Below are 72,089 nucleotides of genomic sequence, written 5' to 3' on the forward strand. Positions count from 1 at the left end.
TGGAAGTGTTTCCTCACCATCATTTTCATGAATCAGAGAGAAACCTTATGACACTTAGATTTATTGGTGTATGAGTTCTTATCCATGTGAATTGTCAAAACCATAGTCACAAGACAAGGATAATGACAAATCCAAAACCATATGGATTGAACTCAATCTTAATTTCTTGCCACTGGCAGCTCAAGGGCCTACCATTGCTTCCAAGTTGTTGTGCAACACATTGAGAACTCTAAGAACTCATATGCAAAGCCAACTTTAACTAGAATGGGCACAGAATATGTCAACACGATAGGTTATAAACCTCAAGTCATGTGCTAGTGAAGAACTTCAGGTTTCATTCTTGATTAGTTCTTGAGAATTTCAAGACCTTTAAGACTCCCACTGTCCTCTTGACCTATAAGACTCCCTTGTCAAAGATCCAAGAGATAGTGCGGATTCTAATCAAGACAAACACTTCACACAATTGGCCAAAGTTGGTCTTTGTTTTATCCAAAACATCACAACTTACCAATTTCAAATGTACAAGAGTAGAAAACTTTTACTCTTACATTTGTCAAGTGTTTTAAACCTTCTTTAAGACATGTCACTCAAATTACAATCTTGGAGTATGACTCTAAGACTTGTATTGGAACGAAGTATGACTCATCTTCTTGATTTAACCATTTCAACAATTCAAGACCCCTTCTTCTTAGTCATAAGGATGCACTAAGACTTCCTTAGAGAACTAATTTTGATATGGTTTCTTAATCATTAAGATGATCACAAAACTGATACTAAAGTACTCTCCCATCTTTTCAGATTTGAGAAACTTTTATCTTTCTGCCTAAGTTAATTCTTCTTATTTGCTCTGCCTTACATTGGAACCTTTTCCAATGTCTCAGAGTTACACTTAAGCCTGTAAGTATAATCATATTTACTGAGCTTTAGTAAACTATGACGAATAGTCTTATTAATCTTTTGTGGTGGACTTAATCAGTGCACATGACTATGTACTCGATTCCTTAGTCCATTACTTGACTCACACATCCATGTGAATAAGTAATTAGTCTTAATTTATCCAATACTTGAAAAGTTCTCATTCATCATGCTATACAACTTGCATGATTCCAAGTCCCGGTCCAATTGAGACTTTGGATGATGAGAATCTTTCCTTATTTGGTAAATTTAGACATTACCACAAATGAAGGAATCAATTTCATATTTCCACTCTTGCTATTAATGGAATCATATAAGCAACAATTTTTTTTTCCTCAAATGCCATTGTAAGGATATTTTTAAAATAAATAAAATCACAATTTTCTTTTATTTTAAAAACTATGCGGAAAAAATTATCCTTACAACCCATATGAAAAACTTGTTGTTATCTATTCCTTAGCAATATCTCATAACTCCTAAGAATTAGCTCAAGAATCCGATTTTTCAAACTACGCGATAGAAATCCATCTATGCGATCAGATTCAGCATATTCTTTCTTTAAGTTCCTTTACTTTTCTTTGATTCTTAAAACATTACCATGTGACCCAGTCACATCATGCATCAAGAATCTCAGAATAGAAACTTAACAGAGTTAGAGTAGTAGACTTTACCTGAAGTAGAGTCAACCTTATTGACTTTAACACCCTTAGGTAAATTAGGCAGCTTCGCAAATAATGACCCTTTCTTTGGTAATATAAACATATGGACCCTTTGATAATGGTACACGAGACTATCACAGACTTAGCTTTTCTCTTTACCATTTGTTCAACCGAGTTGACTATGGCCGATCCCTTTCCATTGGGAAGAGAATGCTTTTTCTGTATTTCCTATGTCACCATTGTCAATGTCCATAAAGTTTCAGGAAGTTGATCTTAGCAAATAGATAAGATCATTAAGGGTCTTGTCATAGTCTGTTTCATAGGTGTTCCAAAAGAACTCACTATGTGACTTAGAAAGTAGTTGAGCCACTAACTTTCTCAAGACTTTGACACCCAACTCTCCCTGCTTGTCAATATGTGACTACATCTCCAAGATGTGATCACACCTAGACCTTGCCTTGCCAATAGGGCTTGAGTGACCTTAAATTTTTCAAGAACTTGTGGGTTAGGGAGAATAATTGGAGGAGGAGAAAGAAGTATGATATCCATGGGACATCATCTTCATTAGGAAAGCTTGTTTCAAGATATTTGGGAAGATCATAAATGTCTAAACCAGACATCTTTTTGGGAGATATTCAAGACAGTTGATCTAAAGTCCTTAATATGACACCCAATATGAAATATTAAGGCTAGGACCCAACAAACTATTTTATAACTTAGAAGAGGTATGCCGTAATCCAAGCTATAAAACAATTTGAAGGTAGGTGAATGACGATTCACCAATTTCCACCAAGATAAACGAAATGTATTATTAGGTTTTAATTGGTTTTGAAACTCCGAGATCTTTTGAGATTCATTGAACTGTTCAATGTCATGTTTCAATCTCGAGTGTGCCCTTCAGGTTTTGTGACTGGGATGCCGAGGATCACAAAACAAGGTGTGAAGTAACCATGCAAATTACTTGCTACCCTTAAGTGTTTACCCCTCAATCGATGTGCTGGTTAACCACACACGCTCCATCGATACTATGATAAACATTAAGTTACCCTTTGCCTACCTTGTTAAATACGAGTTAGTGTGCCGGTTAACCATACACGCTCCACTAACCGACTTAAACAAAGTGCAAAGTGTAATTTCATGGATTAGCACCTTATTCACATTTTCCTAAGTAACTAAGATTGGGAATTATTAAGAGTTTAGTTACTTAGTATTTATCATTAATACTTTTAATGAAGGGAGAATTATAGTCCTATCAAACCCGTTCGGCTAACGACCCTCCACCAGTCAAGCAAGCGGTGGGTGAGAGTGGACACCCATTAAGTTGCCATTTTATAGGCAACAACCTTATACCCACCTTATAGACCGGCTTCGTGAATGAGGCGTACTAGCGGTAAGACTGACTTTACTCTTATACATATATATATATATATATATATATATATATATTATTAACTTTTAATATTATAAAGTATAAGGGTTGAATTTTAACTTTTAAAATTCTAAGGGCTAACTTGGAATTAAAGTATTCATAAGAGAAAACTTTACAAATTCCAAAACTTGAGGGCAAGTTTTGAAACTATTCAAAACTAATTAATTCCATAACTTATGTGTTTAAAGTAGTTTTAATCCAAAAACTCTTCAAGTTCCATAACTTGAGGACAAATTATGGAAGACTTTAAACTAATAAAGAATTAACTTTTTCTTTATTTTATAACTTATGAAATTAATTAAGGTTACATTATTTTTTATTTATATTTATTTAATGAAGAGACTCTTGGTCCTCCATAACTTGAGGACAAATTATGGAGTCATAACTCCAATTAATTGGAACTAGACTCTTCATTTTTGTAACCTTTGCCAACTTTATGAGTTTTATGAGTCTTTAATGTGACTCTTCATGTAACGTAAGGATAAGTTACACAAACACATTTTATACTCAACTCTTAGATTAAAATGGATTGAAAACAACTATTTCATTCAACTTTTCTATTAATCTAAGAAACTCATAAGAACAAGATAATTCAAATCAAACTTTTTCATGTAATTAGTCTAACCTTTAAACTAATACAAAACATGAATCTATTGACAATTATCTTTGAAAATGGATTAGCATGAACATTACCACATCAAAAAACAAGTTTATAAGTTCAAAAACAACTTAGGGTAATGTTCCTAGTCCATTTCTAGCCAAAAACCTCGAAGATATGCTGTCTGGGGTCCAACTCGTCGAGTGCATGAACACAACTCGGCGAGTTGGATGCATTTTGCCTTGGACTCGTCGAGTCCCTTCATGGACTCGGCAAGTCAGCTGGGCTGACAGCATCAAAACTCGATTTTTCAGCTTCTATTGCGAGTATAACAAGAAAACAAGCCTAGGCTCTGATACCACTGTTGGGTTATGAGCATTCTAACACTCCTAAGTGTACATGCAACCCTAAATACCTTGGATCTATGTTTTCTCTATTATACATGCAAATATGAACATCCAAGGTATTATCCTAATCTAGCATACAAAACTATCAATATAACAAGATAGAATACATACCTCTTGATGTAGAATGTCTTCATGAAGCTTGAGTGCCTAGTGCCCCAAGTGTGACACCTCAAATGGTTCACACAACACCATAAACACTTGGAATAACTTAGAGAGAATTCTATACACTTCATGAAATCGGCTAGCCCTCTTTAGAATAATACTAGTGGCCGATTTTCCTCAAGAATAAGATGCTTATATAGTTATACAATTAGGGTAAACCCTAATTGTCATGAATTTCCATTTCCTTGGATCCATGGGTTCAAATACACCATGGAGCATCCAAGGAGCATCATATGGGTTTTGGCCCAACTAGATAATCCATGGAGCATTAGCCCACTATACAAGTATGGATGATTTACACAATCAACCCATATATTTAATTAGTCTTCTTTTGATCACTTAATTAATCCTAGATTAATTCTTGATCAATACTAATTAAATAATCTTATTATTCTTATTATTAATATACTAGAACTTATAATATATTAATAACCATAAGTGTCTTATTTCTCTCATTATAGTCTATCCAAATGCATGATGCCATGCAACCCAAATGGACCATGCCGGGTCGGGTCAAGTCTTACCAATTATAGTTATGGACTTAGACATTAATCCAACACCTAAAACACATAACACAAAACACTGTAAGCATGAAGCTTAGTGAGTTCCCCAAAATACCACACATAACACATACTAGCCACTCAAGGCTATAACTCTGTGGGCCCTTAGCCCTAACTCTGTGGACCTTCTGGTCCTAACTCTACGAACCTTCCGATTGTAACTCTGATATACACACGGCATAAATCACATAGAAATAATGCAGTGCAACACATCACATAAATATCATACAATAACTCTGTCACATAAATCTAATTACCACTCAAGTAAAGTATAGTGAGAAGACTCACCTAAACGTTTTCGGATGAACTCTCGTGCTCATCATCCCGACCTAACCTCCTCCTATTATTCAAATAACATCCCCGATCAATACTCTCTCATAGTCTCATATCTAAAGATTGGGTAGAAGACCATTCTACCCCTCCCTGAACTCTCTTAAGTCAGCCTTGACTAAAACCCTAAAGTCAACGAAAGTCAACGGTCAAACTTTGACCCGACTCGTCGAGTGCACATGGATGACTCGGTGAGTCCACACGTGTCCACGGAATCCTCTTTCTAGCCTCGCTTGACACGTAAATTCAACCCCTTGCTCGACGAGTTACACCTGGCACGAATCGCGGGGCAACCCCGACTCGACTCGTCGAGTCCAATTATGAACTTGATGAGTTGCATCCATGATAATACTCAAATGACCTTTTGAGGCCAGATCTGTTCCTCTAATCCATAGATCTGTCCTTCCCAAGCTCAACTAACACGTAAAGGTACAACCTTGATACACATGCAATGCTCATAAGTCTCAAAATGGAGTATTCACTCATAAATGGCGACCAAAGCTCATGACTCTTAAAGGATTTGCATACAGCTAGGGTATAGGGACTCTCTGGACCTCCCAAGGTCCAGATCTGAAGATATAGACACAAGGGGGCATCACATACTCCAGATCTCTTACCAAAAGAAGAGAAGAAACCCTAGATTCATGAAATCTAGCACAAAAACGAAGATGGACACGAATCCTTACCTCCCACAGCAGCTCTAAATGAAAAGATGGAAGATTTAAGTCCCACAAGACAGCCTAACACGAAATCCATCCTTCCCTTTGCTAAAGCACACCAAAAGATGATGAATTAGCCTTTCTGTTGCACCACAAACTTCCTCTCTGCTCTCTAGAGTTTCTCAGGGTGTAATGGCTGCAAATGAAGGCCATAAGGATCTTTAAATATGTCCCAAACCCGGACAACTAGGATTTTTCTTGACAACGCTGACTCGGTGAGTCCAGATACCTGACTCGTCGAGTCCCTTCATTAAACAAGTCACTAAAATGCAATCCTACTCGACGAGTTGGGGCGTCAACTCGCCGAGTCTCTTCACACCCAAAGATAAAATACTCAAATTTCCATTCTTGATAACCAGATGTTACAATTCTCCCCCATTTGAATTAGATTTCGCCCTCGAAATCACTCCTTAACCATTTAAAGATTGAAATTATCAACTCGTAAGGCACCACTGTAATGATCTTCATATTACACCGACATTTTTCTTTGTGGACACCCGAAACCACTTAAAACTTCCAAAACCAAAATTTTAACCAACTCTTTCGTCGCTAAAATACTCCTCCCTAATACTTGGAAACTCTAGTGGCCTGACCCACCGCCAGACCGCTCACTCGAGCGATCACCCTGATATTCACTCCTTGAATATCAACCATGTTTACTCACTGGCTCTCTGATTCTCATAAGATCAAATCCAACAACTGGCTATTGCTCTCCCCACTAGTCATGATAAAATCATCCGAATCATGCGCTAGGAACGAAAGGGCTCACACCCCACCGAGGCATATTCACTAAACTGCTATCAGAACCCACCCGAACAAAGAATCCTCAACACTCTGCCCTTAGACATCAAAGAAATAACCACGCTTGCTCGGAAGTGTCCTCAGACATCACCATAATTAGCTCTAGTTCATTTCTCATATCCCTCATTGATACTGAGCACCAGGTCAACTTTTGACTCCATAACTGAACCTCCAAAGGTCACCCATAACATGATCCAAAATATCTCACTAACTTCCTACCCGCGCCAACTATCTCGGCCTAGTGACACACAACTCACGAAATTCTCTTTTCCTCATACGAAAACTACCATCCAACCGACGATCGACTCTACCCCAACCTCTGATGTCTGCTGCGCATATCACATGTGCAACTCGCAGTATCCCCCGTACCCGGTTACTAACCTATACAAGTTTTAGTCGTCCGACGACAACAATACCCCTCATCCAAGAATTCACCTCATAATTCTAGAATCTCATCTCATTTACCCACACACCATCAATTCCAAACTCATCTCAAGAGTTTGGTCTGTCCCAAGGTTGGAACCTCGCTTCCCAATGAGACACTCATCTCAAGACTCGACCTGCGCCCCGTGCGAATACCACTTTTCCAATTCTCTTATGTTGCGATAATCACAACTCAAAACAAAATATAATGATTCCCGACAGAGACAGAGACCCCAGTCTCACCCCTGGTTCAACCACCAGGCTCCAAAAACTCAATACTAGCACTACTCAAGCCTAAAACTCTTATGCATCATACACTGATCGGAGAACACTCCATCATCACACTCTCTTGCCGTCTAGTGAGTACTATGGTTCCCCGCAATATCACGATAACCTCTCGATGACTAGTGAGTACTACGGCTCTTCGTAGTATCACAATACCCTCTGACTAGTGAATACTACGGCTCCCCATAGTATCACAACACCCTCTGACTAATGAATATTATGGCTTCCCGTAGTATCACAACTCCCTCTCTCTGACTTGTGAGCACTAAGACTGCCCGTAGCATCATAACACCACATTACGTCCACTAACTCATGCTCCGCAGACTATCATAGATAGCTACACATACTCGACCCAAATGTGCATCACAAACTTTGGCGGCAACCATCATAACAAAATACCTACCTCTACGGAGATACACTTTCTTAAATAATCCCTCTTGATGTCATTACTCGAAGGGCTCCCACTGGAACTGTAGATACATGATACACCACTAGTCGTCTCAAACTCAATATTCTAAATAACTCCGAAATCAAGACATTATACCCGGGTACCATGGAACACCATTACAGAACATCACAATGTCCTGGCTCAACCACTGATCTCCTACTCCCAGTATCATACATATACAACAATAAATTCCCTCTGAACCCCATTATTAATTCTTCATTTTACCCAATGCGCAAATTCGGTATATCCAAACACTCAATTGGAATAAAGAGAAAGCACTAACGATTCAGAACACACTGATGATCCTCCAAAACCCTTTCCTCTACTGCTCAAAATCCAAGCAAGAATACACATACCGGCCCGGGAATTGGCTGCTCGATCATCTTCTATCTACCCCTAAAGGGGCATATACAATCCATACTTCGACTCGAAAGTTCTCAATTGCCCATACCATCCTTACGAGCCTTCCACTTGAAACGGTCCTGACCACCACCAGGTTCCTGACCATTGACCACCTGCCATGGAGACACTCATCCTTTCTCAGACACGTACCACCTGCATTATCTTGCTCTGAAACCTTTCCTTGATCACCAATAACTCTGGTATCATGAACTCAAATCGTAGGTATCTATATCACACTTTTTAACTGCTCTTGAACAAATCTCTGCTTCCTTAAATACGATGCTCGGTTCTCCCCCACTTAGGGTTCGAACCATCACCAATTGACGAACTAACAATCTATCCCACAGACTGTTTCCACCAATAACATCTCACTTACTCTTGGAAGATGCTACACAACGCCCGATGATCTCCCCACATAGAGATCAAGCAACCCTAGTTACCCTGAATCTCCAATGAAATCCTCGGGAACTTCACATCTTGACTGCCTCTAGTCCTTCCCAAATCTCAGACCATCCCACTACTAGACATTTCCATTGTCCAGTAATAACCCTGACTATTATAATGAAAATATTGAACCATCATGCTCCTCATCCTTGACTTCCTGACCAACGTTCCAACACGTGAATCATCACAAGAATAGGGACCCCATTCCCATATTCAATACCTGTCATAGACAAAAGAGCCACTGCCCCGACATACTCTCCTTGTTCATCCGTCGCTTCGGCTAACACATGACCTACTATACTCAAGTAGAATGTATCCTGGTCCTTGACCATCCCAGTTCCCACTAACAACCTGCCCATGATATAACCTCACCTCATGGCAGACATACTGCCAGATACTCCGGTGAAAGATCATCATTAATGCTAACCCGTCGGGCTTACTCCTAAACCTACAACTAAAGTCTCACACCTCTTATGTTCCCCACAGGAAACAGAAATAGCACCACTCGGGTCGGTGACATCTCTTCCATCGGCTGATTGCTCATCTCAGGTCGTAATTCTCCATGAAAGCCATCTCTACTCATCCTTGAGTCTTGCGACTCTATCAGACATCTCACCAAATATACCTTGGAATTTATCTTGACCTCCCACTCATGGGATGCTTCTTTGAACTCATTCATCATGGCCTTCTGGCCTCATAATCTATCGTATCTGATCTCTACCAAATCAATCATGACTGGATAACTGAAGAAACCCCAACATCCGAGTCATGGTACTCATTCCAGTACATCACCTCTCAATCTGCTACAATGCATGGTACCCGAACCATGACATCGCTCCTCAATCTACTACACTGCATCATACTCGAATCATGACATCACTCCTCAACCTGTTACAATGCATGGAACCCGGACCATGGCATCACTCCTTAATTTTCTACGATGCATAGTACCCGAACCATGGCATCACTCCTCAATCTGCTACGATGCATGGTACCCGAACCATGGCATCACTCCTCAATCTGCTACGAGGCATGGTACTCGAACCATGACATCACTTCTCAATCTACCACGATGCATGGTACCCGAACCATGGCATCACTCCTGAATCTACTACGATGTATGGTACTTGAACCATGACATCACTCCTCAATCTGCTACGACGCATGGTACTCGAACCATAACATCACTCCTCAATCTGCTCCGATGTATGGTACTCGGACCATAACATCACTCCTCAATCCGCTATGATGCATGGTATTCGAACCATGACATCACTCCTCAATCTGCTCCAATGTATGGTACTCGAACCATAACATCACTCCTCAATCCGCCACGATGCATGGTATTCGAACCATAACATCACTCCTCAATCTACTTCGATGTATGGTACTCGAACCATAACATTCCTCCTCAATTTGCTACTTAGAACCTTCAGAATACTCCTTATATTGAGTACGGGTCCTTTAATTGTGGTAGTACGGCCCATACTACCTGCCACATCTACCCATACTCTCCACACGGACCATCCCAGAGCTCCTAAGTAGTTGCTCAATCTTCTCGTTCACCAATTCTGTCACGCATGCTCGCTTCTCAGCGAAATGCTCTACTCTGCCAGCGTACTCATCTGGATAAGGTTACTCCATTGCCTCTTCCTTGGTCTCCCACTTCTCCGCCATCAGCTGCTAAAGAGCTCCTAATGATGCCAGCCATCTACCTCCTGAATATCATCATATTCTCTTGGTAGCTGACTCCCATCATCGAGAGTTCCAACAAGCATGAAGCAAGCAGCATTCGGGCATCGAATAATACATAGAACTCACTCTAGGTGATAACTCCACTTGCTCTGCTCATTCTCAAAAATACCACCGCACTCTGCAACTCTACCCCTCGCGGGTTCTAACTATTCTCCCGATAAGCACCACAATACTCATCTAGGCATCTCTCCTAGATGACTCCTCTACTCAAATCCCCTAAAAGGATTCCAGTTGAATACTCTTACTCAACATATCCTCAAAAGCACATCACATATAACAGCAACTCTTAGGCTAAGGCATCACAGATCAGGCCACTTTAGTCCTAAAATATGAAATACCTAGCCTGTCTCTAGCATGCATAACATCTCATAAAATGTATCATAAATGTCTCATAACACAAAAGTAAGGGTATTTTGGGAAATCACCATTCGGGCGCTGGCTGAATGTACACACGGCTCTATTTTGTTTGTCTCAAAACTCTTTTACTCTTTGAAAATTATTTTATTATCAAAAATTTTACTCACATCCTCAGTTTGAGTTCAGATACGCCCGAAGGTTCGTCCGAATCCCTCAAACCAAGGCTCTGATACCAACTTGTAACACCGTAAAATTTCAAACAAATTTTCACATTTTAAAAACACTTTATTTAACAATATTATAAAACTCATTGTTTCATATATTCTAACATAAGTAAAAATCCCAAGACCATAACATATAAATAAAACTCTACGTGTGTGTGTGTACTGATCATGTCGACGCCTTCCCGCGATCCTCACTAGTACCTGAAACACATAACACAAAACACTGTAAGCACAAAGCTTATTGAGTTCCCCAAAATACCACACATAACACATACTAGCCACTCAAGGCTATAACTCTGTGGGCCCTTGGCCCTAACTCTATGGACCTTCTGGTCCTAACTCTGCAAACGTTGTGGTTCTAACTCTGATATACTCTAATATACACACGTCATAAATCACATAGAAATAATGCAGTGCAACACCTCACATAAATAACATAGAATAACTCCGTCACATAACTCTAATTACCACTAAAGTAAAGTATAGTGAGAAGACTCACCTCAAACTCTGTCGGATGAACTCTCTTTCTCATCATCCCGACCTAGCCTCCTCCTATTATTCAAAATTTCAAATAACATCCCCGATCAATACTCTCTCGTAGTCTCATCTCTAAAGATTAGGTAGAAGACCATTTTACCCCTCCCTGAACTCTCTTAAGTCAGCCTTGACTAAAACCCTAAAGTCAACGAAAGTCAACAGTCAAACTTTGACCTAACTCGTCGAGTACACATCGACGACTCGGTGAGTCCACACATGTCCATGGAATCCTCCTTCTAGCCTCGCTTGACACGTCGAGTCAACCCTTTGCTCGATGAGTTACACCTGGCACGAATCGCAGGGCAACCCCGACTCGACTCGTCGAGTCCAATTATGAACTCAGTGAGTTGCATCCATGATCATACTCAAATGACCTTTTGAGGTCAGATCTGTTCCTCTAGTCCATAGATTTGTCCTTCCCAAGCTCAACAAACACGTAAAGGTACAACCTTGATACACATGCAACGCTCATAAGTCTCAAAATGGAGTATTCACTCATAAATGGCGACCAAAGCTCATGACTCTTAAAGGATTTGCATATAGCTGGGGTATAGGGAATCTCTTGACCTCCCAAGGTCCAGATCTGAAGATATAGACACAAGGGGACATCACATACTCTAGATCTCTTACCAAAAGAAGAGAAGAAACCCTAGATTCATGAAATCTAGTACACAAACAAAGATAGACACGAATCCTTACCTCCCACAACAGCTCTAAACGAAAAGATGGAAGATTTAAGTCCCACAATACAGTCTTACTCGAAATCCATCCTTCCCATTGCTAAAGCACACCAAAAGATGATGAATTAGCCTTCTTGTTGCACCACAAACTTCCTCTATGCTCTCTAGAGTTTCTCAGGGTGTAATGGCCGCAAATGAAGGCCATAAGGACCTTTAAATAGGTCCCAAACCCGGAAAACTAGGGTTTTTCTTAATAGCGCTGACTCGGCGAGTCCAGATACCCGACTCGTTGAGTCCCATCATTAAACAAGTCACCAAAACGCGATCCTACTCGATGAGTTGGGGCGTCAACTCGCCGAGTCTCTTCACACCCCAAAGATAAACTACTCAAATTTCCATACCTGGATATACGGATGTTACAAAGACCCTCCGCCAGTCAAGGAAGTGGTGGGTGAGAGTGGAAACCCATTAAACTGCCATTTAATAGGCAGTAACCTTATACTCCCTTAGAGACCGGCTTCGTGAATGAGGCCTAATAACGGAAACCCATTTAACTGCCATATATATATATATATATATATATATATATATATATATATAATCATTAACTTTTAATATTATAATAGTATAAGGGTGTATTTTAAACATTTAAAATACTTGGTGGTTTAATCTATTAATTAAGCTATACTCTTAATTTAATTAAAGTTAAACCATGTCTTTATGGAATTATTAACTCTTCTAATTAAACACTTTAATTAATTTAATGAAGTCCGTAAAGTTTGAATTTTAACTTTTAAAATTCTAGGGTTTGGAATTAAAGTGTACATGGGGTGACTTTACAAATTCCAAAACTTGAGGGTAAGTCTTGAAACTTTTCAAAACTCTTGGATTTTCATAACTTATGTGTTAAATTATGATCTTAAAAAATCTTTAATGAATAGACTCTTGAACATCCATAACTTGAGCACAAGTTATTGAGTTCATAAAACTATTTGTGACAAAAGACTCTTTATTTTATAACCTATGGCAATTTTATGAGTTTTTAAAATTAATAAATGTGACTTTTCATGTAACTTGAGGACAAGTTACAAAAACACATATCATGACCAACTTCTAGATTAATTTGGATTGAAAACAACTATCACATAATTTTTTCTATTAATCTAAACAAACTCATAAACACGAACATTCATAATCAACAATTTTCAAGCATCATATAAACATGTATAAAACTTGAAACTTTGATTATAACTTTATTTGGATGAGAATAAACATTACCATAATACCACAAACAAATTTTATGAACAAAAACAATTTTTGATAATGATTCTAGTCTAAAACATGCCAAAAAAACGCGAATATATGTTGTCAGGGGGTCCAACTCGTTGAGTGCATGAATAAAATCGACGAATTTGATGCATTTGTTCATGGACTCGTCGAGTCACACACTGGACTAGTCGAGTATGCTGTCTAGACAGCAAAAATTCGTTTTTTTTTTTCAGCTAGTGCATCAAGTATAATTGAAAACAACCCATGGCTCTGATAGCACTGTTGGGTTTTGGTATAATACAACATCCTATGGTGCACATACAACCCTAAATACCTTGGATCTATGTTTTCACTAATTACACATGCAAATGGTTTCCAAGGTATTAAACTTACAACTAGCATGCATTTGATATAAATCATATAAGATACTAGTTAGAATAACATACCTTTTGATGGTGCTTGAAGTCTTGATGTATTTGGCCTTAAAGAGCTTAGCCCCAATAGTGTGGAAGCCTCAAGTGGAATCACAACACATCATGGACAAAAGAGAAACTTGAGAGAGAATTCTCATGCACACAAAACACCACCAACTACAAGAATACACTTGTCGCGATTTTGGGCAATGAAGTAGGTATTTATATGTGGGATTTCTAGGGTCATGGATATAACCCAAATCCAAACCCATGGGTCTTACGATCCATGGTTCATGTGGTACAACTCTTTATGTATCCATACATAAACTTGGTCCCACATGGATCATAAGCCCAACACATATAAATATAACTAATTAACATAATTAGTCCCCATAGATTTAATTAGTCTTTTTTTATCACTAAATTAATTCCAAATTAATTCTTGATCAATACTAATTAACTCATATGATTTCATATTAATATATTAGTACTTATAATATATTAATAAATCATATATAACCTTCTCTCAAGAGTCCAGCCTAACAAATTGTCCTGATAATATGCAACCCAAATGGACCATGTTACTCTCGGGTCAAGTACATACCAATAATAGTTATGAGCTTAGACATCTAATCCAACAGTATCATTACTGTACTTCAAGATTGGGAGACCACATACGAGTTCTTTAGTGACCAGGTTGTTGATGTACTAGAAGTTTAGATGATTTAGCTTGCGGTGCCACAACCAGCTGACTTCAGATAATGCTTTTGAAAGAAAGCACAAATGTGGTTTCCTAATGATCAATGAGACATCCAAAGGATACATTTTTCCTTCAGCCTTGGATTTGATCAAGCAGGTGCTTCTATCACTTGTAATTATGTAACAATATTTACTATCAAATTCAACCCAATGACCATCTTTGCATAGTTGGCCCACTGATATGGGCATATTTAGTTATAAAATTCATGCATTATCTTAATACTTTATGTTGATTTTGTCTCATTTAATGAACAAAAGGTGCTTAATTAGATTAAATATTTCATTTTCAGCAACAAATACATGCTCGAAAGGAAAATGAAGCGGAACTAGCGATTGGACGCTTGGATCTTGGATTTTGAAGAAAGAAGGATGTTGTTGGACAGCTTGACCCCTCGTCAGTGTTTTGGCCATATCTCATGAACCGTAACTCTGATTGACGAGATTCAAAATGTTCTGAAAAGTAGACACAATTTCGGACGAGTTTCGTGTTTTGACAAAATGCTGATTCCAAACATACTCGGCGAGTAGGGTCGATTTACTCGCCGAGTTGGTCAGAAGTTTCGCGATTCTGGACGCGCTGACTTGCCGCACACGGGTTTTAAGTGATGGACTCGCCGAGTAGGTCACTGGACTCGCCGAGTAGCCTCTGTTTTGTGAAAATCTATATAAAGGGACTTTCAGATCGATATCATAGGATAGAGATAAACCCTTGGAGGCCAATTGTCGACTAAAGGTGTTGTTGGAGCGTGGGAAGCAAGGGAATCAACCCTACATTCAATTTTAAGGAGAATCAAGTCAAAATCAAGTTTACTCTTACCTAATCTCTTGTTTGAACTATGTTTTTACCAATTGATTTCGTTTTTGTGCTTGTTTCTGCTGTAATCATGAGCTAAAAACTCATAACTTCTGTTTGGGTAGACAATTTTGTGAACATGGATTGATTATTTGAGTAGGATTAATTTTGATTGGTAATTATGTTTTGTTAAGCTTGTTAAAGAACCTTATGTGTTGACAATAACTATTCTTCTATTAATAAATCAGTAATTAAGTTGTATGAACATCTCTTAGTTGCTAATTTCATATGATTTACGTGACCACATAGTTGTATGTCTAGGAATAACGAATGTGAAACTAGAATTAACTTGAAGATATGTAAGTTAATGTGTGAGCTTGTGTGATACACCATCAACAAGAGGTTAATTGAATCACCAATTTGATTAGCTGATTACAAGTCTTTCTAAACCCGAATCAATAACTAGGAAATCCGTTGATTTAGACAACTGGTCACTGCTTGAGTTAATTTGTTTCCTAAGGATTAGTAATAGCGAAAGTGGAACTAATCATCTTAGTCGGTAGCTAATGAAGAATTAATCCGATACATCGAAATAATCCATGGGAACAAATGAGTCGAACCTAAACAGAAGTCCTCTTTATTATTGAATTTAGTTGATTTTTATTTGCTTAGCTCTTAGTTTCTTAGTTTAAGTTTTAGTTAATTGTTTAAGTTTCTAGTCTTGCAAAACTAGAGAAAAACCCCCTTTCTATTACTTGTTTTATTTAGATAATATTAGCATCTATTTTAATTGTTTACCGTTCCCTGTGTTCGATACCCTACTTACCTGAACTAAACTGCAAATCGATAGGTACACTGCCTTTCGTGTGTTTGTCTTTGTGTTTAAGTTAGTAGGATTAAAACTAGTTGGTTTCACACACATCAAGTTTTTGGCGCCGTTGCCGGGGAACGGTTGTAAATATTTAATTTTATTTGCTAATTCTTATCATTTTTTTTATTTGTTGATTAATTTTTTTATATAGTTTAATTTTTATTATGTATTTTCCAAATCTCGATGCTTTTGATGCTTTTCTTGAGGAAGTAGTGCAGGTAAATGAGCAAAAAGATGAGGATTATGACTCACATGATGATTTGAAGAAATTTGATAGATGGTTAGATAACATCTTGCCCAACACACAAGAACAATCTGAGTCACAAGAGCTAGAGTTAAAAGATGAAGAATTTAATCCAGAAAGAGATTTGGAGGAACTAGAAAGATTGCTAGCAGAGGGGTCAGATGAAGAACAAGAAAAACCTGAGTTGCAGGAACCAAGTTGTGGTTTGACCATTACCACGACGTGGTCCCCTGTTCTTCTGGTTTGTGTTTCGAAGCGTGGGGTGACGACTCCAACTTTGGAGAAAGTTCTGAGGCACGATCCATTTTTGATTAGTATCCAACTGGTTCCAACCCTTGTCAACATTCTTGGGTTTTATGAATTCAATCTCATTTGGCCAATTTTTGAAGCAACGAGCCAAATTTTACACATTGGTCAAAAGAAAATATTTAATGCAATGGATGGATGGGCATCAAATTTATTAGATGTTTATTAAGTTGGGAGTCCAGCTAAAGACTCGCACAAAAAGAAGCGCTTGCGGGAGGCAACCCGTCATTAGAGTTTTCTTTTCTTTTTCTTTCTAAACTTCTAGTTTATTAGGGTAATTTAGGATTTTAATTTTGATGTTTGTTTTCCTTTTTCTATTACTTGTGTGCTTCAACTCAGCAAGTCTACATACTTACTCGACGAGTCGCTCATTCTTCTTACTTTTGAGCTGAAGATTTGATGACATTTGATATGGGCATTGGTTCTATTCTTTGAAGATCATTTTCCTAGCATTTCCAAGAGTCTTTCTCTTATATTTTGGAGCTATCAATCACACGAGACGCATGACACCCAAGGCATGGATGAGCTATTCCCATGTCTAAAGTCAGCTGAAGATGGAGCTTTAAACGAAAAAGTTCAACCTTGCAACTACTATCCCAGGGGAGTTTGTTCCAATTCCCTTTTTATTTTATTGTTCTTTATCATGCATAATATGAAATGGGGACATTGCATAAATTAAGTGAGGGGTAGGGGGTTGGTTGGTTACACTAGTTAATTTTTAAAGTTTTGCATAAAATTTGCTAGGATTAATTTAGAAAATTTTGGTAAAGCAATTAGGGATCATGCTAGTATTATATTTGATGATTGCATGAGAACCCAAATGTTTAGTTGAGCCTATATACGTTCTAGTGCATTTGTGGCTTCCTTATTCCAGTGAAATCATGGGACAAAAACACGACCTCGCTTAGTTTGAAGGATGCAATATGTTTAGCATCGTGTACCAGAAATGTATCCAGGAAAATTATTATCGTTAACCAATAAAGGTTGAAGTTGAGCGCGCCTGCTTAAGCATGTAGGGATTTGAGTGAAAAAAAGTGAGGTACATGTAATAAAAAAAAAGAGAGAGAGAATTACAAGAAAAGTTTAAAGAATTTTTGGAGCATCAAAGTTAAGTATGAAATTAGAAGATCGAAAATTCCGAAGAACTTCAAAAAGTTGAAGATACCAAAAATCAAACAACAAGGTGGTGAATTCAAAGAAATCAAAGATCAAATGTCAAAGAAGTGAAGAATTCCAAAGAGCTCCAATGTGGTATCATAAATTGTAATTATCTAGATTATGTATGCTTGGGTTGCTCAACCAAAAATACCTTGAGGTTAAGAGGTTTTCTGAGGATGGATTCGGAGGGATGCATAAAATGAGCATTGTTCGGAAAAAGTGGGCGAATGTTTATGAGGATTGTGAGTATTTGGAGTATGGGGGGTTCTTTAGGAAAAATTTTAGACACAAATGCATGCGTTGCGGTCTTGGCATAATGGCTGGGTTCGATTGGGATTGTTTTATATGATTCTAATGTGTTAAAATTTAGTTTTGCTTGGGGGCAAGCAAAAGTCAAGTGTGGGGTATTTTGATATGGGCATATTTAGTTATAAAATTCATGCATTATCTTAATACTTTATGTTGATTTTGTCTCATTTAATGAACAAAAGGTGCTTAATTAGATTAAATATTTCATTTTCAGCAACAAATACATGCTCGAAAGGAAAATGAAGCGGAACTAGCGATTGGACGCTTGGATCTTGGATTTTGAAGAAAGAAGGATGTTGTTGGACAGCTTGACCCCTCGTCAGTGTTTTGGCCATATCTCATGAACCGTAACTCTGATTGACGAGATTCAAAATGTTCTGAAAAGTAGACACAATTTCGGACGAGTTTCGTGTTTTGACAAAATGCTGATTCCAAACGTACTCGGCGAGTAGGGTCGATTTACTCGCTGAGTTGGTCAGAAGTTTCGCGATTCTGGACGCGCTGACTTGCCGCACACGGGTTTTAAGTGATGGACTCGCCGAGTAGGTCACTGGACTCGCCAAGTAGCCTCTGTTTTGTGAAAATCTATATAAAGGGACTTTCAGATCGATATCATAGGATAGAGATAAACCCTTGGAGGCCAATTGTCGACTAAAGGTGTTGTTGGAGCGTGGGAAGCAAGGGAATCAACCCTACATTCAATTTTAAGGAGAATCAAGTCAAAATCAAGTTTACTCTTACCTAATCTCTTGTTTGAACTATGTTTTTACCAATTGATTTCGTTTTTGTGCTTGTTTCTGCTGTAATCATGAGCTAAAAACTCATAACTTCTGTTTGGGTAGACAATTTTGTGAACATGGATTGATTATTTGAGTAGGATTAATTTTGATTGGTAATTATGTTTTGTTAAGCTTGTTAAAGAACCTTATGTGTTGACAATAACTATTCTTCTATTAATAAATCAGTAATTAAGTTGTATGAACATCTCTTAGTTGCTAATTTCATATGATTTACGTGACCACATAGTTGTATGTCTAGGAATAACGAATGTGAAACTAGAATTAACTTGAAGATATGTAAGTTAATGTGTGAGCTTGTGTGATACACCATCAACAAGAGGTTAATTGAATCACCAATTTGATTAGCTGATTACAAGTCTTTCTAAACCCGAATCAATAACTAGGAAATCCGTTGATTTAGACAACTGGTCACTGCTTGAGTTAATTTGTTTCCTAAGGATTAGTAATAGCGAAAGTGGAACTAATCATCTTAGTCGGTAGCTAATGAAGAATTAATCCGATACATCGAAATAATCCATGGGAACAAATGAGTCGAACCTAAACAGAAGTCCTCTTTATTATTGAATTTAGTTGATTTTTATTTGCTTAGCTCTTAGTTTCTTAGTTTAAGTTTTAGTTAATTGTTTAAGTTTCTAGTCTTGCAAAACTAGAGAAAAACCCCCTTTCTATTACTTGTTTTATTTAGATAATATTAGCATCTATTTTAATTGTTTACCGTTCCCTGTGTTCGATACCCTACTTACCTGAACTAAACTGCAAATCGATAGGTACACTGCCTTTCGTGTGTTTGTCTTTGTGTTTAAGTTAGTAGGATTAAAACTAGTTGGTTTCACACACATCAAGTTTTTGCCAAAAACTTGATGTGTGTAAAACTCACTTAGTTTTAATCCTACTTTAATTATCAAATAACACACAAAAGGCAGTGAACCTATCAATTGTGGTATAGCTAAATAAGCAGGGTATCGAACACAGGGAACGGCAAATTAAATTAAAAACTAATTCTATCTAAATTACTTTAGCAAATAAAGGTTTTTCTCTAGTTTTACAAGACTAGAAACTTACTAAACAAAACTAATGCAAGGCTAGAAAAGAACAAATTGACTAGATTCAATAATGGGAAAGAAACTTCTGTTTAGTTCAACTCAGTTAACTTTATGGTTGCTTTTAAGGTAATAGTGCAATGGATTAATTCTTTCGTTAGTTATCGATTCAAGTGATTAAGTTGTGTTCACTACCCTAATCCTTAGCAAATAAACTAATTCAAACAGTGGCCAATTGCTTAATTTAATTATATTTACTAGATTAATTATTCGGGTTAAGTTAGACTTGCAATAGCTAATTAATTTGTTATTCTTAATTAACCTCTTGTTCGATAGTCATCTCACAAGCTTGCACATGAATTTACTCAATTTCCTTATTAATCCTAGTTTCATATTCATTACCCACACTGATCAAGTTATGCTTGAGGCCTTCTACGTAAGCAACTCTTTGAATGGAAAAATTTCCCATGGTCAGTACACCGTAACCTCTGATGATTCCATTTGCATTGTTTCCAAACGTGGCGTGTCAACAATTACAGATTGGCTTGAATTCGTGAATGTATTCTAACCTTCCGGTCATGTGCAAGGAAGAAGCACTATCAATCAACCACTCATCTTCTTGTTCCTCCTTGCACATTGCCTGAAAAATTGGCGGGTTAGTTTGGGCACCCAAAAAAGTTTGGAGCCCGAGGACACATGAGAAACTTTCTTACTAGATGCATGCACGTGGGTCTTAGGAACATATTTTGTGTCAGTTTTTAGACCTAGTCCTGGGTGTTTCACAGCTTTTGGAATGTTACAAAGTTGTATTGGACAAGACGATTTTAGCAGATAAAAGCCGACAGAAAGATTTTTCTTGTTTATCCAAACACCGTACTTGGTCAACGGTCCGTAGAGTGTGGTTGGAGTTTTGTGACCGATCCGTGGGTGGGTTTTGGCTGCAGTGCCCTTAGGATTTGAAATTTTTTTGGCACGTGAACTACTCTTAGGTTTTGACCTTTTGAAAGATTGATGTGATTTTGAAGGTTCAGGAGTTGGTAAAATACCTTTCCACTTTGGATCGTTTAAGGAATAATTTTGAAAAGACGTGACTTTCTTTTGGAATTTTGTAGGTGATTTTGAAACGGTTTTTGTTCCTATACATTCCTCTTTGTTTGATACTTTGACTGCCGAATTTTTTCAAAGATTTTTGGCAGTAGTGGTTTTTTTGAAATCCCTTTGATTTGAAATTTTGGTTTGTTTGAAATTTTTAAAATTTGTATCCCGTTTTTTACCTCGGGACCTGAGTTCTTCTTTGAAAGCCAATTTTGCTTGAGTCTTTGGAGATCCGCAGTCAAAAATATTTAACTGTGGTTTCTTGAGAACCTTTGAGTATGTTGAAAAATGAGGACTTCAGTCATCTGAACTAGAGAGTTCAGGACCCTAAGAACATTGAACAAATTCAAAATTTTCGATCACTAATTCATGAAGGATGGGTTGAATGGTTATTGTGCTTTCGACTGCGGTCTGTGGTAAGAATAACTGGACTACTGTAGAATATGTCAAGGACGAGTTTTTGTTTAAACACTTTATGGAAGGCAAGGATGAATAGTTGACAACTAACTTTGGTCCCTCCATAACAATCTCTTCATCTACATCCAAAGATGACTGAGAATCAGGACAATTTGTGTCAAAGACGCGTAGTTGATCAGAGGATTCAGGAAGAATTTCCTTAATAACATAATTGTTACTCAGTTCACGATGTCTACCGAAATGACATCGTATGTCTTCAGGAAACGTTTTGTCATTGACTGGATAATGAAACTCACGATCCGGAGGGACATATGGACGTTCAGCATTGAAGTGAGGGGTAGAGTTATCTGCGGTAGAGAACCCATTGGACCAACCCCAGATGTAGGTGTTATCTACGGTCCCATTATTCACTAAGTTTTAAATTGCTTCAGTTTCATTAAAAAGATTTTCTATTAATTGCTTCAAACGTACAATTTTTTTATGTTCAAGATCCATTTGATTTAAAGTAATATTTAACTAAGACTTATTCGACATTCTAGCATCCTTTTCTAACAACAAATCTTTTTCTAGTATGGCAACCTTAAGTATTTTATCTTCAAGTCTTCCTCTTAAGTGATATAGCTCTTGGGTTGCTATATTATTTTCATCTAAATGCTTTGTTGTAGTCTAAAAGGACGACAACACATATGGCATTAAGTTTTTCTAAATATGGTTCACAAACATGCATGCTGAAATTATTAGAATGGATCATGATTTTTACCTGCTCGACGATGCTGAGGGTGCCATCTTTGGCCATATAACAGTAGTTTCTTTGCAACTTCATCGACCTGTCTTCTTCAGCAGTTGTAACCATGCAGATCTTTCCTTTCATCTTGTTGTCAAACTTTTCGTCTTCGTCTCCGGATGACCACACTTGATGATCCCTCTTCACTTGGGCAACATACGCCCTTCCCTTTTTCTTTTTTCCTCTATTTCTTTCGGCATTCTCTGATAGAATGCCTTGTCCTTAACCACGTTCGCCTTGCAGTCTTTAGCAAAGTGATTCTCTTTGTTGCACTTGTGGTAGATGATGACTTCATTATTTTCTTTAGCTGCAATACCGGAGTCTGATGGTTTGTTGGATTGGGGTATTTCTTTTGTGTGATGTGCGTTTTGTGGTTGAGGTAGATGGTAAGGGTTTCGGGGATATCTTGAGTGGTTGTTTTGTTGATTGAAATTGCGGTTAAAAGGTAGTTTTGTAAACTGCTGATTTTCACGAAATGATGATGGTGGCAGCCTGTGCCCTGTTGAATTGTTGGCTAACCAAGGCGATGACATTTTGAAATTCTTCTTCATCATCGTATTTCGCATCTGTTTCATATGATTGTAGTAGGTTGTCAAATGGAAGTTGATGGGGTGACTTTGTGGGTTAGAAATACTATGGAGTTTTGGCATGTGGGGTTTGAGCAATCAGGGCAAGAGGTCCACCGAGGTCAACACAATCTTTTAGCACAGTTGATTCTTATGCCTAAAGTTCTCCATATAACTTGAATAGAGACAAAGCATGAATTTTCTTATCTCCTTGCACAATCATCTTTGCAGTAGACCAGTGTCTTCCCAAACCGTTGATAAACTGTAGGTTTGTTTCATGATTGCTTCGAACTGTACTCGCATTTGATAACTTTGTGACGATGAAATTGAAACGTTTGAATGAATCGTCAAGACTTTCACCAGGAAGAGCTTTAAATTTGTTAAACTCATTTAGTGTCGTGGTGAGTTTCTTGCCTTGTTCTTGTTCTGACCATTGATAGAGATTCTTTAGTACGTCCCAAATCTCTTTCGTTGATTTGGGGTTGATGATAATGTCAAAGTTTCCTAGAGCCATACTGCAAGAGATTTCATAGAAGGCAATGTCATCATTCTCCATTTTGTCTAGATCATCTTTTGTTGGTTGATTCATTATTGGTTAACCTCCACCTAGTCTGGCTTGAGTACCATCTAGTTGAACAAGAGTGAGAATCGGGACATGGGATCCTTCTTCAACAAAATATCTCTTCCGAGTCTCTTGAGATACCTTTCCATTCTTTGTGGCCAATGGTAGTACTCACTAGCAACAAGTATTGATGCTCTATTAGAGCCTCCAAACATTGTTGGAAACATTCAAAGATAATGCTTGTGTCGTATTTCCTTTGTTTTTTTATTATTTTCAAGAATGAGCTTTAGTGGTATAGAAGGCTTTTCAAAATCAGAGTTTTGTTTAAAAAGCAACCACTTTGGCTCTGATACCAATTGTTGAGAGAAAAATATTTGAGATACATTTGAACAAATGTTAGTACAAGATAATAATTGCTGAATAAGTTAATCTCAGAGGATCAAGTAAGCTCAACAATAATAAGTTAGAATTTTTAGATAGTTAGTTACAGGAATATAAAGTGCGGAAATGTAAAGGAACTATAAATGGCAATAAGTTATATCAAGTATACACCAAACTGATTCGTAACAAGGTTTGCATTCAAACACAGGTTAGTAAATGTGATCAGTTAAAGGTGAAGAGGAACTCGGGAGATTAAAATAAGATATAGAAATATGAGAGAATGATCTTTGTATTTTAGTGAAAGTCCAATAGATCATGAAGAAGTGGTACATTACATAAAGACGGGAGTCTCTATTTATAGAGCTCGGGAAGGTACATGAGAAATAAATTAATACTATTATACTAACTTCATTGACCACGCAAGGTTCACTAGATAATACTATGGTAACACGCTAAGTCAGTAATGCTGATCATTCTTCTCTTCGGTAGTGGATAGGGTTGCGGTTCACTTCAGTTCACAAGACAACATCTTTAATTGCGGTAGACAAAACAGGGTTGTGGTAACACTTCTCACTGCGGTATCAATAACATATCAGGCAACGGTTCCTTTAGCTAAAGAGGGTCATTTTTTGTATCAACAACTATTGATATCACTTGACTTCGAATTATTTGAACCCGAATCGAAATCCGCTTTCTTTGCTTTAGTTTTTCCAATCAGTCTATGTGGAGGTTGTTCATCTTCAAGGTCATACAACTCACATCTTCAAGGTCATATAGCTCAGTGTTGATAATGATATATGTCTATCCATCCAATTGTAGTGAATGATTACATGCTTGGACATATCTTGTATGCTTTGAACCGCAAGAGATCACTTCTTTAACAAGTAACCATTTTCGACACTTCTTCAACTCTAACCAAGTATTGACATAGGGAAAACACTACGAGAAGGTTTTAATTCTTGGTATTGTTTGAGGGTCGCAACGAAGGTCTCAAAATCGTTTGACCTACTTTTATGCATGTTGTTGTAAATCGTTGAATTTGATTATTTCAACCTCATATCTTGTCATTTCGATGTAATTTAGTTGCACGTATGATAAGAACCTTTCTCCATTTGGTCATGGAAGATATTTCGAACGGTCTCCCAAAAAGTGTATCCCATTTGAGCATTTCCTTTGATGAGATCTTGGGTAGCTGAAATCCAAGCATTTGCAAAATTGGTTTCAAAAATATGGTTTTTTTTAACACAAATTTTGATTTATATACATTCTCAAAATGGGTAAATAATTATATATCGGGTTCCCTATGTCATACCTTCATTTTGGTATGTTAAACATCCAAAAGGGACTTTAAATGAATTTCATGACGTCATATATAGGTGGGAGAATGAAAAGAAAATGTGTTTATATATATAGAAAGATTTCTAAGAAATGGTTAAGAGGTTAAATGTGTTTATATGTAAAAAAGAGTAAAACATGTTCTTATTTCTTGCAATTCGTCTTCGTTATTTTATCAATTATAATAGGTTTAAATAAATTTCATTAAATCTTAAATATTACTAAAAGAGAAACTTTATGACATCATCTTAAATAATCTGGACCATTGATTGTATTTCAATCTTATTTTTTCCACCCTTAGATCAAATTGCTGACATCATCTTCCCCATATGGAATGTATTTAATTCCAATAAATGATTTTCAATCATCAATCAATAACTTACATTCGTTAAAATGGAATGTATTTAATTCCAATAAAAACTTTCCATATTTTACATCTTGAATTTTCAGTTATGAAGATTTTAATATGATCATCTTAAATATTACTAAAAGAGAAACTTTATGACATCATCTTAAATAATCTGGACCATTGATTGTATTTCAATCTTATTTTTTCCACCCTTAGATCAAATTGCTGACATCATCTTCCCCATATGGAATGTATTTAATTCCAATAAATGATTTTCAATCATCAATCAATAACTTACATTCGTTGAAATGGAATGTATTTAATTCCAATAAAAACTTTCCATATTTTACATCTTGAATTTTCAGTTATGAAGATTTTAATATGATCAATTTTAAAAATATATTACTAACAAATCATTTCAAATAAGGCCTTAATATCAACCATTAATATAAATCCATTTATATTAGTAAAACCAGTAATATAAAATCTTTTTTTATTAGGAAATCATTTATACTGAAAAATCATATTCAAATCATCACATACATATACGATTCATCATTGAATCCGCGACTCACATTTATTTTCAATCGTTTCTTTTCTTCAAACATTCTCATACAACATCGTTAATATTGCTTATAACTTCCATCATCATTTTCTGCTATCAACATTCGCTCTTGTGTGTTAGAAGGTCAGTACCTTCTTTCGTTTTTCATATTTTTTTCGATCATTTTTTGCTCCTATATCAAATGTATGTATTCATATATTTCGATTTTCTTTGTCACAAATTACATGAAATCAGTTAACTACTTTTCTGAAACTTTTCAAATAAACATGAAAAGGTATTAGGTACCTTTAACAAAACAAAAATTAACTATCCTGGGAAGTGACATTAATTACGAAAATTTTACTTTTATATATTAGAGATGATTATGATTTTTTTTAATTTTTATGTCATAATAATCCGGTTAATTTTGGCATGATTTTAAAATATCATTGAAATTATTATGTTTTTATATATCATATCAACCTACTTTTTTATCTTCGTATAGTAACAATAAAATTTATTAATTTACACAACAAATATAGATATTTCAAATTTTGTAATATTATTATACCTTACAGAATACAACTCCTTCCAAAATAAATTTTCGTCAGTAATTTCATCCATAATTTCAACAAATTTAAATTTGTATTTTCTTTATATAATTTTTTTTAATTATCCTGATTTTTTTTTCTCCAAAGGTATATCAAACATTTACGTTTTAGATAATGTTGCCTTATTATAATTATTATTTTCCAAAAGTATATCCATTTAATGAGGAATTTGATATAATAAAGGAAGTGAATGTTAATTAAAATGAGATATATATTCCATAATTATTACATGAGTTTATTAAAAAAATTAATATCAAGGTGTAAACATTAAACATTTTGAAAGTAAAATTTCAGAATACAGGAGATTTGTAGTCAATGAAATATAAAAGTGAATAGACTAAAAAAAACACTATTAAAGCAGTCAATCTTGAAAATAACATAGTTATGAAAAATTATAAAGTAAGATTAAAATTATAAGATATTAGGAGATTTGTAAATAGTACATTTAGTAAAAGCGTTACGGTTATTAGAAAAAATAAGAGCGTTAAGATTACTGAAAATACAATATATAAACTAAATTATCACAATAGTAATGAAATGCGATTATTTGATATTTCATATAATTGACAGATATATCAAATTAAATTAATATACTAAAATTATTCAAAGTTGCGCCAAAACTAATGCAAAATTTTTACGAACACTAAATAAATAAGAACAAACATAAAAGCTAGCATTTATATTTATAATCAATTTAAAATAAACCAATCATGATTTAGAAAAGAATCTTCATTGATGATATACTAAAATTAAATCTATATAACATTTAACATTTTATAAATTATATTACATAACTTTATTTGAATAAATGAAATAGTTGTTAATATTTAATGCAATAGAAAAAACGGTATATTGATTGTCAATATATGTTTAAATTAGTTAACATTATTATGCAATGAACGTCTAATTAAAATGCTTATAAATATATAAATATTATAACTATATAAGACGAGGAAAATCGTTCAACTAATAAAACAAAAAAATGATGTCTACAAAGAGATCTTTCAATGATTATATATATTTATCGTTTTCAATGTATTTTCTACATATTTCAATAATACCAATAACCATATATTTTTTTAATAATCATTATACAATATCTATAAACGATTATATGTTTTTTTTTTATGTATTTCCCGCGTTTAACGCGGGCTATAATCTAGTTAAATTAACAAACATAAACAATTAGTTTATAATTTAAGTCGCATATGCTATTGATATGATACAATGATATGAAGTTATAACCAGCCGTGGTGCACTTTGTCAAAATTTAACAACATGTTTTGCAAGGTTCGAGCAATCGTATTGTCTTTCAATAGGAATTTTTAAAATCATTGTTCAATTATCATGCAATAATAATAATAATATCAAGAAGAAATGAAAGCGAATCGTTTATATTTGAAATTCAATTTCCCAATTACAACAAATATGACTTCATGAATGGAACCTAAATTCTAAATCACAATCAAAATCTGCAATTCATCTTCACAAACTTTGATTTGATTTCATGAACACAAAAATCCTGAACTTGTAATCCACAATTTCAATTTACTGTTGATAGAAACAAAACAAAAACGTCCAGAAGAAGAAATGGCACCTTAACCAATGCGGCGAAACCCTAAGCATTTCAAACCATCAAATCGCCAATATCTTAAGAAATCCTTCGAACGTTACACCGTCGTTATCATCATCTCCGGAGCCTAAACTAACCATCGCCTTGATATCATCGTCGTTGACTTCAATTCCCGCCGACCGAAGATAACTCCGGAGGTCTCCGTGACCTACTTTTCCGTCACCGTCTCTGTCCATATCATTAAACACATCCTCCATTACGCAGCTGCTAATTCCATTCTTATTCGTCCTCAGCACGTTCTCGAACTCTTCGTATTCGACGTATCCGTCCTTGTTCAAATCGGCTACCTTCATCATCGTTCCGATGATCTCGTCGCCTGCGTCAGCGTAAAAGCGTTTTAGATCATCGTGGCTGATCTTTCCATCACGGTCAACGTCGAGGACATCAAATGCCGATCTTAAATCGGCGGGCTTTCTCGACGGTGGTAGGGAAGTTCCGGTGGGACACATAGCTAAGGTGCGCCCTCTTTTTTTTTTTTTTTTGGCGATTTTGCGATTTAGAATTATGAATGAAAAAATCGCTCGCCGGAGGATTTTGGAAACGAAGTCGATGTATTTATAGGGCTCAGTATAGCACGTGATTTGTGATTGTTAGCTATTTGGTTTTGGTCCCTAAAGTTTATATTTGTATGCTTTTGTACCCTGTAATTTCTCATGTATCGTTGTATAGAGTTAAATACATCTTATATCTTACATATTTCAGTCAAAATTTATATTCCATGTATTTTTGAAGTATTTTAAGGTACATACTGTGTCAAATGTTTTATAAACCGGTGTGGTTCAAATTTTAAAATGTTAATCATCTTTCATCGTCAAACAATGAAGCAATTGAATATGATTTCGTTAACGATATATCTTAACAACAAATTAACTCTTTGAACCCCAAACTTATATAACTTATAATAACAATAAGTACTGTTTGATATGTCTTTTATCAGATCGGATAAGAAGTTAGGTTTGACCCAGTCAAATTCAAATTATTTGATATTACAATTACTAATTTCTAATATACCTGGTGTTTGGTTTGGTAAGAAGTTGAATTTGAATCAATGAGATGTTTACTTAATTAGATTTGACTTAATCGATAACTATCAAGCAATTCTAAAACTTAAAATATTAACTAAATCTATAATAAACTCAAAACTTATCACAAAATAACCAAAATCCCTAGTATAGTTATGTAAAAACAAGGTGTGTGTTTTTTTTTTAAATCCCTAGTATAATTATGTAAAAACGAGGCATGTTTTTTTTTTTCAAATATGATGAGGGACTGAATATAATGAAATGCAATCTGAGATGATAAAGGGTGTAAAATTAGACAGGAGACAAAATAACGAATATCCCTTTGACTTGAGAGATTCTCAAAAACCTCCATGTCGACGCCTTGCGAGAGGAGAAGGCTCCACAAAGTGCTTACGCCCCTCCTTAGAAAAAACTTATGGTCAATCGTCAATGGATATATTTTATATTTATATAAATACTACCAACAAATTACGAAATTATTTATTTATTTTTTACAAATTTGTATTATGTTTTTCCCTTTTTACATTTAGTCTTATTTTTTCTTAACAATTTGATCCAACATACTTTACAAACTTTTTTAATTGGTTTTTAAGTTTTTTTTTTTTTTTTTTTTTTTTAATAGTTATTTCATATATTCGTTTTATATGTGTTTTAAAGATTTTTTTTTTTTTTTTTTCATTTCTAGGAATTGCTATTCTTTTACAAAAAAATAAATAAATAAATCCTATTCTTTTTTATACTATAACGCATGTAGAGTCGTATAAACATTATATATATATATATATATATATATATATATATATATATATATATATATATATATATATATATATATACTTGTATAGAACTAAACCTAATTATACTAAATAATAATATTCCTAACATCGTGCACTATATCTAGTTATGTTATATTTGACAAACTAGCTCAAAAGGTAGTTGCTAACTTATGAACCAGTCGACAAAAAAATAAGGTTTGATAAAAACTAACTAATAGATATAAAATATCATAATAAGACAAATTAGAATAATATGTTTTCATAATTATTTAAAGTATATTCGATAAATTTTCAAAAAGCTCCTAAAAATTTACTTAAGGTAACTTCTATGAAAACTAGCTTAACAACTATTTATTAGTTTGTCAAACATGATAATTTAAAAAAACTCAAAATATAAACTAGTTGTGGGATGTCAAACACAACCTTAATATACAATACAAAGTATATTTAACGTTTAACTCCTATTTTGAGAAGTTATATATGAGTTGAACAATTATTTCTAAGCAAAAGCTCTATTTGACTCTGTCATTTTATGAGTCTCTTCCCTTTTGCGTATGCCACCATCACTCCCTTCATTTGGTTTTTAATGTAAACTAGGAGCCTTATTCCAGTTTGGTGTAATGAAAATTTTGAAAATTATTACATAGTTTGTCGCTTGATATCATGAAATTTGATGAAAATATAAATTAGAGGTAGAATTGTGAGTTTAAGATTATTTTATAAGTTTATGTAAAGTCTTTTAATATATTAGTAGATTTGTAAATAATAAATTAGTTGAATCTTGTATTTTTGTGATATTTTGTGAGATAAATTACAAAAAAATTATTATTACATTCGGTTATTTATGAAAACATGATGATATCTATGGTATTAGGTCAACCGTAGTTTATTAAGTTCTTACAAATTTGAACATATATAGAAATTTATATTTCATCAACATGATGTACTCAAAACACACTTTAGACAGTTTTTTTTTTATTTTTCTTTCCCTCACAGGAATTCAGGGTGTGTATGTGAAGAATCTTTCATTTTTTTATTAATTTTTTTAAATATATTTCATACAAATATTATAATCATTTTATAGGAAATTAGAAACCATGAATTTTGATATATATTTTTTATAATTTTTAGTAGATATATAATTTAATATATATAAAAAAAAAACATTTAAAATACAGACCAATCACACGATAAGAGAGAGTGGGGGACCAGTGGCGGATCAAGAACGAAATCTAACTAGGGTCCATTATTGATAAAAAAAAATACATACAGGTATAAAATTGTCAGTTTTAAAAAAAAAATGTTGTTATTTTAGAAAAAAAAAAAAAACTATCAATAAGGGTATTTAATGTAAAAGTGGGTGCTAAAGAGGGACTTTTAATAAAAATCAAAAGTTTTGAGGGCTTTATAGTACTAAATGTGATGGGACCCACCTCCAAATGGGGCCATGCACCCCACTTAAAGTGGTTGCCTCCGCCACTGTGGGGGACAGACTCCCCTCACCCACGCTATGGAGTTCGAGGGTGAGGGAAACTTTCTCTCACTCATTTTTTTAATCAGCACATCGTCGGGACTCATAGCACTAAATACAAAAACATACTTTATAATGTATATCAAAACCAAATTTTGTGACTAAAAATATGTCAAGTCTTATTATACATGTGGAAGAAAATTTTATGTCTTTGTAGATAAAATAAACGGTCTCAATGATATACTTGTAGTTATATCGAGCTTTACATAATATGATAGAAAATCAAACTAAACAACTTGAATTACTTATAAAGATATGAGACAGTTTTAGAGAAATAATTGGATTTATAACGAACATTTTCTAAAAGAAAATCAGCTTAAACCGCTTAATTATATATACTATTAATTGTTAAACTGGTGGTACAGGAGACTTTTGTATTTCTCATTTGTTCCCATTTTTTTCTTTCATTTCGTACTTTCGCCACATACGCTTTTGTTTTAAAACTTATATATTTTTATTCAAGCCACCTTAAAATTTGGGTAACGCTTATCTTTGATTTCAGGAAAATTTTGCATTTTTCATTTGTGCCTCTTTTTTTCCTTCCTTTTTTACTTTCGCCACATACGTTTTTGTTTTAAAAGTTTATATTTCTTTATTCATGTCGCCTTAAAATTTGGGTAAGGCTTATCTTTGATTTCGATTTATGTGCCTCGTGGGTGTTTAAAGATATGGAGGGTGGAAGTGCTGATAAAATAATGGGAGTTGAAGAAGGACCGGAGCGATTTGGTGGTGGTTGAAATGGAGGTAACAGAGTATTCGAATGGTGCCCAAATCAGATGCCGAGGAAACGCCGGTGGCAATGGTCACTGTCGACCCGTCGTCGGAAGCTGCCAGACAACTATATGTCGGTAACATCCCTCGCACAACAAACAATGATGAACTCCAGAAGGTTTTTGAAGAACATGGTGTCGTTAAGGAAGTTGAGGTATATCAATCTGGTCAATGGATGGTGGTCAAATTTTTTTCCAATTGCTCAATCGGCTATGCGTATTGAACCCCCTCCTTCTTTCGGTTCATTTTCTTCCTCTTTTTTTGATGTAAATAAATATGGCTTAAAATTTGTGCTTTCAATGTTTTTTGTAGGATTCAAAGAATTGTCTCTACCATCTACTAATTTTATCTACCATTTTCAACAGATATCAGTGAAGCAAGAGGTGTTTTTATTAATTATTTTGTATTTGTTTTTTTAATTTTTCTGCTTTCGTTCCATTTTAAGACAATATATGCATCTCCTGGGCTTCTGTTTTAACTTACTTCATTGCACTTGGTGCACCATTAACCTGATTTACCTTTTGTTTACTTTAATTTTCTTTTTGTACATTAACTATTCACACACAATTAGTTGTGTAAACTAAGAAAATGATAAAGTACAAAGACTGGAAATCCTCTGAAAATTTGATGGTTGAGAAACAGGGATCGTTACTTATGAAGTTGAATCCCCTGATGAAATAGCTGCAAGAGAACTTGGCTTCCAATTTTATAAAAGGACACAAACAACTGTTTCTTTTATCGAGTTGGATCCTATGTCCAAGAAAAAAGTCGAAAGCTAATATTTTTATTTATTCCTTTTTACCCTTTTCTAAATTTTGGTATCAAATCTTGAAAAAATTCTACAAAGAATGTTTGTCATTGGTCATGAGGAATTCGGGAACCATCTTTTACTCTGTAAAGGTGCTGATAGGTAGAAAAATACTATTCAAAATAAATCAATCTTGATTTCTTTTTGGTTATAGTTATTAACATTGTGATTATTGTTTGTTACAGTGTTATGTTTGATGGATTTGCAAAAAACAGGAGTTAATTTGAAGAAAATGCAAAAGAACATGTGATGAGAAGATTTGTCGGAGTTGATGTAACCGGAGCTCAGAAGATTTGGAGAACATTTCAAGCCATCGATATATCGCATTTGCTTATGTTTATTCTATTGTTGTCATTGAGATTCAGGTAATTTTTTTTATTTATGTTATTTTTCATAGATTCAATTATACATTGCTATTCAATTTTCATGAAAAATGAGAACTTGCATACGGATATTCTTAGTTGCGTTTTCTTACTTTTTGCTTACATTTTTGGTTTGCATTTACTCGTCATGGCAACAGCATGTAGGGTCATACTATTGATACTATGGAGTTGTAATTGCTGATGGAGGTGATTTCATCCCGAATAGGGTACGACTATAATTTGACTTGAACAAAAGCCTAACAAGCAGGTATATATATATATATATATATATATATATATATATATATATATATATATATATATATATATATATAAATTTATATATGATTTTTATAATTTTTTCCCAGCTTGGAGGAGGTCTGAAGGTACAGAATGGCTTGAGAAGTTGCGGAAGGCAGATGGTTTGAAAAAATCATATCCCGGTAGGCATTCTCTCATATATGAAAATGACTGAAATACCATTTGCCCACTGGTATGTTGTGTTGTCTATAAATTATAAAATTGGAATTATGATCTGGTGCAGCGTACACTTCTTTGGGGACTTGGTTATTGCTTTATTTTATCCGAATTTAATTATTTTCAACAATTATTTAAGTTTTAAAATTTTGTAATTTGAATATATCGAATTTGAAATCATCAATTTGCTTTGTTTTATTGAAACAGTAAACGCTTCGACGACTTTGCATTGGTTTGTATTCTTTAACTTCAAATTTTTATAACTTTTTTATATTTATTTACCAAAAAAAGTAAATAATTTTAAAAATTCCATTTTCCCACAGGATTTATTATCTTTCTTGCTATCATTTGGATCCTACAAGAAAAAACCATAGCCCGCATCCTTCGTTATGTCATTTTGTTCATTGATATGATTTATAAATATGATCTTATATTAGTATTCCCATTTTGTCCTTTTTAGAAAATGACAATTTTGTCCATTTATTCACAAGTGTCATGAACAGTTTGTTTTTAAATTATGGTAAGTACACATTCTTTACTTATCAAAACTCTCATTTCTAGGTTGTTTCTATGGAAACCAAGGCCGCTATCATTTGATATTACTCTTTGCAAATTAGTTATGGGCAATCTTAACTCTTATTGGTTCTCTTTATTTAAAGCCTCAGAGTAAGTTATAAAAACGTTCGTTAGGATTTGAATGAATTTTTTTTGGGGTGTGGATTTAGATAATAGAAAAGTGACATAGATTAAAAAATAAAATGACTCGGCATCAATAGAAGCGCATGATTCCCATCTAGTTAATTATAGAAGTACAAAAATTAAAATATTAGTATAGTGTTGTTCAATTTAGATATGCTAGTAATATTTTATACACAAAGTCAATTGATTGTTATTTAGAGATTAAATGATAAAAACGCCACTTTTTTAGATTTTGACAAGAATTAACCAAAGTTTATTTCATTTTTACCGATAAACACCCATTTCATAGGAGTGTAAAATAAAGATAGGCTCTATTATAAAATGAGCAAAGTGGCTCAAAAACGTCACTGTTTTTTTCTATTTTCTCATTTTACAGTGGACCTTACAAATGAATACCATATTACGGAATGAACTAATATTATACCCATTCGTATGGGGTACTGTGAAATTAAAAAAGTTTGAAAAAGCCCATTACATTTTGAGCCACCATGCTCATTTTGTAGTGCCCCTCTGAAATGTTGGTTATTGGTGAAAATCTATTAACTTTTGCTAAATTCTTGTAAAAAGCTTAAAAAACACCTATTATTGTTATTTTCTCTTATTTAATACTTTTTTTATAAAATAAGATTTGGGTTTTAGTGTTTAGAATAAAAAAAGGCACCAATCATCATTGGTGTGACTGAAAAACATCATTCATTCATCCACTAACCAACAAATACGATGCATTGAGAACACGACATCAATATCTAAGGTTACATGTTAACAATGAGGTGGCAATATAGGTGTAAAAGACGCAAAAACAATTATGTCATTATCACAACATCAATTCTTAGGCTAAAGAAAGGTTCAGTTTTATTTTATTATTGTACATTTCATTTGTCTTTTACATTCTTGTCATTCATCAATGATATCTTACGTATACAAATGATATAAAAAAACGAAAGAGAAAATTCACTATAACCACAAAAAAAGAATCAAACTTTTTAGTTGATAAAAATAACAGATAGGCATGATGTTAGCCTATCATATGTAACAAAAAAAAAATCATTGAAATTTATTCCGTATTACATCCACACAACATAAAGTAATCTTAAATGTGTATTAATCACTGTATTAGTAACAATTTCTCCACAAACATATACACATGAATTCAATATTAGTATTATTATAATCTTTTGATGTTAGTTTACAAGATCTATTTATTTCATCAATTAAAAGTTTTGATCCAGTTTTTTGAATTTTCATTGTTTTTACTTTTTAGGGTTTGCATATTACTTACATCTTTTTTGGCAGTAGACCCGCCTCTTGACAGGTGGCAATCTTCTAGATTCCAAACTTCCAGAGGTAGAGAGATAGACACGACAAAAACATAGGCACTACGCGACAAAACATATAAAAAAAATCAGAAACTGTATTTATACGATAATCATTGTTTCTGGTGAAATTAAGAATTAGGGTGTTTAGTAAATGTTAATTACTTACAGTAATCACCCGATAGGAGATGAAAAGTAAATGACAACAAAATACGCAAAGAAACCTGCAAATAGGATAGCCGCATAAAACAGACTTTGAGAAGGCTGCGGCGTTCGATTATACTCGATGTTACAACATCTCATCCGTTCCCTTTCACTCTCCAGCACATGTTCAACATACCTTGATAAATAAAAATAAAAAAAATAAAAAAAATTAATAAATTAATAATCACCATCAAAAACAGATAAACATAACCAACAAGAAACATATTCTAGAACTTACTGTTGTGTGAAAATGGAATTTTCTAGAATATCAGTACTGTTCATGTACGCATCATGTAGACGATGATCATACAACAGTGAAGATAAATCCACAAGCTGTTCCTCAAGGCTCTGTTATCATATCATCATTCATTCCAACAACAAATTCATTCATAGCAACGTACTTTATGCTTTGTAAATTACATTGCTATTATGAGTAAACAAACATTGAGTAGGTTGCTATTCTCTGCAATTTTGTTGTTGTGATATTATTGTAAAGAAAAAAAAAACTCACATCTAAATATGTCTCGAGTCGTTCGACTAGTTCATGAGGAAAAGGTTCGGGTAAATTTGTTTCTTTTTTGTAGAATTTTTCAACCCATAATTCAGTGGTTGTCTTGTTCTTTTTACCCTTCACTGGTTCACCTAAAGGGGTTCTCAGGTACTTTCCAGCAAAAGCTTCCACAGACTATATACAACAAATTCAAATTTTTAAATAGTAAATAATTTCGGGAATCAGAAACAAGTAAAATGACTATATTGACCTCGGACATCTCTCGAATCCTACGAAGGGCGGAATCTACACGTGCGTAAATTGTATTTCTCTGTCACCAAACACGAGGATAAGAAATGAGAAATCATAGTTTAGTTAATTATAAGTTTATTATTATTATTAGTTATTAGTTATTACCAATGTGACATCTTGAAGGAGTTGACTAAGTTTGGAGACATTGGAAAATGGTCCAAATGGATGACAACCAGCTGCAAGGAGCCAATTGACAACGGGTCTTTCGTGAATATGAGAAACTCTTTCGTATGGAGCACTTAATCCACCTACTACTGAAGCAAGTCCAGCAATTATATGGCGTTCTACTTGTGATGGAATTACATGTATTCTCTCTGTTTCTGATACATAACTGTCATTGAAGATACAAACAGTCAAAAAACAAACAAAAAAAAAATGAAAATTTTCTTAATATGGTAAATATTAATTTGTGTTATATGATTATTACCTTAAAGGTATCTTGTCAGTTTGATGCTGAAGTACAATGACAACATCGTTACTTGTCCACAACAGGCTTTCGTCTTCCATCATAAGTTGTGGATCCACATCAGCTAATGATAAAACAAACCTACAAATTTGATTTTGAGTATATTACATTTTTGGTCCCTGACTATAGCTGACTTTTTCAATTCTGCTCCTAAAAAGTTTCTTTCTTGCAATTTTGGTCATTTTTTGAGGTTTTTGTAACGGTTTTGGTCCCTGCTCCAAGTATAATGACTTCAATCTTGGTAGAAATTTGTAAAAATCAGCTATACTAGGGACCAAAAATAATCATTTTACATGGAACAGAGACCAAAAACATTACAAGAAACTCAAATAAGGACCAAATTTGCAAATATTAGCTATATTCAGGGACCAAAAATGCAATTAATGGCATAGACATTAAAAGTAGTTCAATTTTACTCACACTGGGACAACTCTTGTTCCATAAGTCCGATGTATGTCCCCTTGTTTCTTTTTGACATTTTTAGTGTTTTGTCCCCATGTGTTTGGGTTATAAGACTGAAAAGGTTTGTGCTTCAGATATGAATCAGTGGGTTCATCTGTCTCATGATTCTCATCCATCCATTGCTGTAAAAAAATTAAACCAGGTTAATTCCAAAAAGGGTATAAGTGTAATTTAACTAAATTGAGACTACTAACCTGGTGTTGGAAAAATGTATCAGAAAGCGAAGGGTCAGAGACCTCAAGTAATCCAGCAGCAAGTACATCAGCAGAACGTTCCATTTCCTAAAAAAAAACAATAATTTTAAGATTCAAGAAATGTATTTATAATTAAGAAAACAGCAAATGTAGAATTGGGATTTGGGACCTCTTTAAGAATGGCACCATCAAGATACATCTTTGTATGGACATGAAAACGTCCATCTTTTTTAGTTTCTTGTAGGGAATGACCACGCATAGCTTTTGAAACAGCAATTGCTAATTTCTCATGGAGATGTAATAAATGTGAGCCTCCTACAATCACTACTTCTTCTCCCTTGTGTACCATGTTCCTAACCTGTAAAATAAAACATAGAGTATGAGTTAAATTCATTGAAAATCTCAATCTTTCAGAGGAAAAAGGAAAGACACACCTCGTTCTCAATGGCTTCAATGTCTATACTGTAGTTGTGGCCTTTTTCCATTATATTATAACGGTTGTGATTTTGTAGGACGATTATTGGTATAAGCAACCTCATTGCTAGATCTACAGTTTCAAACCTGAAATATTATAAGGGTGTATACAAGTATTAACATCTAGAATTGTAGATAAGAAGACAAATCAAACCACGTTGGCTTAAGATTTGCCAAAAAAAATAGCCTTGGGGATAGATTTGTCTTTATTCATAATTAAAAAGTGAAAGTAAAAGTTGTCTGATATCCACCTGACATCTGGAGCAACAAGATGCTCAATTATGATCCCAATCAAAGCAGCAAGTTGACCCACAAAGTTGTCATGTGAGGTGAATTGATCAGTGGGGTTTTGTGGAAACATGACATTTCTTAAGCGGGGTAGGGTTTTTGAACTAACACTTCCTTCTTCTGTTTCAAGTTTCCCATATGTGCATGGGCCTGCTGAGATGTCAACTACTACAAACCTGAGTATAAAGATGAAAGGAGATGCAAATGTAAATTCAACTTAATTGAGAAAGTAAAAGTAAAATAAAGGTTACTAGAATGATAAAAGTATAGCTTTTCTATGAAAAATCAAGGAAAGTGATCAACTTTAGTTGTGTTTTACGTTCGTAGTTAAGGTCAACAAGAGTTGACTTTAGGACAATTAGATGCGCAATAGTGTCAGGTTAGTTATATTAATAGACATTAATCTAATAAAGAGGGAGCAGTCTATTTGTTAGATTCAATTAATATAGGGATTAGTTTGAAAGTGGTTGAAAAGTTAATAAGGAAAGTAATAGGTCATTATTTATAAACAAGAGGTGGATTCCCAGCTATAAAATGAATTTTTATGATAAGAGATGGGAGGTCCCTAAATGGTAAATAGTAAAAGGAATAAAGAATAATTAATAACAATAATTACCTTAATTGTGATGTAAAATAGGTTAGTATTTTACAAGAATAAGCAGTGATTTCTAATCTAGATAAACAATTGTGACATTGAAGAGAATAAAAAGAGATTGACTTGAAAATATATGTCATGCCCAAAGTAAACCAGACTAGAGTAAAATGTACCTTCCAGAACCAAGCCAAACTTGAGATGCTCCTCCTCCATTATAACGATAACGATATATGTAACCTCCCTCTTGTTTCTTTGTATCTTCTTTAGTTAACCTATCAATTTTTTGGTACAATAAACTATCAAAATCAATACCCTTATTCCTGGGATCCATTCTAACCTGTAAAAACAGTGTAAAATAGGTCAGATCAACAAAAATGAAAAAAAAAATAAATAAATAAGATAGTAACAAAGGACACAGATGATGAAACCTTCCTAACTAATTGGTTTCCTTCTCCTAAGGGGTTAAGCTTCTAGCCAAGACATCTCTTCTAAGAAATATTGTACATTCATGATTCATATCGTAGTTTAAAGACATGGTATTTGTTCCAAAAAGAAGTATGAAACGATACGAGTCATCCATTATTAGGGTAGCTAAATAGTGGATAACAATCAATGAAAGGTTAGGGATGTTAGATCATACTTTATCAAAATTCACAATAAAAATTGCAGTTGGCATTGGTCTGTCAATCTCTTCAGCAGAATATCCAATATTCTCAAAGTAAAACAGATAGGAATATAGCTTTTGAAATTCAGGCTCCACAACTGTTGCATCAATCTCGAATACAGGCACTTCCCTTCCAAAATCAGTCTACAAGAAAATACGATATAAATACAAATATTGAGCATAACTAAAAATTAAAACAAAAATAAACACTTGACTTTACCTCTCTGGCAGTGCCAGCAGGAACCATGGCTGCTTTCAGAGCCTTTTCTAATGCTATCACTTCCGGCTGTCCAACCTGTAAGCAAGTAGATGAAAGAAAAGTGTAATGATGAGAGCCAGGATATGACTAAAATAGTAAAGAGATTAATAATTCAATTCTTCATTTACTTTCCTTTTGACATTTAAGTTAAAAGAAAACACATCCTGGTAAGCTTTATCATAGCCACAATAACTGTCCTCTAAGACAATGCCTAAATTGGTTGATGATTATGGGTACCAATTTCTAAGGTGTTTCTTTGGAAAGCATTGAAATAAACCGAATTCCAAATAATGTGAAAGCAATGGGATGATGATCCAACTAAAGCTTCTGAAATGGAATCTTAATCAAGTTAAAGAGAAATTACTCCTGAAGAGCTGCTGTGACAGTAAACAAAAAACAATTTCTGCACATATCATTTACAATCTGAATGGAATGCCAAAGTAGAAACATTTCCAAGGTAAACCAGTGTGGACTGGGACTGTGGATTAGACTCCCTACAAGAAACTATGTAGAAAGAGCTTACTGGAATTGCATTAAACACCATGTGATGCTCAATATCAAGGGGCTCGCCTGTCTCCAAACATGAGGGCCTGTGAGTAGGGAAGCCAACTTGAAGAAACTCTTGCAATTTTTGAGAATCTAGTGTGTATCTATAGCCTCCATCTCCACTGAAACCAATGAGGATAATATTTACTTCAAGTGGGACTTGGAATGGAACCTGCATTAACATCACAGTAACTGAGGCATAAAAATCAAAAAGTAGTACAAGTGATTGCAAATGAAATAGGGTGTCAGAATAGCATAATATCCTGAATGCTGAGTTTAATTAATGGCAACTTTCACAGTTTTCAAAGATTCACTACAACAAATTATATTTTTGCTATACAGTTAGGATCATGCTGACCATCAAATTCTGTTGACAGGCAATAAGAGAGATTGACTACATCACTAAACTTCAATTTGACTCGCTGATCCACAGAAAAATGTGATCTAACAAATCAAACAAACTGAAGAAGGCACGGGAATTTTAGATGGATAAATTGAGCGATTGATAATCTCACACTGTCACATAATCAATCTGTTAGCTATATACTTAGTAATCATGATTCATAGTTAGAACAATGCCTAAATCAAACTATTCAAAATCACTTCACTGGAAATGCGATGATTGCATGGAAAGTACCATCGCATTATATAATATCAAATTTACCTCGGCGCGAGAATGGAGCATACGATGAACATCAGACCGGACACTATCTTTAACGTCTTGAAAAGCACTGTGGTGCCATTGAGGATGACCTGGATCTCTTCTGTAAGCTCCAGGCGGCGTTGATTCTGAATTTTTCAGTATGAGGATTACAAAAATAGTCAATAAGGTGCTCCGAATCGACGACATTTATGAACATCAACTCTGTATCCAAGCCCTAATTATGTCTCTAGTTCATGCAAGAATTGTTTTCGTACTTTAGAAGATTTTGCTCTTCCGTCTGTGGAAGCCTGGAAGGGATGGTTTACCGGTTAAAAGCAAAGTAGGAGCGTCTTGTGTGAAATAACCCGGGAGAGGGTTTTGGCCTTGTGGAAAAAGTGGCCTGTGAATAAAAAACGTATATTTGGGTCGTTTTTACTTTCTATTAAAAAAATATGGGTTAAATTTAAAAAAGTCTTCAAGTTGTCTAATTTTTCAAAATAATAATAATAATAATAATAATAATAATAATAATAATAATGATAATTATTCTAATAAAATAATAGCTTTAATCTCCTTCTGACATGTGTTATCTTATTAATTCTCCTAATTAATGTATATTTTATTATTAGGTGTGAAACACATGTATTACACTCATTGATTAAAAAAGTTAAATATAAGGTGTAGACATTAAATATTTTTTAAAGTAAAATTTTGAAATAAATATAACTAAAATGATGAATAAGTAATTCAATCTATACTAATAAAAATTTATCATTATGTTTAAAAAGTCATGTTGAATATTAATGTGTAAAATTAAGTATTTTTTAAAATAAACTTTCGAAATAAATACAATAGACAGAATAAACCACAAGGACCATTTATATAATTTATCTTAATTAATCTATACTAATAAAACTAATTAATATAAATTCATTCATTAAATAGAAATAACAATTCACAAATAAAAGGTTTATTATATACATTAATTCACATTAATTACTATGAGGTGGTATTTAGTAGGTAGAAGTTGAATAAAAATGGAAAATAAAAAATACAAAAATGACAAGTGGAAAAAAAATAATTTTACAATTCTAAAAAAATAACATGTATCAAATTCAATAAGAAGTTGACATTTGGTAAAATTATATTTATTTATTATGGTAGAAGATACTTTGTCACGTGTCACCCTATTAGAGCATCTTCAACCCACTCTCATTCTCCATTTTTTCTCCCATTTTTTCCACATTCCTCTCCAACCATCCCCTATTTATTTCCCCAAAATGGGGATGAATTTTAAGGTGTCGGTTTAGTACCTCGTTTTATATATTTATACATTTCTGATTTTTTATCTACTAATTATTATTTAAATATAATATTTAGTACTTATAATATTGTATTGTATATTAAATTATATTAATTAATTAATTATATATTTATACATTTCTGATTTTTTATCTACTAATTATTATTTAAATATAATATTTAGTACTTATAATATTGTATTGTTTATCAAATTCATATTAAAAATTAAATACATATTGAAGTTTTAAAACACAATATATTTTACAAAAACTTATAATTACGTATTATAAATATAATCTTATTTATTTAATACTATGGTAATGAAAAAAAATATTATATATTTGTTAAAATCAAATTAATAGAAGGGGTATGTTTGATAATTTATATAAGTTATAAGAATGGAATATACTTTTTTGGGGTAAAAATAGGGTAAAAAATGGAGTTTGGTTGGAGTTTCGCGAAGAAGTTATGACCCGTCGAAGTTATGACCGTACATATAAAGAATGTCAAAATCCGAGTTATAACGAAGAAGTTATGACCTGTCGAAGTTTCGCGATAGAACCAACACGACGCTGAATGACGTAAATAGAGAATTTACGTTAAAGTGATATTTAGCCTTAGATATCTCAACGAAAGTCGTAGAGTTCATTAAACCATGAGCATGCATAAAAAGAACGTCTGAATCTGACTTCGTATGAGTAAGTTATGATTTTTCTAAGTTTCGACTTAGCGGTATCCAGCCCGAATACTCGATTTGAGATCGAGCGGTTTTTAGCTGAAACAATCTAAACGAGAATCGAAGATCTTGTTAATAGTACTACAACGGTAAAAAAAAACAGACGAAAACGGATCTCGGATGAAGAACAGAGTTTTCCTGTCCCGGTCTACTAAAATAATATAATAAAAATAAATTCAAAATTGGCCGACGGAGTCTAAATGAAAGTTGTAGATCATAGTCTCACCTACGCGGGGATATAAAGAACGTCGAAAATAGAGCTCGTATGAGGAAGATATGAATTTTTGAAGTTTATTAAATAATTAAAGTATTTAATTTAAATATAAATTCGGATATTATCCAAAGGGGGGAGTCAACGGCCTTATCCAAATTACACCCAGCGTAACTCTATTTACGCCCACCGTAAATCGTGAATCCAGCCCCTATATGAAGGGTGTGAGGCTTCCTTATTCCTTTGCTCATTTTGTCTCATCTCTCTCCCGTTTTACCTCGTTTTTCGTGCAAGAAATATCCCGAAGCCCCGGTATCATTCCCGAGACCCAAAGCAAGTCCTAAATCCCAAAGATCCCGAGAAAAATAGTTTTCGAGCCCAAGCTCTGCTCGCGTGAAGCCCAGTTTTGAAGGAAACATCCTGGTTTCATCGCAAAAGAGTATTACAAGAGTCGTAGTGTTGTCCGATCATCTTCTAATCAAGTGAGTATGTGGTTACTTTCTTCTAACACATAAATATGAAGTATTTGTTATAAAATATGTGCTATGTGTTTATATATTATTGTTTATTTGAGATGGGTGTGGAATGGATGTTTTATATAGTTTTTAAATGAGTTAAACTGTATATGTATTTTATATCTACAAGTATGTTGGGTAGAACATGGGTAGATGAGATAACTGGTGTGTGATAAAAGGATGAGTATGGATTAGACCAAGAGGTTAGTTTTAGATACGGGAGTATGGATCAGGTAAAGAGATAAAACTTGTTATTAGTCCGGGAGTATGGATTAAGACTAAGTTTATTGTCCCTAGTCCGGGAGTATGGATTGAGCACAGTTATTGATCCGGGAGTATGGATCAGATTAGGATTAAGTTATAGTTAATTGTCCCTATTTCGGGAGTATGGATTGGGTACAATTATTGATCCGGGAGTATGGATCAGATCAGGAGGTTAGTTTTAGATCCGTGAGTATGGATCAGGGGAAAAGGTTAGTTTTAGATCCGTGAGTATGGATCAGGTGAAAAGGTTAGTTTTAGATCCATGAGTATGGATTAGGTGAAGAGGATAGTTTTAGATCCGTGAGTAGGGATCAGGTAAAGAGGAAATTTTTAGATACGAGAGTTTAGATTGTGTCGTTGTGAGGATCGATGGGGTGGGATAATAGTGGCCTTTATATGGTGAAATCCTACAAGTTTGAATGTTCTACTTATATAAATATATGATATAACATCGTGGGATGAAAACCATATATGTTCACCAGGCTCCCAAGCCTGACCCACTCACTTTTATTTGTATCACAGGTATTAATACGAAGACATATTTCACTGAGAGATTAAAGGAGATGTAAATCATTAGTGTAAATAAATGTAAGTTTTGTTTATGCCTATGTATCTATATCGGAACATGACATCCCGAGATTTTGTTATATAATGAAAATACATTTCTTTAAGAAATGCTTTGATAAATTCTTATTATATTTTGTTTTGGGAACAAATTCCGCATCAGTTTTCTTTAAACGATTACTCTGATTTTAAAAACAAAGCATAAACAAATCGGTCTTTTCTGGCCGTGAAATTGGGGAAGTTACAGTTGGTATCAGAGCATTAGTTTAAGTGAACTAGGAATTTGTTGGAAATTTCTAGACTTAAACTTAGAATGCTAAGTAATGGTCATGAGGAGTGTATCTAAAATATGTTAGGTAGTACACCTAAATTGACACAAGCATTAGTTTATTTTAGGAATGATGCCTAAAATGCTTTTATGTGCTAAATGTTATATGTTGCCATATATGATATTATTTATTCGGATATATGGTCTGTTGCTGACCGGATCAGGAAACCTTGTGTGTTTAGGATTCTAAGCGTATGGTTACGATATTAGAACTAGCATGTAAACGTTTCAGAGTGATATGGAAGATCGTAATATCTATCGCGAAGGAGGATCTAATTTCACCTTATTCGGTGTATAGATCGAAATGGCAAGAACAAGAAGCGGAGTTGGAAACGCAAACGAAAACAGGAATCAACAGCCTCAATCACCAGTGATTGAGCAAGCACCTGTTGTAGCAGCAACACCACAGCCAATGACGATGATTGGGGTGCAAGTGATGATGCAGATGATATTGGATCGCCAAATGGAGGAGACAAGGCAATTACTCAAACAGAATCGTGAGGAAGTATCACTTCAAGTGGAAGAGCCTGAAGTGAATGGAGGGCATTCAGAGGGAAGTAACTATAGTGGGACTGTTGGACAAGAAGAACCCCCAGTGGCAGAAAGGAATGACCCGGAAAGGGAAATAAACAGGGATGGGTGTATGTATAAGAATTTCTTGTGCGCCAAACCACCAAGTCTTTTTGGGAGCCCAAAGCCTGTAGAGATTATGGACTGGATCTCCGAAATGGAGATGGTGTTTGAAAGTTGCGACTGTAGCAACAAACAGAAGACTGTCTTTGCAGTTAGATAACTGAAGACTGGAGTCTTGAGCTGGTGGAAGTTACTGGCATATACAATGCCCCAAGGGGAAGCACTAAGGATGTCTTGGGAATCATTCTTGGAGTAGTTAAAGATGCAGTACTTCTCAGAGATAGATCTGATTGATCTGAACAATGAATTCCAGAACCTGAAGAAAGGTAAATTGAGAATTGATGATTATGCTATTGCATTTACCTAAAAGATGAAGTTATTTTCATACTTAGTGCCAACTGAACTCTCAAAAATTAAGAGGTTCGCAAATGGACTGCCTGCCGACTTTGGACCAACGGTCAAGATGACAACTACTTTGAAGACAGCAGTCCGAGCAGCTAAAAATGTGGAGACCCAGTTAAAGGAAAGGGGTTTAGAGAGAATCGAGGTGAGTGAGAAAATAAAGATTGAAGGATCTTCAAGGTCCGATGAGAAGAGAAAATTTTCGAAGCCTGATTCGAAGAAGCTCGAAGAAGGAGCACAATGGTGTGACAAGTGCAAAAGGAAACACATTGGGGAATGCTCTAAAGAAATGACTGCTTCAAATGCAGAAAGACTGGTCATTACGCCAACAAAAGCCCAACCAAAAGAGAAGTCTGCTTTAAGTGTTCCAAAGAAGGGCACTTCAAGCAAAACTGCCCAAGAAGAGAAGAGGCTATAAGGCCAAATGTACCACCAAAGTCAAGAGCATTCCATATGATCCTCGACGAAGCAGAAAACAATGTGAGGATTCAAGGATGAAGACTTCATATCAATATATAAAGTTTGTATCAGGAAGTGTAGCCTACTAGAGGCGTAGTATAGGGTGAACTTGAACCTTTGTGTAATCGTTTCAAGAAATAATATAAACCCTAGTTTTGCTATCTGATGTGTTGAATGATTATGTGATTTCTTGTATGGTGACTTGGTCGACTGCAAGACAATACTTGGAACGAGTATGAGTAAGTGTGAAAGGTAGTAGATGCATATACTACCGGAAGCACATGACTCGCACTTGGATCAGGGAAAGTCACAAAGTTACCAAGAAGCTATTAATTGATTCTGTTTTGTTCAAGTGTGTCATTACCCTTGTTTCGGTAGTGACTAGTAAGATGGTTGTTATTCCAACCCTAGTGGTCATATCAAATTGAGTCCGACTACGGTGAGTATGTTACGTGGTTCATAGAACCAAGTTCAAGGTAACATCTGATGTAAGACAGAAGGTTGAAATTAATACGATCGATTTTATCGCGCTCGTTGTTAATGAAGTTTGTAGCTAGAAACGCTACATGCTGAAATGTGATTATATCACATTAGAATATGAAGGAAGTTATATTCCATTCTGTAATTTAACTCTAAAAGACCTGAGTCTAAGCATTGCATCATGCGATGAGAGGTCATGGAGCACGACCCATCGGTCTATTACAATAGATAAAGGAAAGTATTTATCCTAAGAAGAAGAAGGAGTCCTCAATAAAGATTTATTTTGTAACTCGAAGGTTACGATTGAAAGTACAACATGGTAACAAAAGCAGATGCAAGATTGAGCATCGTTTGCAGTCAAGAAGCGCTAGAGTTAAATACTCTTTCGAGGAAACATAGAAGTTATGGTTATTACCTAGGATGAAGAAATAATGTGTGGAATCATTATGCAAGTTCTATTTCGTTGATGATTGTGGGACGTAATCATCCTAAGGGGGAGATAATTGCAACGCCCGTAGTTCAGGGCTAGTCAATTTAGAGACGTTAAGCGTCAAAAATGACTTTTTGATGGAAGATTATTTTGAATGAATAATCTTAAATAAGTTGTAGTATACGTTACAAGGATTCCGTACATATAAAGAACGCCAAAATCCGAGTTATAACGAAGAAGTTATGATCTGTCGAAGTTTCGCGACAGAACCGGCACGACGCTGAATGATGTAAATAGTGAATTTACGTTAGAGTGATATTTAGCCTTAGATATCTCAATGAAAGTCGTAGAGTTCGTTAAACCATGAGCATGCATAAAAAGAACGTCCGAATCTGACTTCGTATGAGGAAGTTATGATTTTTCTAAGTTCGACTTAGCGGTATGCAGCCCGAATACTCGATTTGAGATCGAGCGGTTTTTAGCCGAAACAATCTAAATGAGAATCGAAGATCTTGTTGATAGTACTGCAACGGTAAAAAGACAGACGAAAACGGATGTCGGATGAAGAAGTTATGAATTTATAACGGAGTTTTCCTGTCCCGACCTACTAAAATAATATAATAAAAATAAATTCAAAATTGGCCGACAAAGTCTAAACGAAAATTGTAGATCGTAGTCTCACCTACGCGGGGATATAAAGAACGTCGAAAACAGAGCTCGTATGAGGAATATATGAATTTTTGAAGTTTATTAAATAATTAAAGTATTTAATTAAAAAATAAATTCGGATATTATCCAAAGCGGGGGGAGTCAGCGGCCTTATCCAAATTACGCTCAGCGTAAATCGTGAATCCAACCCCTACATAAAAGGTGCGAGGCTTCCTTATTCCTTTGCTCATTTTCTCTCCTCTCTCTCCCGTTTTACCTCGTTTTTCGTGCAAGAAATATCCCGAAGCCCCAGTATCATTCCCGAGACCCGAAGCAAGTCCCGAAGCCCGAAGATCCCGAGAAAAATATTTTTCAAGCCGAAGCTCTGCCCACGTGAAGCCCGGTTTTGAAGGAAACATCCCGATTTCGTCGCAGAAGAGTATTACAAGAGTCGTAGTGTTGTCCGATCATCTTCTGATCAAGTGAGTGTGTGGTTACTTTCTTCTAACACATAAATATGAAGTATTTGTTATGAAATATGTGCTATGTGTTTATATATTATTGTTTATTTGAGATGAGTGTGGAATGGATGTTTTATATAGTTTTTAAATGAGTTAAAATGTATATGTATTTTATATCTACAAGGATGTTGGGTAGAACATGGGTAGATGAGATAATCGGTGTGTGATAAAAGGATGAGTATGGATTAGACCAATAGGTTAGTTTTAGATCCGGGAGTATGGATCAGGTAAAGATATAAAACTTGTTATTAGTTCGGGAGTATGGATTAAGACTAAGTTAATTGTCCATAGTCTGGGAGTATGGATTGGGCACAATTATTGATCCGGGAGTATGGATCAGATTAGGATTAGGGTATAGTTAATTGTCCTTATTCCGGGAGGATGGATTGGGTACAATTATTGATCTGGAAGTATGGATCAGATCAGGAGGTTAGTTTTAGATCCGTGAGTATGGATCAGGGGAAAAAGGTTAGTTTTAAATCCGTGAGTATGGATGAGGTGAAAAGGTTAGTTTTAGATCCTTGAGTATGGATTGGGTGAAGAGGATAGTTTTAGATCCGTGAGTAGGGATCAGGTAAAGAGGAAAATTTTAGATACGAGAGTTTAGATTGTGTCGTTGTGAGGATCGATGGGGTGGGATAATAGTGGCCTTTATATGGTGAAATCCTACAAGTTTGAATGTTCTATTTGTATAAATATATGATATAACATTGTGGGATGAAAACCATATATGCTCACCAGGGTCCCAAGCCTGACCCACTCAGTTTTCTTTGTATCACAGGTATTAATACGAAGACATATTTCACTGAGAGATTAAAGGAGATGTAAATCATTAGTGTAAATAAATGTAAGTTCTGTTTATGCTTATGTGTCTGTATCGGAGCATGACATCCCGAGATTTTGTTATATAATGAAAATACATTTCTTTAAGAAATGCTTTGATAAATTCTTATCATATTTTGTTTTGGGAACAAATTCCGCATCAGTTTTCTTTAAACGATTACTCTGATTTTAAAAACAAAGCATAAACAAATCGGTCTTTTCTGGCCGTACGTGAAATTTAGGATGTCACATGTGGAAATAGAAGGATTTTTCACACAAACCGATGAAGTGGAGAAAATTAGAAATATGGAAGACACTTTCGAAATTCAGTTGGAAGATTTAACTGAAGAATGTCAAAGCATGCAAGATGGAGAAGATGAAAATAATGACTATGTTGAAGAAGTTGATATGGGATCACATGTTGGGACATCCTCCATTCAACAGGAAGTCAAAGAAGGTAGGAAAAAAAAGACAAAGAATACAACCAAAATATTTAAATGATTATCATGTTGAGCTCCCCCCCCCCCCCCCCCCCCCCCCCCCCCCCGATCGATTACACACAACCCGCCTACAATCAAGGGTCTTCAACGGTACATCCATTATCACATTATGTTTCTTATAATCATTTTTCTAATACTCACAAAGCCTTTTAGTCCACCATCAGTAATCATGATGGGCCAAAAAAAATTATCAAGCAGATCAAAACAAGAATTGGAAAGAGGCTATGAGCAGGCCCGGTTTAGGGCATGCGCAATACGGGTAATGGAACAGGGTCCAAATTTTGAAGGGGCCCAATTTTTTTATAGTATATGATGTATCATTTCAACCCTAAGCAATCCAACATCTTCGGAAATCAGCGTCAAACCGAAGACAACAGTGATCAATCATTCGATCAATGCATCATCGTGTTCGTCTTCATTAAAAAAGTCAATTGCACCAATCAACAAATACAAATCAATCAACAATTGATTAGGGGGAAAGGGCAGGGCATCAGGGCATCATACCTCAACACCATCGTACAACAATAATCGCTTCATCATTCATCACACATTGAATATCTATACAACAGATTATAGGTGAGGGTCGATCACGATTAAAGTCTTAGACGACTATCCATTTATGATTTATCATGTATTCCTGTTATCACTTTATCAATGATTTTTCATTCTTGATTTTTGGTCCTGCAAGTGTAATAGATTATGAGAAATTACGGAATGAGGAATAAGGAATTAAGGATTATGAGTTTGTAAATTATAATTGTCAATTCAATTACATACTTGAATTAGTTGAATGTTTGGATGAATTATAAAATAAATAGATTATCAATTTTTCAGATTCAATGTATGTTTAATTGTGTAGTTGTTTAACTATTTATCTTTAACTGTTTAATTTTTCAGATTCTTGAATGTTATTCATGAATGTTTAATTGTTTATCACTATGTTGTATTATCATTATGTCATATTATCATATTGAAATCTGATTCAGTGTTTCACAATGTTGAATGAAATCAATGAATGATTTTGAAACAGATTATTAGAAACATAAATTAAATTATGAGATTATGTTTATTGTATAATTGTTTATCAGAAATTTGGAATTCAGTAACCATAGTGTTTAAAGAATCAAATTATGTTTGTTGTTTGTAAAATTGTAGAGATGAAGTCCAAACAACCATCCTCATACTCATTCACCGTCTTCCTTTCTTGTTTGAGTTCTAGGAATTCTTTCTCTAACCTTCTCCTCATGTCTAGAGGACAATACTTCTCTAGCAGATGAGTCTTGAACATCTCCCATGACAAGTTCTCCTGGTCATAACTATTGAGAGCTTCATACGTTGCTTCCCACCAGACCAAGACTTCATCAACTAACATTGCAGATGCGTAACTAGCCTTGTCTTCATTATCCACATGGGAAATACATAATACTTTCTCTATGTTCTGAATCCAAGTAAGAACGACTATAGGATTAAGGACACCAGCAAACTCTGTAGCTCCACTGCTCTTAAAAGTTTTGAAAGTGGGATGTCTCGCCTTTTCTCCTGAAGATTCTCCAACAACTTTCTCTTTGCCTTTATTATTATCCTTCTTGTGCTCTTCAAGAGTTTGTCGGATAACGCCAGTTAGTTTTGTCGGGTTATGAGCATTCTAACACTCCTAAGTGTACATGCAACCCTAAATACCTTGGATCTATGTTTTTCTCTATTATACATGCAAATATGAACATCCAAGGTATTATCCTAATCTAGCTTACAAAATAATGAATATAACAAGATAGAATACATACCTCGTTGTTGCTTGTGTTCCTTGAAACCTTGTGAGCCTAGCACCTCAAGTGGTGATGCCTCAAATGGTTCACACAACACCAAATACTCTTGGAATAACTTGAGAGAAACTAGAACACTTCATGAAATCGGTTAGCCCTCTCTAGAATAATCTAGTCACCGATTTTGGGAAGAATAATATCTTTATATAGTGTTACAATTAGGGTAAACCCTAATTGTCATGACTTTCCATTTCCTTGGATCCATGGGTTCAAATACACCATGGAGCATCCAGGGAGCATCATATGGGTTTTGGCCCAACTAGATAATCCATGGAGCATTAGCCCACTATATAAGTATGGATGATTTACACAATCAACCCATATATTTAATTAGTCTTCTTTTGATCACTTAATTAATCCTAGATTAATTCTTGATCAATACTAATTAAATAATCTTATTATTCTTATTATTAATATACTAGAACTTATAATATATTAATAACCATAAGCGTCTTATTTCTCTCATTATAGTCTATCCAAGTGCATGATGCCATGCAACCCAAATGGACCATGCCGGGTCGGGTCAAGTCTTACCAATTATAGTTATGGACTTAGACATTAATCCAACAGTCTCCCACTTGGATAAGTCTAAAACTATTATTGCGTATGACTTCAGGAACCAACTAGCAATCGTAGCTCTCAAAAGCTTCTATCGAACTCTGACCTTGTAGATGAACTCTGACCTTTGTCAATGACTTGTCCATTAGATAAGGGATCATATATTCCTCCATTCTAGATATCATATGGACTGAGACATGGATTATAATCATTCTCTCTGTCCATTTGTTGTTTCCCGATTTCCGATTTATGATGACCGACTAATTGAACAAATCAAATCAGTCCTGGCCCGGCCGAGCACTTCCATTTGTCATCATCAAATCATCGAGGGGCCCACAGATATCGCTTTTATCCCGAAGGTAAAAGGAATGGATAAACTTCGACTCATATGGCTTGTTCTACTACTTGTTGAATCATACATGAAGACACGTTTTATAGCACCGAGTTACCAAATGCAGTTTCGTGCAATCAATGTACAACCAACTCATAGTAACAACTCATATCTCTAGGTTTGAAGAATATAAGATATTATCGTCTCATGATCACTCGTGATAAAATCCATGAAGTGATTCCAATGAGCGCGGGTTGAATCCAATACTCAGAACTTATGAGCACTCATGAGTGTTGTAGCCCTTTGTCCAACATCTTAGACCTCTACAAGCCAACCCATGACAGTCTTAATTCATATCTACTTCCAACATATGACCGACTGTGGATGGTTTGAATAACTTAGTCATTCCGGAAGAATAACCTAGTTTATTCGGGAAGTCAAAACATGCAAAGTGAAACACAATAATAATTGAATCCAATATGGTCTCAGAACTTATGAATATAAATAAAACTCCTTTTATTTATCACCATATGATTACACATTATTCATTGTATATTGTTTCAGCTATCAACATTATTCTTGAATTTAAAACAATAGTTGTCCCATGCTCCAAGCACGCACACTATGTTTTCTAAACAATAGTCATGCCATACACCAAGTATGCATACTATGTTTGTCTATGATCTTTACCTTGTGAACTAGATCAATTGAACATAACTTCAATGATTCTCTTTTCACACTCCCAAATCCTTACTGCAAATGCAAGAATTCCAAATTCATGTCATTTACTGAAATCTGTTAGATTCTAAACTTATATGCATCGATCCTCTTGTAATGATTATGCACAAAGTCAGAAAGACTTAACAACAATCATTACAGAGCATTCCAAAGGAGATCAACTCCTTGGAACCATCCTTCTTGCATTAAGTTTCCTTAATCTTACACAGATTGAAAATTCTAACTTTGAAACATTTCCAGATTCCATTTTGACTATCACTTCTGAACAAGAGTTGCCTCCTTACAGATTATGTCAATATGGTCCTTCCAGAATTATCACTATACTTCCAATTGTCCTTGAGAAACCAATCTTTGGTAAACCTTAGATTGTCCTCGACAATTGTTTAATCCTTTTTAGTCATATCCAGTTCTAAACCTTTTCCATTCTTAACGCCCCAGGCATTCGGAAAATTTTAGAGAGGATGAATATAGCACATGTAATCGGTCCTATATCCGAAGCATATGGGACACGATTCATGATGTCTCACATAAAGACTAAACCAGTCTTTTGCTATAACATTTCCATTTCAATTTGCCAAGTTCTCATAATTCAGATTATGAAAAGGGATGCCGTAATCATAATCGAATTTAAGAACGCAAATAATGGACCCATATACAGAATTTCCTTATGTTGAGCCATTCCAACATGAAATTCATATATATCCTTGACTAAATGATTAAAACCTCACGATCTAAGCTTATAGATTTGAGATGTTAATTTCCTCTCCCTTAATTATAGCAAAACAACTTTTTCCCAATTGAAACCTTTTGTTTTCTATAATTAACATTGCTAGCTTGCAATACTTATCGTAATTATCATGCTCCCACTAACATGATGATTATTAGCATAACACTTATGCTCCCACTAGCTTTGACATGTACTCAGAAATCACTGGACTTCTAGAAATCAATACTTTATTGACTTTCTTACCAAAGTTCAGATTTCTGATACTAGATTGTTTTGATAAGACTTTATCAAAAAAAACATACACCTTCCTTAGATAGCTTATGGGCGTGTCAAAACAATTTTAAGAGCTATGAAAAGGGATGCCGTAATCATAGTCTTGATCGTTTTGACCTTTGCCATTTCTCACAAGTCCATGTTAGTGTGCCGGTTAACCACACGCGCTCCACTAACGACTTTGAGAATGCAAATATCACAATTGCTATCTAGCTAAAATCTACTTAGTGAAAGTGTTTCCTCACCATCATTTTCATGAATCGGAGAGAAACCTTATGACACTTAGATTTATTGGTGTATGAGTTCCTACCCATATGAATTTGTCAAAACCATAATCACAAGACAAGGATAATGACAAATCCAAAACCATATGGATTGAACTTAATCTTAACTTCTTGCCACCTGGCAGCTCAAGGGCCTACCATTGCTTCCAAGTTGTTGTGCAACACATTGAGAACTCTAAGAACTCATATGCAAAGCCAACTTTAACTAGAATGGGCACAGAATATGTCAACACGATAGGTTATAAACCTCAAGTCGTGTGCTAGTGAAGAACTTTAGGTTTCATTCTTGATTAGTTCTTGAGAATTTCAAGACCTTTAAGACTCCCACTGTCCTCTTGACCTATAAGACTCCCTTGTCAAACATCCAAGAGATAGTGTGGATTCTAATCAAGACAAACACTTCACACAATTGGCCGAAGTTGGTCTTTGTTTTATCCAAAACATCACAACTTACCAATTTCAAATGTACAAGAGTAGAAAACTTTTACTCTTACATTTGTCAAGTGTTTTAAACCTTATTTAAGACATGTTACTCATATTACAATCTTGGAGTATGACTCTAAGACTTGTATTGAAACGAAGTATGACTCGTCTTCTTGATTTAACCATTCCAACAATTCAAGATCCCTTCTTCTTAGTCATAAGAATGCACTAAGATTTCCTTAGAGAACTAATTTTGATATGGTTTCTTAATCATTAAGATGATCACAAAACTGATACTAAAGTACTCTCCCATCTTTTCAGATTTGAGAAACTTTTATCCTTCTGCCTAATTTGATTCTTCTTATTCGCTCTGCCATGCATTGGAACCTTTTCCAATGTCTCAGAGTTACACTTAAGCTTGTAAGTATAATCATATTTACTGAGCTTTAGTAAACTATGACGAATAGCCTTACATTTTTTTTTGTGGTGGACTTAATCAGTGCACATGACTATGTACTCGACCCCTTAGTCCATTACTTGACTCACACATTCATGTGAATAAGTAATTAGTCTTAATTTTCCAAAACTTGAAAGTTCTCATTCATCATGCTATAGAACTTGCATGATTCCAAGTCCCGGTCCACTTGAGACTTGGGTGACGAGAATCTTTCCTTATTTGGTAAATTTAGACATTACCACAAATGAAAGAATCAATTTCATATTTCCACTCTTGCTATTAATGGAATCATATAAGCAACAATTTTTCCTCAAATGCCATTGTAAGGGTATTTAAAATAAATAAAATAAAAATTTTCTTTTATTTTAAAACTATGCGGAAAAACTTATCCTTACAATCCATATGAAAACTTGTTGTTATCTATTCCTTAGCAATATCTCATAACTCCTAAGAAGTAGCTCAAGAATCCGATCTTCAAACTACGCGATAGAAATCCATCTACGCGATCAGATTCAGCATATTCTTTCTTTAAGTTTCTTCACTTTTCTTTGATTCTTAAAACATCACCATGTGACCCAGTCACATCATGTATAAGGAATCTCAGAATAGAAACTTAACAGAGTTAGAGTAGTGGACTTTTACCTGAAGTAGAGTCAATCTCATTGACTTTAACATCCTTAGGTAAATTAGGCAGCTTCGCAACTAATGACCCTTACTTTGGCAATATAAACATATGGACCCTTTGATAATGGTACACGGGACTATCACAGACTTAGCTTTTTCTCTTTACCATTTGTTCAACCAAGTTGACTATGGCCGATCCCTTTCCATTGGGAAGAGAATGTTTTTCTGTATTTCCTGTGTCACTTATTGTCAATGTCCATAAAGTTTCAGGAAGTTGATCTTAACAAATAGATAAGATCATTAAGGGTCTTGTCATAGTCTGTTTCATAGGTGTTCCGAAAGAACTCACTATGTGACTTAGAAAGTGATTGAACCACCAACTTTCTCAAGACTTTGACACCCAACTCTCCCGGCTTGTCAATATGTGACTACATCTCCAAGATGTGATCACACCTAGACCTTGCCTTGCCAATAGGGCTTGAGTGATCTTAAACTTTTCAAGAACTTGTGGGGTAGGGAGAATAATTGGAGGAGGAGAAAGAAGTATGATTTCCATGGGACATCATCTACATTTAGGAAAGCTTGTTTCAAGAGATTTGGGAAGATCATAAATGTCTAATCCAGACATGTTATGGGAGATATTCAAGATAGTTGATCTTTGAGTCCTTAATATGACACCCAATATGAAAATATTAAGGCTAGGACCCAACAAACTATTTTATAACTTAGAAGAGGTATGCCGTAATCCAAGCTATAAAACAATTTGAATGTAGGTGAATGACGATTCACCAATTTCCACCAAGATAAACGAAATGTATTATTAGGTTTTAATTGGTTTTGAAACTCCTAGATCTTTTGAGATTCATTGAACTGTTCAATGGCATGTTTCAATCTCGAGTGTGCCCTTCAGGTTTTGTGACTGGGATGCCGAGGATCACAAAACAAGGTGTGAAGTAACCATGCAAATTACTGGGTACCCTTAAGTGTTTATCCCTCAATCGATGTGTTGGTTAACCACACACGCTCCATCGATACTATGATCAACATTAAGTTACCCTTTGCCTACCTTGTTAAATACGAGTTAGTGTGCCGGTTAACCACACACGCTCCACTAACCGACTTAAACAAAGTGCAAAGTGTAATTTCATGGATTAGCACCTTATTCACATTTTCCTAAGTAACTAAGATTGGGTATTTTTAAAGAGTTTAGTTACTTAGTATTTATCATTAATACTTTTAATGAAGGGAGAACTAAAGTCATGTCAAACCCGTTCGGCTAACGACCCTCCACCAGTCAAGCAAGCGGTGGGTGAGAGTGAACACCCATTAAATTGCCATTTTATAGGCAACAACCTTATACCCACCTTATAGACCGGCTTCGTGAATGAGGCGTACTAACGGTAAGACCGACTTTTACTCTTATACATATAAATATTATTAACTTATAATATTATAAAGTATAAGGGTTGAATTTTAACTTTTAAAATTCTAAGGGCTAACTTGGAATTAAAGTATTCATAAGAGAAAACTTTACAAATTCCAAAACTTGAGGGCAAGTTTTGAAACTATTCAAAACTAATTAATTCCATAACTTATGTATTTAAAGTAGTTTTAATCAAAAAACTCTTCAAGTTCCATAACTTGTGGACAAATTATGGAAGACTTTAAACTAATAAAGAATTAATCTTTTTCTTTATTTTATAACTTATGGAATTAATTAAGGTTACATATTTTATTTATTTATTTATTAATGAATTGACTCTTGAACCTCCATAACTTAAGGACAAGACTCTTCATCTTTTTGTAACCTTTGCCAACTTTATGAGTTTTATGAGTCTTTAATGTGACTCTTCATGTAACTTAAGGATAAGTTACACAAACACATTTTATACTCAACTCTTAGATTAATTTGGATTGAAAACAACTTTTTCACTCAACTTTTCTATTAATCTAAGCAACTCATAAGAACAAGATAATTCAAATCAAACTTTTTCATGTAATTAGTCTAACCTTTAAACTAATACAAAAACATGAATCTATTGACAATTATCTTGAAAATGGATTAGCATGAACATTACCACATTTAAAAACAAGTTTATAAGTTCAAAACAACTTAGGGTAATGTTCCTAGTCCATTTCTAGCCAAAAACCTCGAAGATATGCTGTCTAGGGTCCAACTCGTCGAGTGCATGAACACAACTCGGCGAGTTGGATGCATTTTGCCTTGGACTCGTCGAGTCCCTTTATGGACTCGGCGAGTCAGCTGGGCTGACAGCATCAAAACTCGATTTTTCAGCTTCTATTGCAGGTATAACAAGAAAACAAGCCTAGGCTCTGATACCACTGTCGGGTTATGAGCATTCTAACACTCCTAAGTGTACATGCAACCCTAAATACCTTGGATCTATGTTTTTCTCTATTATACATGCAAATATGAACATCCAAGGTATTATCCTAATCTATCTTACAAAATAATGAATATAACAAGATAGAATACATACCTCGTTGTTGCTTGTGTTCCTTGAAACCTTGTGAGCCTAGCACCTCAAGTGGTGATGCCTCAAATGGTTCACACAACACCAAATACTCTTGGAATAACTTGAGAGAAACTAGAACACTTCATGAAATCGGTTAGCCCTCTCTAGAATAATCTAGTCACCGATTTTGGGAAGAATAATATCTTTATATAGTGTTACAATTAGGGTAAACCCTAATTGTCATGACTTTCCATTTCCTTGGATCCATGGGTTCAAATACACCATGGAGCATCCATGGAGCATCATATGGGTTTTGGCCCAACTAGATAATCCATGGAGCATTAGCCCACTATATAAGTATGGATGATTTACACAATCAACCCATATATTTAATTAGTCTTCTTTTGATCACTTAATTAATCCTAGATTAATTCTTGATCAATACTAATTAAATAATCTTATTATTCTTATTATTAATATACTAGAACTTATAATATATTAATAACCATAAGCGTCTTATTTCTCTCATTATAGTCTATCCAAGTGCATGATGCCATGCAACCCAAATGGACCATGCCGGGTCGGGTCAAGTCTTACCAATTATAGTTATGGACTTAGACATTAATCCAACAAGTTTATCCATGATTCGCGCCTCACAAGGGGAACTGGAGTTTCTGCTTCATCAAGATGACGGTCCCCACCAACTTCTGGTGTATGACTACTTACTGCTTCAGCCATTACTCTGAAAATTTGGAGTAATATAATAATTTTAGAATATTATGATTTATTATTACCTAATACTTCACTTAAGCCTTTCCTATGGTTTGTATCCGTATACTAATAATGAATTAGTTCATATATTGAACTCTCAATAGTTTAAGTCTAAATACTAATCCTTAGAATTTAGTTCACTTAAACTTCCGCTTTGATACCATGATTGAAAGACCCTCCTCGATACTTTCATGAATTATATACTTCATTACTCCAAAACATGTTACATGCATATTCATAAAATAATATTTTATTATACAAGATGGTCTTGTTACAAAACATTGGATACAAACTGACTAAGTTTAAGTTTATTACAAAATTACTCATGATATTGTAATTTTATACATACTAAAACTTAAATACAAAATTAATAATATAAACTATTCTAATTCTTCCAACAGTATATGGCTATACTTGATGCTTATTAAAACATTGAGAGGGTAAGCGACAACGCTTAGTGAGTTCAATAATAGATACAATATAACGTTATGCCATATATATACATCAATATGACAGAATCAAAGAGGAACAACAAAGACATATGTGATAGGCGTTCATATCAATCAAAGACTTTATTCAAAGATATACTTTTCAATGCTTGATATACATCAATAAAGTTCAGCCCAAATGGCATAGAAGACATATAAATTTTTTATTATCATTTTGCTAGCATATACAGGCTTTTAGCCCTACCTAGCCAATTACGAATATCAAAAGTTATACGAGTCATGCTTTACATGGTCAAAGGCACAAAGCCAATACCAAAAATATTACTAGACATGCTCTACATGATCAAAGGTATATTACCAATACGAGACTTGTTCTACATGGCCAAAGACTTAAAGTCAATACCAGAATATCACGGTAAAATAACCTGGAATAATAACATTGAAAAGCACATAGCACATATAACACATAACATACAATTGTTCCTATATATTGAACTCCCCTAGAAATAACCGGGGTTAAAATAGTAATTTGGGCAGCACTTCGTTACTATAAATAACTTTCTTCTATAAAAACCGAGAGCTTTCTTGAAAATCGGGCTCTATGAAGGTAGAGCTTCAAACCGAAAAGATAAATTTATCGGGCTCTCCGGACACTTCAGGACATGTTTCGGTTGCTAAAATTGACACCAGGGCTTCGGGGGATGTCAAAATAGTAAGAATATTGATTTTTGGGTGAAAAATAGCAAAAATCTCCTTTTACCCAAGAAGGCTAGCAGCCTCCCTTTTATAGGGTGCGAAGGTCGGCCGAGATCGGATAGATGGCAACGAGGGAGAGAGACACGCGAGGGGGGGGGGGTGAGTCAGCAACGAAGCAGCTCGGTGGCAGCCAGACGCGAGGTCCAGCGAGGCGGTGCGGTGGAGGGGTGAGGTTTGGACACGCATGCGAGGCGCGTCGGAAGTTCATTGGACCGCACCCTCGGTTGAATCAGCATGCGACACGCGTCGGTTCCGGGTAGAGCGGCTACTGTTCATGCGAAATTCCCGGTTCTTATCTATAATTTCTCGGTTTTTTAGCAAAAAAACTTCTAAAATCCATAACTTTCGCATACGAGTTCCGTTTTGCCGTTCTTTATATGACGCATAGCTAAAATTATGCTCTACAACTTTCGTTTAGACTTCGTCGGCTAATTTTAACTTTAATTTTAATATTATTATTTTTAACAGACCGGGATAAGAAAATCCGTTAAAATTCATAACTTCTTCATCCGACATCCGTTTTCATCAGACTTTTTACCGTTGTACTACTATTGACGAGACCTTCGAGTCTCGTTTAGGTTGTGTCGGCTAAATATCGTTCGATCTAAAATCCGAGTTTTTAGCTATCTACTCCTAAGCTGAAACTTGGAAAAATCATAATTTCCTCATATGAAGTCAGATTTAAAAGTTCTTTATATGAAAGTTAATTAATTTCACGAGTTCTACAACTTTCATTTAAATCACCAAGGCTAAAAAGTAGTTTATCGGAAACTCACTTTTTACGCGACACAGTGTTTGTCGATTTTATCGCGGATCTTCGATTGATCATAACTTCTTCGTTATAAATCAGATTTCGACGAGGTTTTCACCTAAATGTTTCTAACGATATTCTCTACAACCCTCAATAATAAAATTTTACTTATTTCAAATTTTATATTTTCGCTAAATTTTACTATTTGGTTTTTAATTGGAATCTCATAAGACTTCCAATATTTTATAAGTGATTCTAAACATAGTTTTACTTCATTTCTAGTAAAAGTTATATGTTAGAACTCAACATTTAATTTCACATAATACTTTCACAATATTATTTACTTTTAATAATTTACAATATACGATAATAGAACGTGTATTTTACAAATATTAATAAAAATGTCTAAAAATAAACATAATAAATTAAAATTTGGATTTTTTTAAAATAGTTTTCGATTTTTTTAATGGCGTTTTTTTTTTAGAAAACATGAATTTTTAAAAAAATTTGAAAAAAAAATATTTTTTAAAACTAAAATTTATTTTAAAAAATGCAATTTAAAAAAAACAACATTTTGTTAAAAGAAACAACATTTTTTTTTTCAAAAAAACTGCATTTTTTTAAAAAACTGCAAATTTTTCAAAAAAACAACATTTAATTTTTTTTTTTTTAAATCAGTAAATTTTAAAAAAAAATCTAATTTTTTAAACAAAAAAAAAAGTCAATGTTTTAGGTACCTATATCCATATTTTTTTCAAATACATATATGCATATTTTATATACTATAATATTCGTAAGTAAATCATAAAAAAGCTCACTTTTATTATTCAATCTCTAAACATAATAGTACAAGTATTTTATTCGATAGAAAATAAAATATATATAACAAATAAAAAATGCCACAAAGATTCAAAGTGTTATCATTTCTTCATATCAAGATTTCCATATTTTTTTCAATTTATCACTTTTTACATCTTCAATATTTTCCACAAATTCTTCAAAATCTATAAGAATTTTTTTTTTCTAAAAATTGATTAAATATAAGAATACTCACAAAAATGCACATGTATATATCATGTAAGATTCACATGTGATTATATCATGTAAGATTCACGTGTGATTATATAATGTGATACTCACATGTTATTGTATCTTTTAAAATTCAAATGTGAAATTCACAAGAAAAATTTTAAAAATAATTAACGAAGAACGCTCACACAAAATGCATGTGTGTATATAGACGTAATTCATATATGATTCACTTGTGATTTACATTTGAGTCACATGTAATTCAAATGTTATTCACTTGTGATTTACATGTGAATCACATGTGATTGAGATATGGTTCGCTTGTGATTTACATATAATTCATATGTGATTCACTTACATGTAATTCATATGTGATTTACGTGTGAATCATATGTGAATTACATGTGATTTACATGTAATTCATATGTGAATTACATGTGATTTACATGTGAATCACATGTAATCCATATGTGAATTACATGTTATTTACATGTGATCATATGTTATTCACTTGTGATTTACATATGAATCACGTGTAATTGATATGTGATTCACTTGTGCTTTACATATAATTCATATGAATTACATGTGATTCACAAGTGAATCATATGTGAATTACATGTGAATCACATGTAATTCATATGTGAATTACATGTTATTTACATGTGAATCACATGTAATTCATATGTGAAATACATGTTATTTACATGTGAATCACATATAAATCACAAGTGAATCACATATGAATTACATGTAATTCATATGTGATTCACTTGTGATTTACATGTGAATCACAAGTGAATCATATGTGATTTACATGTGAATCACATGTAATTCATATGCAAATTAAGATGATTTAACCAAGATAGAAAAAAAATCGGGTGTTGTCTTTTTGATCGGTCAAAGATCTGACCTTTGTGAAGGTATCACCTTGATTAAGAAGATAAAGCAGCTTTGTAATGATCTGGCAACCAATGAAGAAATATTATATAATAGATCATGTACATGTAAGAGAATGATACAGGTACGACAAATCAGGTGTTGACACTTTGTTAACTTTTTCTTTAACTTTTCACATGGATCTGAAAAAGATTTGGAAAGAAATCAAGTAAGAGACTTCATATAAAACAATCATTGATATATTAAATATGATAATAATAATAAATAATGATTGTTGTTAAAAAATCAGTTTTTATGCAGTAAAAAGGTCAAAACAGTTGAGTATACTTATACTTTTTTTTTTAATAATTGAGCAATTAACAATTAATATAACCCAAATATACCTAAATTGATATTACTTGATGTTTAAAAAGTATGGTTTTAATAAACAATAACATCTTAAACTCACCGGGAAAAAAACACTATTTTTGATCAAACAAATAATGTACAAACAACATGTACTACTGATAGAATTCAACAAATTCAAGGGTTAAAGTGAATGGTCTGAATTTAAATGGTTTAAATGCATGTTATATCACTCTAAGAGCATGGAGAACGGGTAGACAATGCAATGAAGTTTCAGTTAAAGCCCATGCTTTGAAAGGTCAACATTGTGTCCATGGAAGACTTGTTGGTGATGGTTTTTACTATTTAACACATTGACTATTTTTTCCAAGAAACTATAGACAATTTCAATATTAAGATAACTTATTTGATTATGATTATAGTTCTTGATTACAAAGTCAGAGAACATACAACCCAATAATACTTATTGGTAATGTCCCATCCACCGCTATACTTTCTGAATCGGTTAAGAATATCATGTCATTTTGTTCTTGAACCCGCTAATACAAGTACACTAATTGATCCACTAGAAGGAGCAGGTGCTTCAATTGATGAACTCAAGATCCCATTTCTCTAATGACCATCTTCCCCTACAATTATCAATCGTAATTCCCCAAATGTATTAAAAGTTATTAATGAATTATGTAGGTGAAATCATTGGTAATCAATATCAAATCTGGTAATAGAAGAAAAAACCTAAACGCTATAAGATGTCGGCAAAGCTCGTTGATTCAGTAATCATGATGAATTAAATGTATACATAAAACAAAACATCAACATCAACATCAAGTAATCGATATACAGAAATGTAGTACCTAAGATGTGTTGACGATTTGGCGAAGGCCATGGAATACTTTTTCCGTCCGTCTGGTGGAATCATTTTCCATCGATGATCTAGTGATTAATGAGTGTGGATTGGAAATCGTTCTGTTTTGAGGCTTCTGATAGAAATCAGGATTAATCTCGATTATTAAAGAACTGCACATCGATCGATGATAAGTCGATGTATCTCCGATCGTCGACAGTGAAAATGTGAGATTCGTATTGTGGTTGCCTCTGTCTCGATCTCCCTTAACATCTTGATCTGATGAAGAAGATGATGAAAATGTCGATAAAGACAATTGCTCAGACACATGAAATATCAGTTGAACCATCCCCATGATCTAAGATCAATAATCATGAAATTAGGGCAAATCGAGAGATTACAATTTTATTTCTCATATCGTAAATTATTTAGACTATCATATTGCAATTTAATATGAATATAATTTAACTCTCTCTCTCTCTCTCTCTCTCTCTATATATATATATATATATATATATATATATATATATATATATATATATATATATATATATATTTGTTTTTCCTATAATCCCTTAGTTTTATTTAATTAAGATATCCTCACTTATATAGCTCTCTATTTATTTACAAAAATGCCACAAGACATCTTGGTCATCCATTTTTTTTATCTAACGTTTCACCTTTAGTTCTTGGGTTCTCACGAAACTATGAGTTCTCAAATGACTATCTCTGATGAGCATCTACCTCCTGACTATTATCGTTCAAATAGTGTGTGTGTGTGTGTGTGTGTGTATATATATATATATCTATATATATATATATATATATATATATATATATATACACACACACACACACTATTTGAACGATAATAGTCAGGATGTAGATGCTCATCTTTTTATGGGTTAAGGTTGGAGGTAGTAGTGCCACTGAAACAGCACTCCTTTCACCGCCATATATGCGCCGCATCACTTTTTACCACACAAGTGTGGTTTCATGCCACACCAAGGGAGTGAGAGAGATTATGGTAAAGTGAGAGAAAAGAAAAAAAAAATAGAAGGTGATTGGTTGAAAGAGGAGAGAGAGAGAGAACAAATAAAAGAGGATATATATATATATATATATATATATATATATATATATATATATATATAGAGAGAGAGAGAGAGAGAGAGAGAAAGAAAGAGAGAGAGAGAGAGAGAGAGAGTGAGAGTCAAAGTGCAACAAAAATCTACCGCATTGCGGTCAAAACCGCACAAAACCACAGCCTGTGGGCGGTATGCACGGTTGAGGTGGCACAAACCGCGACCCCAAACCACAGCCACACCTCTAGCTTAATAAGTTGATATGATAACACATTACAAACTATGCTTTGTACACATTTGATTGCTTAAATTAGTTTTTATACACAATTTACTTCTAAAATGACATTCCTCTTAAAAAAACATCACTATTTTCTTTTTTTCGTTTTTACTTTTTTACTACTTTTAAAATTGTTTTTTAAAAAGTAATTTTACAACTTTTTCATTATATTTTTAACTTTTTAAGCCTTTTAATCCTTTTTCATTATAAATTATTTTTAGATCAAAATGGAAAACTACTTACCAAAACTTTCATCTTTTTCTATAAATCAAAACTCATCTAGGAAAAAAAATATGTTAAACGTGATGGAATTTTATCTCAAAAAAGAGTAAGTTAAAATGTACTTTATTTAAACAGGTACTTTAAATGTGACGAAATCTTTTCACGGACGTGTTTTAATAGCATTTGTATTAATACTTTTATTTCGATCAAATAGTAATTTACCTAAATAAATTAGCTAAACATTAAAAAAACGTAAATAAAAATGTATATAAAAACTTATAAAAAAAGATATTTGAAAAAAAAAATACTAAAATAAGTGAGTAAAAAGTTACAAAAGAAATAGTAAAACAAGTTTTAAAAAAAAAAAAAAATTATATAAGTTTGATAAACGTTTAAAAAGTTGTGAACAAAGCTTAATGATGTTTCCTGAACAAAAAATATCACTTGTAAGGAAAAATTGTGTTTAAAAAAAATATATCAATGATCAAGTATGTACAATAAACATAGTTTGTTGCTCTATATAAGTATTAACCCAGCAAAAGTATAGCCAAAACCGACAAAACTGGCTATTACTCGCTAAATAGTATATTTAAAGATCATATAAATTTAATGCTAAAACATGTACCAAAAAAAATACATCAATAAAATGTAGCCTGTTACCTTATCTAGTAAATATAAGTGTATTACTATAACAGAATGAAACATATACACTGATCATGAGCTTGAATAGTTCTGTTGTTTCCTTACCTAGATTTCAGCCCGAAAAGATTGTATCTAAAGCATAGCCGAGATATTTAAATAAACACATCCCAATATCAATTAGGATTAATAAGGAGCATTAACTATCAACCTAAAATGGGATGCTACTAATAAGGATATTAACAAGTATCTACTACTAACCTAAAATGTTATGCTATAATTAATAATCTACTCCAATGTAAACAACTCTTTATAACAAAACAGAAACGATGAATTGGGCAAAAATTCTAACACCAATAATTATTATGAACGTTTATAGTAGAGTAAAAAAGATCATGATAATAAACATCATCATATTACAAAAGAACTTAAAATTTTATGAGATTCAACAACATCCATATTCCATCTCTTTCTCGTTGATTAAAATGAAACTCTATATGATTCAAAAGACACATTGACTAGTGTTCCAATGCACTTCGAAGGGAGACATGAGGAGCATTGGTTGATGATGAGGAGGAGGAGGAGGCCCTACTTATCTGATCATAGTTTAGAAACAACACAATTACAGTTATGTCATCGTGGAAGTGACGCCGCACCCGCTTGTCGATTTTCCGGAGATCAGAATATCGCATTTCACGCTTTTTTGCCGCTTCATGCAGCGCCGCTTTCACCAGCCTCTTTGCTATTCCCTACAAACATCCAATAAAAAATAATAATATTAAGTGCCGTATCGTTTCTTTTTTACTTACTAGACTTAACACTATATAACAAAGTGTTCCTCGTACACAAACAGGCAAATGATGTAATTGCCCCTACGTGTTTTTTTCATCCATGTGCCTCCTACTATACCGACAAGTCAAATATAGCATGATATATATACACACATACATACATACATATATGTCCAAAGATATGCAAACATATATATATATATATATATATATATATATATATATATATATATATATATATATATATATATATATATATATATATATATATGTATTTAAGATACGAAACGACAATGTGTGTAATGTGTCTGGATTACTCGGAGACTAAACATAGACTACATAGATAAATAATGGCCAAAAATGGAAAGAGTGATAACTACAAGGGGTGAAGATGAAATTAGAAAGTAGAAAAGGTAAGAAAGCTTACGGCGCGTGGATTATTATGAACGATTTCCACGGCTTCTTCATTACCCAAGTGTTCCCATAAACCATCAGAAGCAAATATGAGAAATGAATCGCTTGGTTGAATGTCGTGAGTAAGGATTGATGGAGTAGCTGACATGATTGGCATAACCGTTGCTTCGGGAAGTCTGAACTTTGGTAAAATTTGATCGTTGTTGTACTCCGTGTGTTTCATATAAACATCCCCAATTGACCTCGAAACCTAATTACCAAAAAACATAATTAGCATAAAAAAAACATATCACCATATACACCTATTCTAGAAAACAGTCAACTAAAAAAAACCATCAACTAAAAACTTAAAACATCTAAAAACATGTAAAACATAAAACAAAATAAAAAATCATCAACAAACTTGTTCATAAGGCCTCCTAAAAAATCATTACGTGTACCAATTGCTCGGTTGTTCATAATAAGCAACTATTTTGACCATAAAAGATTTTTCCATTTGATTACTTTACTTCCTCCAATCGCTATTCTTCGATAAGTGGGTCCCACCTTGTTGCATCTTTATCTAACCCCACGTCATATAAATCCATACCCACAAATCAAATATGTTATAAATATTAATGTTTGTCCAATAAGCACTACCCTTGAGAAAATAATATAATTGGTATAAGCTACAAGGACATATTTCTTTTTCCATTTTTTTTACACATAAGTTTACATCTGATCAAGAACTCACATGGGTATGCACTTAAGAGTGATTAATAATCAAATTGAATAATTTCCAAAAAAAAAAAAAAAAAACATTAAGAATAACCTGAATGATGCCTTTGACCCTCCAAACTCCATGTTTCAAAGCAACAATCTGTGGATCATGTGGGTGTAAATTCTTTAACTCGTGTCTAACTTCCTCAAGATTTGCATTATGCTCTGATGACAACTGAATAGCTGCCATTCCTCCAGTGTTACCAACTTTTTTACCAAGAACAACACGTGAATCTCCAAGATTGGCTATGAAAAGAGTCTGCTGATATATAACTCCAACTAAGCAACATGATCCAACGGTTGCAATGCTAGGACGCGTGTTAAATAACTCGGACACTACAGCAGTGAATCCATTCTCAGTTGCAAGAAACGCGTTCTTTATGGTATCTGGAGTCACCACACCATAATCCTCGCTAGATCTTGCTGCAAAATTTAATGAGTATCTCCTATTGGTAAACGTTTAATAATATCCTTCAATAATTGATGTTTTTTTTATCTTTCCTACTAAGTCCTGTATATGCGTAATGAATGATATTGGATGTTGTATACATAAGGTATGTTTCTTTTCTAGACTGGATATTCCAAAAAAGAAATCACGATATTCACAAAATTTAACATTTAGGGAGTTGAGAGGAAAAAGAAGTAGGAGAAATAGGTAAAGGATTAGCGTCTGTATACATTAAGACACTACGTTTGGCTTTGACCCATCAAGTCATTCTACCGATTAAGTCAAAAAGAAACCCCCGGCAATGAGATCAATATTTTGTAATGATTATCAATGGGAAATGGATAAAATTTGGATATCAGATTATCAATTTTGCATAAACATTCCTTGAATCACAAGCTGTAATCATGAGATATCAATGTCAAATTGTCAATTGTGATCCATCTATGTGTTGTAGAATAAATATGTGCTAGATTCGAAGCAAATAGCGATTAGATGAAAGAGAAGTAAACCTTGAAAATTCCTGAACAAGTTGTCACAAACGTATCGGGCGACATCAGGTCCGCCATGACCATCATAGACGCCAACAAATGTACCGAAAGGACCAGACTCGATCTGGCTTTGGTCTTCAAGCACCTGGTTAGCCTGAACGACGGCCATGGAGTAATCTCCGCCACTGTATTTTCCGATATCTCGATACCATAACAATCCATCTTTTTCAAAGTCATCGCCATCGCCATTATAATTACCATTGACACCGGAAGCAGCGCCTGTTTCGCCACTGTTAGTGAATGGCTTCCAACACACCGAAAGGAGATTCATGAATCCTTCTGACATCCCACATTTCTCGCACGGAATCCCCTATATATCAAACCCCCAAATAATTTAATTTCAACATAATTAATGAAGTGGCATCATGATAAGTTTTCACCGATAAAGAGTCTTGAATTTCTTAAATTCAAATCCTTTACTCCAAATCTTGACAAGTGACGTATGTTAGAAACACCCAAATAGAAAAACTTCAACAAGAATCGTACAACTGGCGAAAAACAACACCACCCAAATTAAAACAAGGGCGGCTATCTGTTTATTTTTGCAATTATACCAAATCTGCGGATTAGAGATTCTTGATTTTGATTGTTGTTCAAATCTGGGGAAAATGAGAGAAACGGAAAGCTGGGCGGCTTTGGTTTTGCTTCTGGTTCCTTGAGGAAAACTTTGTGAATCTTGATTGAATTGAAATCGAAATAGATTTTATGGAGGAGAAGGTGGAACCCTAATGGGAGGAGGGGGGTGTTGGGTGGTGGAGGAACAAGAATGTGTTGAATCGATTCAATTCCGTTGGAGAGAAGTTGGCGTAGGGAAGCTTTTTGTTGGGTGTTACTTTCAATGTTTCTCCTTTCTGATTTCCTGTTTACGCGTTTTTTTACACACGACCATTAATTCTCTTCTTCGCACGTGGAAGGAATCATGGGGACCTTCAAGTCGTTTCTTCAAATTCAAGGGTGATTCTATGTGTAAAAATAAGTTTTTATATACATAAAAATTTATATATTATACAGTTATACCGTATAATATTTTAAAATATTAATTGTTATATATTGAAAAAAAATTATTATGTACAAATCATTCCTTCTTTATATAGAAAAAAACAATTAAAATTATTTTTTCTCAGTTATTTGATATTTTATTTCAATTAACGAAAAACTTCTTATTTCTATTTTAACAAAAACTAACAGATTATGTTGTATAATTAAATAACCAAGATTTTACTATTAAAAAATATAGGATTATATTAAAAAATTTCTTAAGATAACAAGATTTTTCTACATAAAACCCTATTATATATAGTATTTGTTTGAACGTATTGAATAATTGCATTAACCATGGAGGCTTTATTATTATTATTTTTTAAGCATCAAAGTTTATTAGAAAGTAGACGAATGTTTGCGCGTTGCGCAGAAGCATCTATATAGCTGAAATATTTATAAATATATGTTTTTTAAATATAACAATAATATCGTTAAACTTGATATAATAATTCGTATACTAAGTTGATATAGTATATTGATCATTTTGAATTATATGAATATATATACATCTATTAAAACTGCATAATCTCAATCTTTTAAATGATATCTACTTGCGGGCTACTCATGAATATAACTAAATATAATATATGGTTTAATATTATTTATAGTTGTTATTTTTAATTCATTTTTAAAATTTATTTGCTTAACGTTTTAATTTCTATCAGTGTAATTAATTAAAACATCAAACATTTTTTTTAAAAGTTAACAATATAATCACTTATATGGAGTTATTTTTAACTATTGTTATTGTAAGTTATTT

General features: G+C 34.0%; 2 protein-coding genes and 1 pseudogene across 3 annotated transcripts; all 3 read right to left on the bottom strand.

The window, feature by feature from the left end:
* Positions 1 to 28,212: 28,212 nt before the first annotated feature.
* Positions 28,213 to 28,889, bottom strand: LOC144997035 (calcium-binding protein CP1 pseudogene; annotated as a pseudogene).
* A 6,998-nt stretch (positions 28,890 to 35,887) lies between these two features.
* Positions 35,888 to 42,093, bottom strand: LOC145031859 (uncharacterized). 2 transcript variants are annotated; one of them, XM_078980504.1, is made up of 17 exons: positions 41,752 to 42,093; positions 41,065 to 41,259; positions 40,503 to 40,577; positions 40,259 to 40,426; positions 39,792 to 39,955; positions 38,987 to 39,199; positions 38,696 to 38,822; positions 38,431 to 38,619; positions 38,262 to 38,348; positions 38,026 to 38,189; positions 37,567 to 37,686; positions 37,245 to 37,470; positions 37,099 to 37,158; positions 36,849 to 37,022; positions 36,576 to 36,685; positions 36,358 to 36,473; positions 35,888 to 36,196 (listed from the first exon to the last, which is right to left on the bottom strand). In XM_078980504.1, exons 1-17 carry the CDS (start codon positions 41,935 to 41,937, stop codon positions 36,144 to 36,146), a joined length of 2,427 nt encoding a protein of 808 aa, XP_078836630.1. In that variant the 5' UTR covers positions 41,938 to 42,093; the 3' UTR covers positions 35,888 to 36,143. The 2 variants fall into 2 exon arrangements, with proteins under 2 accessions (XP_078836630.1, XP_078836639.1); XM_078980513.1 differs by having other exon boundaries at positions 36,303 to 36,473.
* Positions 42,094 to 67,724: 25,631 nt separating this feature from the next.
* LOC145031872 (Protein phosphatase 2C family protein) lies at positions 67,725 to 71,154 on the bottom strand. The gene is made up of 4 exons (XM_078980525.1): positions 70,250 to 71,154; positions 69,345 to 69,715; positions 68,547 to 68,783; positions 67,725 to 68,077 (listed from the first exon to the last, which is right to left on the bottom strand). The coding sequence occupies exons 1-4, from the start codon at positions 70,572 to 70,574 to the stop codon at positions 67,847 to 67,849; spliced, it is 1,164 nt and encodes a 387-aa protein (XP_078836651.1). The 5' UTR covers positions 70,575 to 71,154; the 3' UTR covers positions 67,725 to 67,846.
* Between the last annotated feature and the right edge of the window lie 935 nt (positions 71,155 to 72,089).

This window comes from Lactuca saligna, chromosome 1 (assembly GCF_052625555.1).
Source record: "Lactuca saligna cultivar CGN05327 chromosome 1, ASM5262555v1, whole genome shotgun sequence".
NCBI lineage: Eukaryota > Viridiplantae > Streptophyta > Magnoliopsida > Asterales > Asteraceae > Lactuca > Lactuca saligna.

What these genes read in the sequence shown, in the direction of transcription:
- LOC145031859 (XM_078980504.1), bottom strand. Translation starts at nt 41,937, where the DNA reads ATGTCGTCGATTCGGAGCACCTTATTGACTATTTTTGTAATCCTCATA. An exon ending in TGCTCCATTCTCGCGCCGAG is followed by an intron (nt 41,260 to 41,751) that starts GTAAATTTGATA and finishes ATGTTAATGCAG; the next exon opens with GTTCCATTCCAAGTCCCACT. An exon ending in ACTGACAAGATACCTTTAAG is followed by an intron (nt 37,471 to 37,566) that starts GTAATAATCATA and finishes CTTCAATGACAG; the next exon opens with TTATGTATCAGAAACAGAGA.
- LOC145031872 (XM_078980525.1), bottom strand. Translation starts at nt 70,574, where the DNA reads ATGTCAGAAGGATTCATGAATCTCCTTTCGGTGTGTTGGAAGCCATTC. An exon ending in CTTGTTCAGGAATTTTCAAG is followed by an intron (nt 69,716 to 70,249) that starts GTTTACTTCTCT and finishes TAAATTTTGCAG; the next exon opens with CAAGATCTAGCGAGGATTAT. An exon ending in TTCATAATAATCCACGCGCC is followed by an intron (nt 68,078 to 68,546) that starts GTAAGCTTTCTT and finishes GGATGTTTGTAG; the next exon opens with GGAATAGCAAAGAGGCTGGT.